Here is a 72,089-nt window from a genome sequence, read left to right on the forward strand (position 1 = left end):
TCACCTCTGACGTTATTGTTGTTGGGTCACTTATTAATTCTTGTTCCCTACAGGAAGTGGGAGTCATATTTTGAGGTCAGGGCGGGAAGTAGGGGCTAGATTGTGAACAGAATTGTTTGTGTATACATACAATTAGAAGTGATGAATGCAGGATCACCATTAGACAGGAGGAGGGATCCTAATTAATCCCCCACACCAGCCTACCCCATCTCTATGTCCCAAACCACATGTGATTATTTCTCAGCAGCACCTACCTTTCTGGCCAGCTCATTAATTCTACAGATGCTGAATAACTATTTTCATAAATAAATATGGGTATGTGTACAAGGAAAGCATATCAAAGGCACAAATCCTTTTTCTTTTTAAAAAAGGTGATGATGTGTCCTGTGCTTATAACATTGCTACAGTTATTATGAGGTATTAATACTCTCACAAAGGTTCTCTTAAAATACTGCCTGGGGCAGGGGGGATGCAATTTAATAATATCTAATAAACTATACCTTAAAACCATACTGAGAATCTTACTACCACCACCCTCCCTTCACTGAAATATATTTGTGCATTATGCATGCACACTCAGAATTTGAAATGGCACCCTGGAGCAAGTGAAGCTCTGTACAATTGTATACATGAAATGAATAAGGAAGCAGCTAAATTATATTTTTTTAATAATGAGTAACAAATGTATGACACACTATGATGCTGTGAATTCTAGTATTATGACTTGGAGACAAGGTGTATTTGAAGAGAAGTTACATTTGTGAATAGATGAGTACATTTCCAGTGGAGGAGATAGAGTATATTTAAGCCAAACTGAATAAGCAAAAAAACTAAAGCCATCACTTGCTAGGAATTTCCTGATTGCTTTGGGACATCTCTGCACCAGGATATTTACATGATCAGGTGCAGACATTCCATGATGATCCTAATGCTAGAACTCTGGGTCATGTAATAGGTCCGGAAGGTTTTCCACACAATACCAAATGAACTTATGAAATTAACTGCTCCAAGATGTGACAGCCACTGGCTTAAGGGTGTGTGTGTCAGATTATGCACAAAAACACTCACTTGTGATAAAGGGCTTTTCTGCATGAGACATTTATCATGCATTCATCATTCCCTACTCACGGTTGTTTACGGACATTGTGACCCTCCAGTTTTGCTTCTGTGTCTATCCAGCACTTTTGTGTTTCGTAGAGCCGGGAAAATGTGGCATTTAATTGTGAAAGCAAAACAAAGTGCAACTTCCTCTTGTGTATTTGTGCTTTTCCACTACACCATAGTGCCACCTAGAGGTTATGTAATGGAAAAGCAGGAACGGAAACACTCCTTGTGTAGTGCCCGGATCTCAATTGTACCATGAAACTGAAAGTAGATACAGATTAACAGCTGATGAATAGCCTCATGTAGAAAAGCTCACATAATTTGGAAAAGCTATTGCTTTCAGGCCCTATTTGTGGGAAGGACTAGTCTGATTATTAAACAGAATGTTGGCTGGGATGATGGGAGTTGTAGTCCAACATATCTGGAGGTCACCAGGTTGGGGAAGCCTAGACTAGCTAGTCATTGGTCTGACCCATTTGGGCTCTTAGGTTCTCGTCTTCCACCGTTGCAAGGTCTTTAGCCCATGTTGGTAACCCCACCCTTCCCCATTGCAGAGGAAGGGGATTTCTGAGTAACACGGGGATTTCTGGTTGGCACAGGAGCAAAAGGAGGCACTTGTTTTACTGCTTCCTACACTTTTGGTTTAGTGCTACAGAGTCAAACTCCAATAAAGGGAAGTTGCTGTATAGACATGCCAGGAAAGGCAAATGTGTTAAGGAGGAGAAAGAAAGAAACAGGGTAGTCTCTCTTTCTCCCCCTCCCCCCCCATTCTTCAAAGTACTTCTATGTATCTCTGGAGGACGAAGGGACCAGATATAGGTATGGAAATAAACAAGAGGAAGCAAATTGGAGGGAGGGGTGTGAGAAAGATTGCCAGGGTGGTGGGGTGGGGGAGAGACAGAGCCCACTGGAGGGCTTGTAAAAAATGCACACACAGCCACTCCTACCCCAAGAAGCAGGTGATGAGGAAGAATTGCTCACATAGCCCCAGGGAGAAAAAGGAGGCTGCAGGACACCCAGAAGCAGGACTGGAGCAGGGTTGCTGTCATGCAGCAGCCTTGAAAAGGGAGATACCATATAGGGAAGCATCTGGTGAGTCACATATAGGAACTGAGGTGCTGTAGCCCAGATCCTTTGACTGTCCTAAGTGATTAATGTGATGGGGGCGGGGTGTTGCATGGCTCTGTGTCAGAGGTAGACTGGCCAGAAGGTTGGTGAGAAGGAACAATGAGAGTGAGAAGGAGAGATAAGAGTGAGAAGAATGGGGCTGGGAACTGGAACCTGTGCCCTCTCTTCCACCCATGGCGGTCAGTTCTTCTGATTTTGTTTTGTAAGCCAGCTGCTGAGTCATCTGTCTCTTCCCCTCCTGATGGACGCACCAGCTTCTCATGGCTTTTGCAGCCTGGCTCAGGAATTGCTGCCTTCTGACAGGTTGCCATTGTCCCCATTGTCCTGTGACTTGTGGGAAAACAGTTTACCAAATCGGCCACAGGTTATTTGGATCAGTGGGGTATTAGGAATGCTCTGCAATCTTAGGAGGGTATTAGGAATACTCTAGAGTCTACACAGTTACTTTAGAACAGCCTTCCCCAACCTGACACCCTCCAGATAAGTGTGGATTACACCTCCCATAATCCCCAGCCCCCACAGGTATTGGCCATGCTGGGCGGAAGATTATGGGAGGTGTAGTCCAACAAATCTGAAGGGCGCCAGGTTGGGGAAGGCTGCCTTAGATGCCCACGGGCATTTCTGAGTAAGGAGGAAACAGCCTTCATGGATATGTAGGAAGAGCCAAGGCTCAGCATGTCCCGTAATTTAGGCTCCCACTGGTTTTTCCCTTGGAATAGACAAGAGGGCCAAAGGTGACTTCAGCTTTGGCCCCAAAGCAGGGCAGCCAGGCCTCATCCAAGAGATTTCCCCTAGCTTCTAAAGCTGTGCTGAATCAGGAAACACAGCATTCATCTCCTGCTTGCGCCATCCCAGGTCTGTTGTCTATCCCTCCTCCACCCCTTGCTGTGCAACACACCTGGAAGCAGGGTTGGGCTTTCTGAATTTTTGTTCTCATGAACAACCCCTCTCCCTAGCTCTTGTGGAGCTACTGGTTAAGGGAACTCCGCCACAATGCCCGGATTCTCTTTTTAGGTTAGCATTAGTTGTGTATTTATAAGTAGGGTCACCAAAAGAGAAGAAATGCACCACCAAAAAAGAAGGCAAAAGAGAACATAGATTTGCATTAAATTTTCATGTGCTGATGTACATGTGTCTATGCAAATTTAGAATTAATTACTATAATTTAAATAGAAATATGGCACACCTCACCATAGCGGAGAGCCAGTGGGCCAGTTCACACATGGGTTGTGGTGTGCCGGCGGCCGTTTTGAATATTCAACCCCTGGCAGGTGGTTGCCATGGTTTATTGGGTTGTCCAAACCTGGACGGCAGGGGATGTTTGAGGCTTAAACAACTCTCAGATAACCTATGGTCTGTTGTAGGGTTATGGTGTAGTAGTTAGGTGTTGGACTGGGACTCAGGAGATCCGGCTTCTACTCCCCCCTCATCCATGAAGCTCACTGTGTGACTTTGGGCCAGTCACTGACTCTCAGCTAATCTATCTCACAGGTGAGGATGAAATGGAGAGGAGAATCATGTACACCACCTTGGGCTCCTTGGAAAGCAGGATAGAAATGTAACAAATTAGTCAGTAAGACAGTGACCGTAGGGGCCGTGGTGGCTTAGTGGTTAAGACGCTGAACTGCAGACTGGAAGGTTGGCAGGTCAGCAGTTCGAGACCCGAGTGCTGCGTGACGGAGTGAGCTCCCGTCTTCAGTCCCAGCTTCTGCCAACCTAGCAGTTCGAAAGCAAGAAATTGCAAGTAGATAAATAGGTACCGCCTTGGCGGGAAAGGTAACAGTGTTCCGTGCACCTCGGTGTTCAGTCATGCCGGCCACATGGCCACGGAAGCGTCTTCGGACAGCGCTGGCTCTTCGGCTTAGAAACGGGGATGAGCACCGCACCCTAGAGTTGGACACGACTGGTTGGGGACACCTTTACCTTTTTAAGACAGTGACCAGCTGATCTGTGTGCCTGCTCAGCGCCTGACCCATGTGCCTGCTCTGCTATCAAGGTATTAACTTCAAGGCCCCTGCTCTTTCTCCTGATGGTCCTTTATCTTTAAATGAGACTTGGTGTGGACAGACCTTCAAAGAGAGAACACCGTCACAAAGAGGACGTGAGAGCCAGTGTAGCGTAGTGGTGAGAGTGGTGGACTGGGAGCCGGGAGATCCGGGTTCTAATCCCCACTTGGCCATGGAAGCTCACTGGGTGACTTTGGGCCAGTCACAGACTCTCAGCCCAACCTACCTCACAGGGTTGTTGTTGTGAGGATAAAATGGAGAGGAGGATAATGTAAGCCGCCTCGGGTTCCTTGCGAGAGGAAAAAAAAGGCGGGATATAAATGCAATAAATAAATAGATAGATAGATAGATAGATAGATAGATAGATAGATAGATAGATAGGACTACTCTCTGTGATACGAAAGACACAGCCACCCTATTGATAAGAGCCTTGGATGTTTCAGTGTACTTCACTTTCCCCTTATGATACAAGGCTGTTGCTCTGTTTCTCACAGGTGGGCATTGGACTAGCTCTGGCCTCTTGGTTACCCAAGCGGAGGTGGCCAAGATTGGTTCTAGATAACAACCAACTCTTGTACACGTAGGCAGGAAATTCCAGGACTGCGTTGCACAGTAGATAGGAAACTACTGGTTCAAATTTCACCTTGGGGCTCTTGAGCAAGCCATGCCAGCTTTCTTCACATGGAGCTTTTATCCTGCTATTGCAATGGCTCTCTCACGGAAGTTTGCGGGCTTTTTCGATGACGCCATGAACCTCCAGGGCATCTCCTACGTTAAATGCCCTTGTTCTGTTTTTAAATAGATCGCAGATAATAAGCTATCAAATTACACCTTGTGTTCTGCTTGAGTTCTCTCCATGAAAAGAGGAAAAGCGGCAGGAAGAGGAACAAGATCAATGAAAGATATGGAAGACTCAGATAAGGGCCATCTCTACACCAGCCTAAAATCCTGCATTTAAAACGGGGCTTTCTGCTTCCGTTTTAAATGCAGGATCACAACAGACTCCCTTTTTCACGTGCTTCCTTTCCCCTTTCCCTTTCCCCCTTTCTCCCCCATATCTGAGTCTTCCATATCTTTCATTGATCTCGTTCCTCTTCCTGACGCTTTTCCTCTTTTCAGGGAGGGAACTCAAGTGGAACGCAATGGGGTAATTTGATATCTCATGATCTGCGATCTATGTAAAAAGCATCATTTAAAGAGCCCGCAAATGTCCGTGAGGGAGCAAGGTCAACCGCAGGATAAAAGCTCCATGTGAAGGAACCCAACAGGGAGAAGGAGGGGGAAAGGGGAGGGGGGAAAGGATGCACGTGAAAAAGGGAGGAGTTGTGATCCTGCATTTAAAATGGAAGCAGAAATCCCCGTTTTAAATGCAGGGTTTTAGGCTGGTGTAGAGATGCTCGCTATCTCAGCAGCATCTTCCTCATTTGCAAAATGGGGATATAAAAATACTAATCTACATTACAGGATTGTTCTAAGGATGAATGAAGGGGAAGGCAGACACACTTCTTCTGTGCCCTTGGAAAACAAATGCTTTGGAATGCAGCAAATGCATGATCAAATCATTTCCACGCTTTAGATTATCTGTGTGTCTTCACTCCAAAATAATGGCTTAGTTCAGACATGATGCCAAAGCATGGTTCAGAGTCGTGCTCGTGTGCTCCTTGGGCATGCTTGCAGTTTGCAGCTGGATTGCAATCCTGGTTTGGAGAACAAACACAAACCATAGCTTGCCAGTTTGAATGTAACTGCAGACTATGGTTTGGACATGTGAGCACAAAGCTCGTCGATGTAGCACCAACCTATTGTTTGGTTTTACATCTGAACTGCTCTTAATGTTCTAAGGCTGCAAGCCCACTTACCCGGGAATAAGCCCCGTTAAACTCAATGGGACTTCTGCGCAAAAGTGTATGTAATTATGCTGCACAGCACTCTATCAATGCTGAGTATTATTAGCTATAAAGGTAAAGGTGTCCCCAACCAGTCGTGTCCGACTCTAGGGTGCGGTGCTCATCCCCGTTTCTAAGCCGAAGAACCAGCGCTGTCCGAAGACGCTTCCGTGGTCATGTGGCCAGCATGACTGAACACCGAGGTGCACGGAACGCTGTTACCTTTCCCGCCAAGGCGGTACCTATTTATCTACTTGCAATTTCTTGCTTTCGAACTGCTAGGTTGGCAGAAGCTGGGACTGAAGATGGGAGCTCACTCCGTCACACAGCACTCGGGTCTCAAACTGCTGACCTGCCGACCTTCCAGTCTGCAGTTCAGCGTCTTAACCACTAAGCCACCGCGGTCCCTATTATTAGCTATACCCCTCACATTTTATCCACAACTGCTCTCTGTTGCATTCTGAACACTACCCAGCCATGCATGCTCAAGTTAGTGGCCAGATTTCTTTCAAAGGGCCACTCTAAAGATGGGGGTGAGGGGCATCAAAATATCATTATATTAACATGGGTCTCTCTTCTTCACTTTCAAACTACTTCAGCCTCTGGTTAACCCCTGAAATTGTGAATACAAATCAAGGACTGCACAGAGATAGCTGTCTCAAAATTGTTGTCTCGTAGACACTGATGTTAGGTTTCCTTTACAGTTCTATCAAATCTCCTGCACCAAATGAGAGAAGGGAAGCATCCATTCATTGCACTGCTCAGTTCTAGACCTTATACAGATAAGCTGCCTCTGGAACAATTTCCTCTGCTACCATCTCCGGGAGGACAGAACAGCAGCTATAGGAAGCTTAGCAAGACTGGTTGGAAGAGCTGAGCTAGGATAAGATTGTCACCTTTTTATGGGCAGAGGCCCTATGCCAGGGGTGCAGAACTCCTTTAGCCTGAGGGCCAAATTCCTTTTCAGAGATGCTCTCGTGGTGGTGGTGGGGATTTCACTGGTGGGCAGGGCTGAAGGCAAAAAGGGCAGAGCCAAAATATAAAAGATGCCAGCATGTTGTACCTTAAAGCACTTTCTGCCAGTAACTGAGCCTTAGGAGAGGGACTGAAACCTTTTCGAATGGGGAAAACTGCACAAAAGCCAGGAAAGCACCAAACGATCAGTGGTTGGGGGGAAGGGGTGGGGCCAGGAGAAGAAGGCATGGCCATTTGGGGAACACAAGAGGGCTGGATTGGAACCCCTGGAGGCCCCCCGCCTGCAACACCTGCTCTTTGCCATTAGGAGATGCAGCTGGTGGGCAGAAATCAGGAGGTGAATTTTCTCGCACCACTATTGTCCATGCTGTGCGTGGGGATTCACATGTTTATTTCAGCTTGTGGTCCAATTGTAAAAGGCTCAGAGCCCATAGAAAAGTCTGCATCCCTCATAGGACGGAAAGGACCTGTTCTGGTCAGTACCTCAGTGCCACTGGGGAACTCTCTGTATGCTGTCTTGAGTTCATGGTGGAAGAAAGGCAAAATATTAGGGCTTCTCCACACGGAGGCTTTTTATTTCACGATTCTACCGGGGCTTCTACTTCCAGATCCTTTGCAGGATTAAGATAGACCCTTTACATGCCCTTCTCTTCCCCCCAACCTTTCCCCCCTTTATTTATGTCTCCCAAACAGGGAGACGCAAATAAAGGAGGGGGAAGAGGGGAGAGAAGTTCAGGGACGCCACAGCATCATTGTTTGCAGAGCAACTGGGGGAAAGGGGCCTGGTTGAGCTTAACAGAGAGGGTGCAGGTATGAGAACCTCTAGGGCAGAGGACTTGCAGAGCTTTCATAACAGAATGTTTCTCAGCTGCAGTCTCCTTATTGGCAGGTCGGTTGGAGGAAGTGCCTTGAACACAAGCAAGAAAGACAAATTTATCAAGGCATAAACTTTCATAGACTAGAGCACACTTCATCTGATGCAGGGCTCTAGTCCATGAAAGCTTATGCCATAATAAATGTGTTTGTCTTTTAGGTTGCCATAAGACTCTTTCTTCTTTTGCGTTGCAACTGATAACACAGCTACTCCTCTGGAAATTCTTTGAACACATTCATGCATTCTCACGCCTACACATACACTGTAGGAGGGGTGGGGAACCATCTTTGGCCCATGGGTCCAATTGGCTGTGGGCAAGCAAGTCGGGGGCTGCAGGCCAGCAGTGGGTGGGGCTTCATCCCAAAGCAGGCAGGCCATCCTGCTGCAGGCATGTGGTCCCCGATTGCCCAGACCACATTCACGCTTCTCTCATACACACCCAAGCCTTTCCCTCCCCATCAGCGCCGCCCTGAAAATGTCAGCCCCTCTCCTGCTGCATGCTGCAATTAGGCTTTTAAAAAATCTCCATGGGCATCGAGGCTTTTAAAAAGTCTGTTTGCAGCAAAGGAGAGGATTTCGGGCAGAGAACACTGGGGAGGGAACACTGGGGAGGGAAGGGGAGGGCCGTTACCTCTCCAGCAGTGCTCTCCCAAAAATGACCTGCAATTAGGCATGTAAAGGCTAAATGTAGTGCAGGGGGGATCTCCTGTTTGGGGTGAGAGGGGGAGTGATCTGGGGAGAGGGGGAGTGGCCTAAGGAGAACCTGGCAGGCTAGATGGGGACCCCCAACAGGGCCGTATCTGGCCAAAGGGCTAGAGGTTCCCCATCCCTGCACTATAGGTTTGTTAGGAAGTGTGACAGGGAACTGCCCAGAACATGCTTGCAGAGAGTGAGAGTGAGTGAGAGAGAGAGAGAGAGAGAGAGAAATAAGGCAAATGCAGCTCCTGGAGAAAGCCTTTTATTTGTTAATACAAGAATAGAAATTCTGCAATAAATACAATCTAATAAATAACATCTGAAAATAAATAAATATTAATACAGACAAACTGAGAATAACACAACCTGACAGTGGGAGGGAGAAGTGGGGTGGACAAGAGAGGGGAGGAGAGAGAACTGAGGATGGGACCACCAGTGGGAAACTCCTCCTCTCTGTCCCTTGATGGTGACAGTGTAAACCACACAGCCTCACCAGGCCCGCCTGCCACAGTGTGGAGGGAGAGGTACAGGCAGGCGGTGACCACTGCTGGGGCTGGCTTGGATGACGGCCCTGCCAAACTCCATTGGTGGAGCGGTTGGCTTGGATGACTGTGGTGTGAGTGAATGGCGGGTAGGGGAGGCTTTTACTTGGCCACTGCAAAAAGAAAAAAGGCTGAAAACTCTGCACTGCCTGCACTGAATCATGCCCTTTATATTCAGAGTCCCATTTGCCCTTTCTGCTTAAGATTGTCCCTAGTGTTTATGACCCAACCGGAGGGCCAGCCTGGGCATCTTCTTGAAGAAGCTGACCACAAAACTGCCTGATCAGTAAAGCTCCTAAAAGGGGGGGCGGGGGGAGAGAGCGAGAGAGAGAGGGAGAGAGGGAGAATGCAGGAATCCAGGCTCTGGGGGAGCACAATTTAAGGAGAGCAGAGTGTCAGAGGTGGCGGCTGCCAGATGTTTGCTGCCCTGCGGTCAGGGCTTTATTGCTCATCACTGAGGTGGGAGGGAACAGGGTTCTTCCTCTCCTTCTGGAAAATTAATGGCCCCCTCCGGGAAGAATAAGAGAAATATAGGACAACAAGGAGGAGGAGGAAGAAAGGAAAGGAAGGAAGGAACAGATAGGTGGAATAATAGGTGTGGGTTTTGCTCGGATGCACCGCCTCATAACAGAGAGCAGTGGAGCTGCACCATGAAGGTGTGGGTGCAGGGGGAACGTTGTCGAGGCAGGTCGGGAAGGGGCTGTGGATTCAAAGGGTTTGGAAAGCCCAAGGCCTCGAGGCGGCAAGTATGACGTCAGTGGATGAGGCAAAGACCGAGAGGGGATGGTTTGAGCAGGGGTCAGAAGCCCTTGGACTCGAGGTGCGGCACAATGGCAGAAGGCGGCACCCTCTTGCGCAGCCTGTTGAAGTCCTTGGCGGAGCGCCAGAGCCAGGTCTGCAGCTCTTTGAGCAGCCAGAAGTCATCCATCTTGCGCAGGAAGTTGCCTCGAGGGACGGGCATCACAGGAGGCTCTGCCGTCGGAAGCGAGTAGCCCAGGGAAGCCATGATGCCACCAATAGAGCCCAGCAGCCCTTGCAGGCTGGCACGGAAGTGGGCGAGGCTGTGGCGCAAAGTTGGCATGGCAGCTGGGGCTGCCCCATCCATGGTCCTCAGGTAGGTCAACAGATGGTTGTACGCCTGGTAATTGGCTGCTAGCCGCGCGTGGTCATTCAGGCTGTGCCACTCCTGAATGTCCACAGTGGCACTCGGCACAGCCTCCACCCCGATTATCCGGGGAGGGTCAAAGTCTGGCTCATTGAACGGTGGCCCCAAGTAGTTGAGCTGAGGGGGGAAAGACAAGAAGTTGTTGAGCTCACCGGTATAGCAGTCACACACTTCCACATACCGTTCCACCCATCCTCTCCAGAAGCTCATCCTCCTGCTCCCACTCATGGAGGCAGTGAGGTATGACAGGATAGGAGCAAGCAATGTGAACTCCTTAGACAGACACAGCACAGTCGGCATGCTGACATCCTCAATGTGCATGAAGAGCTACATGGCACACCTCTTCAATGCGTGCAGTGGCACAGAGGCAATACATGCACCGGCGGCTGTCATACCCATGCCAAGGCGTGTGCAGACATGTCCATCTGCATGCAAAGATTCCTGCATGCAAATATCCACTGAGGTGCTAATAATCTCCTTTTTCCCTGGCGACATCCCTTGCTCTCATGTACTGCAAGACATCCAGACAGGTACCTGTTGAGAGATCTCTGCTTCCCCCTAAACCTTTCAGTAGACACATGTACATGCACACACTCCATGAGCACGCACCCGCCTGCCCTGCTGAACTGCGTTCCTGGGATTCCCCACCCCCCTGCCAGCTTTGGTGCCCTGCGGGACAGCAGGATTGCCCAGGCAGCGGGGTGAGCAGGTGGGGTGAAGCGCAGAGCGGAAGGGAGGTGTGTCAGAGCCTATGGGTGTGTGAACAATCTGACAAGCTCAGGAGACAAATTAATTTCCTCTGTGTTGCCTGGGGGCCCGTAGAGACTGTTCTCCCCAAGCACAACAATGCGCCAGCAGAAACCAACTAACAGGGCAGGCCGGGACCAGCAGGGGTGGGGGAAGCGGAGAGGGAGAAGGGGAACGTGGACATTGCAGGGCAGCAGAAGCAAGGACGGGGAAGATGGTGTGAGGCAGCCAGATGGGACGAAAGCTGGATGATGCAGTGTTAGGGGACATGCTCAGTGGTTGTGGGTCTGCAGCACTGTAGCGCCATCAGCCACATACACCCTTTTCCCATGTTGCCATTTTTGTGGGGCTTTCCCAGACATTGCACCTCAGGCAAGCCCCCAACTCGAATATCCTCGTTTCCATATAGGAGCTATCTGAGAGCTGTAGTCATGTTGCTGACATCCCCAAATGCTCCAGTTAATGACTTCCCCATCCCACCATGAAAGCACAAGGAGGTTTCATCATGGTATCTGGGTTCTTTCCCTTTGCCTTTGGAACTCTGCAAGAACAGGCTGCAGTCAAGCCTGAAAAAAATGGTTTTTAGCTGGTTTGCAACCACAAACAAGATCCCTAGGATGCCAAAGCAAAACAAACAAACAAACAACAATAGTGCAGCCAGTTTATAAATGTATAGATGTTTTTAAAAATGAACAGATTTTAATATGTGAAATACTGCAGTATAAAACACCAGCTTCAGCAGTCATTTGTTTTGCTTTGGAGTGCTGTGCCATGCGCATCCCCTCTCCTATGTATCAGCTTGCCCCTAGAATGGGCAGGGAGGAGTCTGGAAGAAGAGTCCCTGTGCCCTAACACTTCCCTGAGTGTTAACAGCAAATGCTAACTGGATCACAAGGTAGTTTGCGGGCTCTTTACATGACGTAGTGACCCTGCCGTGACCCTCCTGCACTAAATGCCCTATGTTCCATTTTTAAATAGATCGCAGATAATGAGCTATCAAATCCCCCCCCCCCCGTGTTCCGCTTCAGTTTCCTCAATGAAAAGCGTAAAAGAGGCAAGAGAAGAGCAGGATTAATGAACGATAATGGAAGCCTCAGCTACGGGTAGGAGGGGGAAAGGGGAGGGGGGAAAGGGAGTGGGTGATAAAGGGAGTCTTCGTGATCCTGCACTTAAAACGGAAGCAGAAAGCCCTGTTTTAAATGCAGGATTTTAGGCTGGTGTAGAGATGCCCTCAGTCTGCTTCAGCTAGTCAGTGGAAGGTTCTGAAAACTACACAGCATTAAAGCCACCCATACACTGACTATGGAAATCTCTTACACAACCTCCTTTGGCTTCTGAGATTTCACCAGGCATTGCTGATACATTTTCAAACCTACCTTTGTAGGGCTAGAAACTTGCCTTAAAGAAAAGAAAAGAAAAAGCCGAGAAGCCTTGGGAAGCTGCACACTCTGCTCAGCCCCAAATTGCAAGTTTGCACAGAATTGCAGAAATCACATTACCCTGGTTGTAGGACTGCTCATGATCTCTGGCTGGGGCTATGGCATGCTCCGTGCTGGGAGCATAGGAAATGCCCTAGGAAAAGGCAGCTATCTGCTCCTCCTTTGGTGTGCCCATGCTCACCTCAGCTGTGCAGACTGCATCCCCTCTCCAGGTCCTGCAGCCATCCCTGTTAGACTATTGCAGGGGTGTCAAACCACTTTCAGCCCAAGGGCCAAATTCAGTTCTGGAGAGGCTCTTGGGGGAGGGCATTCCAGTGGTAGGTGTGGCCAAAGGCAAAAGGGGCAGGCCCGAAACACCAGCATATTTTAACTTAACCCTCTTACTGCCAGTAACTAAGCCTCAGAGGAGGCATGTCAACCTTTTAGAATGGGGGAAAAAACTGTGCTAAGGCCAGGAAACCACCAACCCATTGGCAGTTGGGAAAAGGGGGAAGGGCCAAGGGAAGGGGCGTGGCCATCTGGGCAACTCCAAAGGGCTGGATTGGGACCTCGGGTGGGCCGGATTTGATCTGTAGGCCTCAGGTTCAGCACCCCTGACTAGTGGAATAGCAAGGAAGGATTGTTGTAGACACAAAGCACTATGGGTCTGTATAATGCAGTGATTCGATGCACTTAAACAACACACCTTCTGGCCCCCTAAGTAAAGCCCTTGTGTCCCTTAGCTGTCAAGATGTTTTATTTCATTTTTCCAGGCAGTTGTGAGTTGCCTTCTCTGTCCACAACTTACATGGCCAGATATGGGAGCAGCTTTGCTTCAATAGAAATCCCTTGGCAGAAATTTCACAACATCCCTCAAAGAGCAGCCAAGAAGGCAGCAGAATCAACTGGTTTCTATCCCTGTAAGACAGAGACCCTGTGGCTATGTGGCAGCGTACAAGCATACACAAGCGTGTGTGTATTTCCCCTCCTGCTGAAGCACTCAGTTGCCAATCATGATGCCTCAGTGAAGGCTAACATATTTAGGGGAAAGCAGTAGGTAAGGAGATACAGAGACTGAGGGTGTCATGTAAAATGTAAATGCTGCACATATTATTATGGTGGGGCTATAATGTGCAACATTTTCAGGTGAAAGTGCTGGGCCTGTGTTAGAGAAAAAGGTCTGACTTCCAGTGGAAGTAACAGAACCTCCATAGAACCTCCAATCAGGGTCGGCGTCAAGGGTAGGCATGGTTGGACATCTGCCACACCCCAGCAGGGGCCCAGTGACAATTGGCCCCTGGACTTGCTCCTCCTTTTCATCATTGCAACCTGCTTGTTCACTTGCCTCTTGCTCTGGCCCAGATGTTGGTGGCAAGAAGGAGGAGCAGTAGATGCCACTGCCGACTTGCTCCCTGGCTCTCTGCCTGTCAAGCAATCAAGTGGTAGCAATGATGAGAGAGAGGATGAGGAGCAATAGCAGCTGGTGACAATGGCAGGGAGAAGGTAGACTCACTGAGGGAGGGAGCCCATTGAGGGAGTCATGCCCAAAGGCCCCCAGAAACCTAGGACCAGCACTGCTTCCAATAGTAGACTATGCAGTCTTCCCAGTGCTCAACAGCAGCCACCTGGTACATCCCGTTTTCACTGCCCAGGTTTCTCTACTACTCCTACCAGTATTGAGCTGCCTCTCTTGGTTAATGTCTGGCTCCTTCTAAAGAGAGGAGATTTGTTAACTTCTAATTCCAACAAATAGGCTGAAAGGTTCCCACCATCACCAACACCTCACACTCTCTCCACCCAAAATGGAAGATTTTCAATACAATGTTGTGAACTTTTCTTTGAATTCTGAGCCTTTGGGCACAGGATGCTGGTAACAACACAGCCTTATTATAGGCCCTGGTCTTCCAGCTGTTGTTTCTCACTTGCCCCGTTCCTATATTCACAGATCACTACTATTCGCTTTTTCATCTTCCTCTTGCTTGCCATGACTCTTCTCCTTTTGATCATTTGGATTTCTTTTCCCTATAGCAGTCAGTTATCTCTAAGCTTTCAAGCCTGAGCTCCCTCCTAAAGGCCTGGATCATGGTCTAACATTTTGACAGACAAAAGAAAATGGGATAAGTTCTTAAAAAGCATAACCCCAAGAGCTGGGATTGCACAGCCTCAGATCTTGCAAAACATCATAACAATGCAGGGGTGGGTGCCTCCAGATTCAGCTTTTATTGCACCTCCACCCTGCCTCATTCATGGAATTTTACATGGGGTCCAGACAATGAGTCTGTTGGGACATAAAGGTGGCAAATCGTGGGTCAATTAACCCACAATTTGCCTCACCCTATGCCTCTGCCATTTTGAATATGCAAACTTGATCGGCTCTATCTAATTGTTAATTAACTGAACTAATTGTAGGTTAACTTTGTGTTGCTTAACCCACAGTTTAACCCATAATGTCTGGATTTGGACGTCATCAAGCAACCCCCAAACAGGCTGATTGGAGGCTGCATATTTAAAGAGACAGCATTACACACCTGGCATGCATTGTCACTGAACCAGGTCAATGTCATCTTCAATTTGTTTTCCCACTGCTTCTTCCATCTTTTTTCTTTCTACAAAAATCAGTTAAGGTAAGGTGGTCAGGTGTCCTACTTTACAGAGGACAGTCCTCTATTTTGGAGAGCTGGCAGAGCAGTACTCTGTTTGAAGGTGTCCCCTATTCGAAAGGTTGTCCAGTTCAAGTCTGTTTTAAAGTCAAAGAACAATCGAGGGGGGGGGGAAGTAGGGGCCTTGAAGTTGCCAGGTCACCTGGTCAGTCTTCTCCCTTATGGTGAGATATATTGCATTAGTATTAAATTAGTCACTATTCCTAATTTTCACCTATACATATACATTTACAAATGTTATACAAATTGGTGTCCTAATTTGTCCTCTTTTTTCGGTGATATGTTTCTTTCTTTTTGGCAATGTGTAAGTTGCCACCCTCCCCTTCATGGATCACTGCCTTGTTGTGGCGAAGGGGCTTGTGTAACTCAGTGAAGCCACCCTAGTTAAGGAGGGAAAAATGGAATAGCTGTACAATGCCTTTGGATTGGAAGCACAAAGAGCCCTCCGTCTGGAATCACCCAGTATCTCAGGTAAGGTGAGGTTGCTTCCATAGGACGTCACCCTGTGCTTCCTCATCTGAGGGTGAAGACAAATGAAACATCGTACGTGTAACAAAGATAGTTTGAAAGTACCTTTACTGCCCTAAAATCACATGTAATTTTTTTTTTTCTGGCAAGCTGTGGAGAAGCAATTGTTCTGCAATTTCCCAGCATGTTGTTGGGAATAAGCAGCAGTGAGCACCTACTGGCTAGAACCAATAACATCATCAACATATCTCCCCCAGCCCAGTCCTCATAGCATTTTTATAACTTCAGAGAAAAGTAAGTTGAAGGATGAATCTATATGCATTGATCCTGCTCTAAGCAGTGAATTGGATACTTCCAACTCTGCAATTCTATGATTCTATGATATAAACACCCAAATGCCTTTAATTAATTTTTAAAAGGCAGACAGCCAACTAGAAGCATGAGGGAGGACAAGACAGAGCTGATCCAGTGTTCAACTTTGATCTGAATATCTGTATAAGGCAAATTGTGAAGAACCTACTTTCAGCACTGTTAAGAATGTTATTTCACCTGCAGAAAATGAGAGCTAATCTAGACATGACATTCTGAGGGCTGCTTCACATGTCATACATTCATACACAGATATTACCTGCATGCGTGAAATTGCATGTGTTCCCATATAATACGCTATTATATGTTCTGAATGCACTCATATCTGTTATGTGCCATCTACACATCATGAGAACACAGTAGGAGCTGGCGCAGTAAATACCAACAGTGAAATATAAACATGTGCCTACATGATGTGGGTACATGCATCCTGTTCGATTCATATCCCAGTCAAGCTTTTTTGTATGTTTTCCCATTCTGTTTGCTAAAATGATCAGTATCCAAACACTTACCATTAACAATCAAAGTATCAACATTTGATTTGGGACAGTTCAGGCAATGTTACCCCGATTATTATGCTACCACACTATAGCTTTTCAATCACGTCAGTATTTTAGCACCGGGAAAAGAAGAAAAAGGAAGAAAAAGAGACAGTGACCACCATCCTTGCCCTAGGATCTCTCTGTCTCTCTTTCTCTTTCTCTCTCACACACACACACACACACCATACACTTTCTGGTGGGGAACCAGACTAGGCTGAATATAGGCACAGTGTAGCCCATAAAGGCTGATTACCTGTTGGATGTGCATTTGGCCCCCACCCAGTAGCTCATGAAGTGAACTATTTATTACCCCTGATGGCCTACAGCCAGTGTTGTTTGAGAATGTTGTGCAGTTCAATGGCAGAGATCATTAGTTAATACATACAGCCAACTCATAAGATGGACATGGTTGCTGTATAATGGCCCATTTCTTCATTTTCCAGACTGTGAGGATCTGGGCTTTTCGGTTTGCCTTTTTAAAATGACATTTCTGGAACCCAGATATAACCTAGCTAGAAAAGATGGACTCCGGCATTTTCCAGGGCCCAAATCAAACAAGTCCCTTATTTTTACTCTCTGGATTGCTCTCGGTGCTCAGTGCCAGGAAAGCTGGCCAAGGGGCAGGGCTTGGAATGCCAGGTAGGCCAGGGAGCAGGGATACCATGCAGATGGATAAGGGGCTGCCCCCAGTCTCCGCTCTCCACACAGCCGGGCGTTTCCCTGGCGAGTTCTGACAGACAAGGCCTCGCCTCACCTCAGCAGCAGGAGATGCACAACAGATTGTAAACAGGGAGACTCCATCGGTGCCTGAAGGCAGGGAGCGGGGAGCATGTCAGATACTCTGCCAAGCGAGAGCCACGGCTGTGCAGAGCACAGTTTAGCTATTTAGCTAAAGTTTAGCTATTCGCCATGCATACGGACATTTCAGAAGCTGGGGTGTGTGTCGTGCAGATAGTGTTGTCAGAGGCTGTTGCAAGCAGCTGAAAGCCTTTGCATGTCTGCCTTCCTACATGCCTTCCCCAAACTCAGAACAGAGACAGACTCCGTCACCTTCTGATACCCTCGTCTGCACTGAGCCTTCAGGACTCAAGATGTGTGTGTGTGTGTCTGCAATTCATTGAGCTTTCAACCCAGAGTACAGAGAGAAACACAGCCTGACCTCACCTTGCTGCACAGACATCAAAGCCGAGAGAAGCAGCGAGGCAAAGTTTGTGGAGTAGTGGGGATTAGAGGCTGGGCTGGAAGAAGAAGAGGAGAGGGCACAAGGAAAGGAATGAAGGGAGGGTGGGAGAAATAAGTTTCTACTAGGTTACTCAACTCAGTAGCCTCCAACGTTCTCAAAGCTTCTACACTCACATAAGTGGCCGCAAGCGTGTGCAGCTGGTGTTCCAGATAGCGAGTGAGGTCGTACATCTGCTGGATGGACTGTCTGGTAGTCACTTGGTCCGTGCTGTTCTGTGCAGGCACCACAGGCAGGTTCCAGAGCGTGGCACACAGGAAGGCAAGGATCCCCCACGAATCTCCTGCAGGGAGCACACTTGTAAGGAGCTGTGGGCGAAGGGAGCATTGTGACAGGGGGAGCAAAGCCTGTGTTGCCCATCCCCTCCCCTCCCCGCCCCATCATTCCCAAGAGACATTGCAGGAACAGGGTGCGCCAAGTAAATGGCTTCTGAAGTCCTTTCCCATCATATACATGCATACATTTATCTCCCCCAAACCCGTGATATAATCCTGATCCTGAGACTGTGTGGCTCAGACCTCCAGGAACAGAATGAGGGGCTTAGGTGGGAGTCCTCTAAGGTGGTATTCCGATACAGATCCTCCCTTGGGTAACCACTGGGGCAAAGGGAAGGATACAGCTACAAAAAGTCTTTATCAAACAGTCATTACTCCCCCTCCTGGCCCCCTGCCGCTGCCACCACCACTTGCCCTGCCAGGGCAGTGCAGACATGTTCTGTTCATGTAAGCAAAATGTCTCTCACTGCTCTCTAACTGCTACCATCTCATCAGACAGTTTTCCTATGCTTCCCACTGTCTGATCCTACCCAGGCTTTTAATTAGAAACATCCAAGATCAATGGAGGCTCCCCTCCCAAGGCAAATAACAGTTTGGGGCCATGTGTATTTTCATCAGGACCACAGCAAGGACAGAAAGGGTTAAGCGCCCCTCCCCTCTCACATTCCCAATCGGCTCCCTCCTGCAGCTGCTATTGACATTCCAAAAATGGTATATGTTAATTGCATTCATGCAATTAATGTCACATCTTGTTTAATCCCAAAGTGCAATGGAAACTGGAGATGGAGACCATCAACCAGACTGATCCCAGGAAGGAAGACCTTCACATCATGACTTATTTTCCTCAGCCTCTTCTTCCCCCACACTCTCCCATGCTGCTGATAGATTGTGTGAGTTTGGGGGGGGTACATTGGGGTCTAAGGATCCCAATCAAATTCACAGTGACCTGGTTCACATGACATGGCAGCCCATCATGGGTTAATTTACCCTTGATTTGCTGCCGTCTGCCATTATGAATATGCAGCCCCAACCAGGGGTTGCCATTGCTCATCGTGTCATGCAAATCCTGCAGGTGAGGGTTATTCAGCCACAGCACCTTGTGGGTATATTAATCCACAATGGCCTGCCATGTCATCTGAACTGACTGAGAAGTTAGAGCTGGGACAAAGGCCTGTTTTTTTTTTTAGGCAAGACTTGGTTTTAAGTTGTTCAATGCTTCACATCAGCCTTTCCCAAACTGGTGCCCTCCAAATGTGTTGGACTACAACTCCCAGCACCCCCTAGTCAGCATGGCCATTTGCCTTAATGGATGGAATGGCTGCTGGGAGATTTGGGGTTAGTGGTTTGGGCTCATTGCTGTACACTTAATCACTGACTGTATCTGTTTAATGGATACAATAGCTATTTGGATATTATTGCAAGAAGGAGGAGGTTAGAGTGTATTCAGTGTATACTCAAAGCTGGAGCTTTTCTGCCAAACTTTTAACTATTTATGCTGAAACAGTGCTGTCTGTCTGACAGGGGAACCAGATTTCACAGGCTTATCAGTGTGTCCTGAATTCTATAATTCTAAATATTGTAGCATGTCAAGAGTGAGAGGTTGAATTACAATAGATAAGCAATAAATGGCCACGGGCGCATAAGTATACAGCTAAATACACTCTGGGTTGCACAGAAACTGCATGTGTGGAAAGAACATTCACTGTCTGAATATTTCCACATTTCTTTGGAGGGCATGCCACCAACGTGGCTTCTTTGTCTGACTTGCTCAGTTTTATATACTTCCTTCTATCCGATGCTGAAGCGTGTCTGTGTATCTTCTGATTTCAGCAGGCCAAGGCTGGGGAGGCGGTTATGCCTGCATAGCCACCACAGAAGCCTACCCCATTACTCATGCCAGGGCCTCCCACTTGGGGTGATTCACCCAAGAAACACGCAGCCCGGCCCTGGCCACTCGCGCTTCATTAAAGACTATCCCGCGGCATTTTCCTGTTCGCACCACGCCCAGGCCCAGCCCAGCCCAGATGATTCCCTCCTGCTTCAGTGCTTCCGCCGTTCTCCCCATCAGGGACAGGGCCCACCCATTCCCTCTCCTACACACTTTACACAATCTAATGATTTTCTTTTGTACTGATTCCTTTCCAGATTTTAAGAAGCGGGGGGGGAAATCAACAATATCTTTTCATCTTCTTCAGGTGAGGCTGTGGATGTGCTAAATCGGTGCCTGGCTGCAACAATGGACTGGATGGGGGCTAATAAACTGAAACTCAATCCAGACAAGACTGAGATGCTGTGGGTGGGTGGTTCTTCTGACCAGATGGAGGGTGCTCAACCTGTTCTGGATGGGGTTGCACTGTCCTTGAAGAAGCAGGTTCATAGCTTGGGGGTTCTCCTTGAGCCATCTTTGTCAATTGAGGCTCAGGTGGCCTCAGTGGCACAGAGTGTCTTCTACCAACTTTGGTTGGTGGCCCAGCTACACCCCTATCTGGACAGGGATAATCTGGCTTCAATTGTCTATGCTCTGGTAATCTCCAAGTTAGATTACTGCAATGCACTCTACATGGGGCTGCCTTTGAACATGGTTCAGAAACTGCAGCTCGTGCAAAATGCAGCAGCCAGATTGATAACAGGGACCACAAGGTCCAAACATATAAGACCGACTCTGGCCCGCTTGCACTGGCTGCCTGTATGTTTCCGAGCCCGATTCAAGGTGCTGGTTTTAACCTATAAAGCCTATAGGTTAGGCTTTATAGGGACCACAGTACCTGACGGAGCGCCTCTCCCAACATGAACCTACCCTTATACTATGCTCAACATCTCAGGCCCTCCTCCAGCTGCCTACACCAAGGGAGGCTCGGAAGACAGTGACAAGCGAGATGGCCTTTTCTGTGGTGGCCCCAAATTATGGAATGATCTCCACAACGAGGCCTGCCTGGTGCCAACATTGTTATCTTTTTGGTGCCAGGTTAAGACCTTTCTCTTCTCCCAGGCATTCGGCAGCATATGATAAGTTTTAATCGATCCTGGAATGTCTTATGGTTATGGTTGTTTGCTTTTTAGATTATTTGTTTGAAGTTGTTTTAGATATATGTTTCTTTTGTGTATATTGTCTGTTTATGTGTTTTTTATGTAAATGGTTTTTAATCGCTGTATATTGTATTTTTAATGTTTTAAATCTTTGTAAACCGCCCAGAGAGTTCTGGCTATTGGGCGGGACAGAAATGTAATAAATAATAATAACAATAATAACAATAGGGGCTTAAAGGGCAGGTACATCTAACCACCCCAGTGGGTGCTTTCACTTCCTAATGGGTGTCCGGTAGAAGAAGGATAGCCTGTCTTCTGCCTAATCATGGCCATTCTTTCCAGAAGGAGTGAGGAATGAATGGTAGGGGACTGCTGTAATGAATAAAATCTATCTCCTACTCTTGTGGTTCTCAGTAGGAAGACCAAGTACCCTTTGAGCCACAATACAACCATATATTCCACAGTACAACCACAGTACCCCAGCTAACTTTCTGTCCTCCTGTATTGTGGCCTACTAACAGGGCCAACACAAAACACTTTGCTGCCTATGGCAACTGCGCCCCCCTCCGTACCATGTACTGAAGTCAGTTGACTGAAAGTTGAATCTTAGTTCAAAACAGCAATGGGACAGTGTCCTCCACTGCATCTCAGGGAAGATGCTTAGGAAGGTAGCTTAGGGGTACAGGGCAGGCCATGTGTAACATACAATTATGTCCTGCAAGCAACATGGTGCTGTCATTCCCCACCTATCAGAACCTGCTGCTTGAGTAGCTGCCTCATTCTGCCTAATGGTAGGGCTGGCCCTCTGTAGTAACATTTTTCATCCTATTTGCAAGGTAGATTTTAGAACACAATAGTGGCTCCAATAACATGATATCTGCATTTTTATTTGTCATGTATAGTTACAGAGTTAATGTTAGGCTTCTCTACATTGCATGCAGTTTCTATCAGGATTGTACGAGCAATGGCTAGTGTGGAGGGCCCCAGTGTTTGCTTTATCTGGGGTCCAAACAGTTGTTAATCTGGCCCCATGAAAGACAAAGAAATCCATTATGATGATCCTCTCAGACCCTCTGCATAATTCAAGCCATTACGCTGCAGATAGGATGCTGCAGATTAATTAGACAGGCAAGCAACCTTGTTTCAATGACTCACACAATGTACCAGAACCTCTTGTAGGGCTGTACCTAAGGCTAATCTCCTCATCGTTAAAGATTTGTGTTTATTTCCACCCTAATCTAAATATGTCTAGTTTTAGCCCTAAGCCTTTAATTATTCTGATAAACATCTGTTGTCTGCTAGATTATATAACCATCCGAAATTTTCTCCATTCAGATATTGTATCTAGTGTACTTGTCATTAAAATATATTTGTGGATGGTAGAAGACTGGGACATGGTAACAGAAAATGACATGTCTACTGTCAGAAAATAATTTAGTGTTCTTATTCAATCTTCCTGAAAACTTTGAATTGAATACAATGTATAGGGAACTGACCAGGCACCTACAAGCAACTGTTAGAATTTCAGTCCTAAATGTGTCTGTAATAGAAAGGGTGATGCGTGGAGTCTAATGGTCAATTAAGCAAAGGAAGAAAACACCACCTATTTAGAGTTGTGGTGGGAATGTTTGGAGTCTGCTGAATATCTTGTCATTTTCCACTAAGCCAGAAAGATTTGAAATCTTTTCTGAAGATTTGAATTGAGAAACACATCCGACTTGCACTGTGGCTTGTTTATATGTTACAAGAGCAAGTTGGATGTGTTTCTCAACATTCTGATATAGCAGACTGAAACTGCTAATAAATAGGTTATTTTTTAAAATCCTCTTTCAGTTGTTTCCTCTGGCAGATCACCAAGTTACTTTTAACCTTCCCTTGTGTAACCTAAACACATAAGTGCACCATCTTAAATTCTCACTGAGAGACATGTCATAGCATTTTGGATAGTTCTTGTAGCTCTTCTAACACACATCTCTAGTTTTTCCTGTTTCGAAATGGGCAATCACAGCGCGACATAGAATTCTAGTACTGGTCTCTCCTAGCAAAGAGGAAATTGGGCTTGTTGCTTGGTGTCTTCTTGTGTACACATTGCCCCTACAAGGCACAGCATCTTACTTGAAGGCCACTATAATGTAAAGTTGCTTGCTTGCCTATCTACCCTGGCTCTTAAATTAGTTAGGGTGTACTGCTGCTAGTCCAAATCAAACCAGAAACTATCAGGATCAGCATGGGTGGCACAGCCCAAGTGCAGCACAAAATCTCCACACTAATTGCTACCTCTTCATTGAGATACCTTTTCCCCATTTCTGGATTAGTGTGGTTAGAGCACTAAATCAGCAGTGGTGAAAGCTGCCATCTGTACACAGCCTCAGAATGTGACCTACCGTCTTCACGTCTAAATAAATGATTTCCCATCAGGCCTTCTTGTTCAAATGGCTCCATTACACTGACTGATCACCATATATAACTGATTCTGGCCTTGTTACTTATCACTACATTTATTTTCTTATGCAAAGGATTCCCCGTGCCCGCATTTCTGATTATATTTATTTTCCAGACCGTTTGGATGTCAGATGATCACAATTGCCCATTATGGCTTTTAAATCATAGAATACTTCAGGAGCCAAATAGAACTATATGGGATCCCCCTGGCGCAGGGCCAAGATAATTGACCTCAGTACTACTGCCAATATGAAGTTGCGATGAACATGAGATACTCTGTATGATCTAATGTGTGAGCTGAATATAAAACATTGTGAAATGGCATTTCTGCAATGCAAGGTCACATTCTGAAGCATTTCACATACACCATCAAATTCTGACTCTAAATTCCTAAAAACATATTGGAGAAGCTATTTTCCCCCAAAACGGAATTCATTAGCAAAATGACACTGTATCTCATTGTTTAAATAAAGATTATGGGTAGCTCACTACAAAAAGTAATTGTGCTCCCATTTGTAGTTATACCAATAATCGAGTATAGGGATCATCAACTGGAGGAGGGGCTGTAGCTCAGTGGTAGAGCAACTGCATTGCATGCAGAAGGTCCCGGGTTCAATCCCCAGCCTCTCCAGGTAGAGCGAAGGAAGACTCCTGCCTGAAACCCTGGAGAGCTGCTGCCATGTCAGTGTCAACAATGCTGGTCTAGATGGACCAAGGGTCTGACTCCATATATAGCTGTTTCCTAAGTTCCTAAATGGAGGCTCCTGGCTCAAACCTAGCTCCCTGAGTACTGCCAGCTTCCCCTCACACACACGAACAGCTGCCCAGAGGCAAGAGAGGTGTGATGAGGGAGTGGTGGCTGTGGAAATGGAACTTCTTGGTAGTCCACTTTTGGATTGGTTCACCGCACTCCGTCCTTTCCTCAAAGTGGTCCCCATAGCTCAGTGTTAGAGCACATGCTTTGCACAAAGAAGGTTCCAATCCAGGCTAAACCTCTGGCAAATTCACTTCAAACACCTCAAGGAGGAAGGCAAGGAAAGGCCCCTGCCTGAGACACTAGACTCTGCTGCCAGTCAGAATAGACAGTACTGAGCTAGATAAACCAATCATTTAACATGGTTTTCAGCCACTTCGTATGTTCATAGTGAAACTATGTTCTTACCAGGGCTTGGTTATTTTTTGCTTTAGTGCTCCAGAAAAATGTGCCCTGTGTTTAGAGTATGTATTATGACATGTTCATATTTCACTTCCCAATTAACAAGAAGTGTTCTTTGTATTTTGGCATGGTGTTTTTAACTCTGTTGTACCTTCTCCCAGGTTTATATTGTCCAATCACCTTCTGAGTCTGCTCCATGCATCTGTTGAAGTATATTCTTGCCTGTCAAAACTCTTGACACAAGAATGAATTAAGTTTTTAAAACCCTCAGGTTGTCTATATTTTTCAGAAGATCAGGGTTAGGAAGAAATTTTAATTTATGGATATTTGATTTAGTTCACATTTGACCAAAGAGAAACCACAAGTCAAATACTCTATGAGGTCAATCCACTGTAACAGCCAAGGGCTTATTTGGTGGGTGAGGAGATATCAAATGGGTTTTGAACCAGAATCTGACCAGAAAAGAACAGCTTTGGATGTATTTAAATCAGTCTCGGAGAAAGAAAAATGCATTTACTCCATAAAAGCAGATCCAAGATTTTACAGAGTGCCTTAAGATCCACAAGGGAGGGACACAGGGAAGCAAATGGCCTGTGAAAAACAGGAGGCTGTTCCTCTGGTCCTCAGCACCAATCATGTGATGCCAGAACATACAGCAAGCACACTAGGGGTAAAGACACACATAATGTTTTTTTTTATGCAGTGGGTTGCTCTGGATGTGTCCTCACAGTGTTAAAATGTACCTCAAGGAACAGCTTTGGAGGGAAAAAAATCTTTAGGTTTGAGGCAGAAGCTAGCTGTGCTTGGAGCTGATTGGCTGGCACCTATGATGTCATCACTAAACTTGCCTGCTGCTCATGTGTCCTTTTGAAATGATGAATGGCAATGATAAATGAATGAACATTCATGTGGTGCTTTAGAAAATATTTTTAAAAGCAGAGATACCATGCCTGAAACATGTGGGGAGGCACAAACAGTGACAACTGAGCCAGTTTGATTCACGGATATGTATGTCTCCCTTTTCAGTTGTGAAGCTAGGAGGAAACCAGACTCACCCTGAAGCTGAGGGGTGCACTATGAGTTCTCTTTTTATATTACATCCATCTTCATCTTTAATCTACTGACCTAATCAAAGTACAAGGATATGGGTCAAGGAACAGCATACACTTCCCAAAGCAGCTGTGCAGCCTGGTGAGGCTTTGAGAGCTCTAGCTTTAGAATGATGGCCATCCATACAACATAACCAAATAGTCCAATATTTTCAATTGGGAACAGGCTAGCAGCAGTTCAAATAGCAGTGGTTTTCTTTTCCTAGAAGCCCAGAAGTCCAGTCCACCCCCACAAACATATAGCAAATCTATATCTCTATCTACACACATGCGCACGTTCACACGCACACGCGTGCACGTACACAGATTATGCAGGAGGAGTGGGGGACAAAAATATAAATAAACATAAGTATACACATTGAAGCCCTAATTTTAGGTACTTGTTGCCAATTTCTGTAACTTAAAAAACAATTCTCAAAAGATATTTTTCCCTGGTTATACTTTGGTAATTGTACTATTTCTACTGTGCAATGTAAGGACATTGTACCATAAATATTCCTGGAATAGACCTCTTTTCTATATCATAATTGACAATTTCTACATCATTATTTGGTAAGGGATCTATAACATTGTTACAGCTATGTTTTTTCCCCCATAGCATAGTTAAACAATTTGTATGTACATTTCAAAATATTTCAGTGATATTTATTAGATATCATAATATAGCTGATAAATAGCTAATTTGGCTAATGTGCCAAATTGAGTTGCACATTGTATACACTTTCCCCTTTTCCGTTATAATACTTTGTTCTTTCCACACACTGGTTTTTTTTTCTTTTTGTCATGTCTCTTTACCAGTATTTAAAATGCTAATGACTGAAGGTCTGTTGCTTTCCTAAAATATTTGTTATGGAATTACTAAGTACACACACACACACACACACACACACACGTCTCATTCACATTTTAACCTTTCTTTCTTTCTTTCTTTCTTTCTTGTTTTTAAACTTGGGGAAATGGCCCTTTGGATTGTGAAGTACGTGTCCTAATGATATGTACTAACCCTTTTTTGCATGATAGTCGCTATAAGCCTGTGAGCACTTGCACCTAGGCAACCATCAATATTTAGTTCCATGATCAACTTCATCTTTAGCCATCTAAATAAGATCTAATGTAGATTTCAGAGCAGAGGAACATTTAATACGAGTCTTAAGCATGCTAAACCTTTTTTCCCCCTTTCCCAAGCTCTAACAAGCCAGGAAGTAGAGAGGTCAGACTCCTTGCTGATGTTGTCATACATTTGGCAAACTTATGTGGTATGCTATGCTGCTACCTGTATTCATTAGTTAGCCCAACTCTATTCTAGATAAACTGATTCCATAATCGAATAAAAAGTGGGGGAAAGGAAGGCAGAATAGACACAGCCCACATGTGGCATTGCAGCAAAAAGGCGGGTTAATAGAAAGCAGTTGGAATGAGATGAAATTAGTACATGAATAGTTTTGAATGCTAAACCCCTAGACTGAGTTAAATCTGCTTTGTCTTTCCCCTTCTCTTCACCGCTGTTCCCCTTTGTGTCTTCTTGGGTTTCGGAATGTATCTTGACGGTGGAGGTGGGAATGATTAGCGATAAAGGCTAGTAGGTCTTAGTTCAGAATACCATATAACTGTGTGCCAGATGTAAGACAACATCAGTGTGAACCTCAACCGCAGATTTCCTGTCTTGTTCTACATCGGCAAAGGACAGATGCAGAAGACAGAAATTGTAATTCATGTTCTGTGTATTTTGCAAGGATGGATGTGCGCTCGACCCCCCCACCCCCCACGCCTGGCATTTTGGGGCTGCTGACAAAGGAGTAGCGCATGTGGCGTTTCACAAGCATCACATCCTTTTGCAAACAAGTTGTAGAGGAGAAAGTGTTTCTTGAAATATGCTGACACTCTGTGGGGGAAAGCCACTGCCGAAGAATGCCATTGTGTCAGCAACAACACAGAAAAGGTGCGCTAACAACACAGAAAAGGTGCGCTTCGCTTAGCAACCTAGAGTCACAAACCACCACACAGTTTGTGCTTGCTGTTGTTTACACAGCTGCCACCGTGCAGGTAGCGGTAGGACTTGCTGGGGAAGCCCACGCAACCCCCCAGTAAATGTGGTGGCTCAAAGAAATATTGAATGGCACCTGCTACCACTTTAATGAAAAGTCTCATCCACAGACCTGCTATGTTGCATAATGGTCCCTTGTAGCGCTTCCAGAAACATAATCTAATATGGCATTTGAAAGTTGCACAGTGTATTGTTTACATTTTTGTACTGGGATTTTACAGATGTCAGTCGCCTGAACACTATGGGATTCAGCAGGAATATAAATTTTGATAATGATAATGATGATAATAATAGTATAGTAGAAGAAGTTGTTGTTGGTAGGATTCCCCACCAAGATGTAGGCAGGCAGCTTTTACCTTAAAGAAGATTAAAGGTGCCATATACAGGGAAGCCTTCTAGCTGTATTTATGGGATTATTTTTTTATTTATCACATTTGTAGCCCATGTTTCTGCCAGGGAATATCCCATTTTATCCTTACAGCATCATTGAGATGTAGATAGTATAGCATTATCCCCTTTGTCATAAAGTTCTCCTCCTGAGCTAGGAATGAAAATGACATTGGTGAATTTAGCAAAAGTTACAGCCAAAGTTCACAATGGCAGAGGAATTCCTACTATGGCTGTACTCATGTGCATCCATACAATCCAGAGACAACAGGTTGAATACAGCATGCAAAGGATGTGAATGTCAGTAAGGATTAAGATTACAGCAAGGTTCACAACTCAAACCACTGAGAGCCACTTCACTATTTTATTAACTTAAGGAGCAATCCTATGCATGTTTATACAGAAAGAAAGTCATTTAACTCCCAGCATTCCCCAACTAGCTGTAAGCTGTTAATTATTTTTCCATTGGTTTTATATTGTATTGCGTATGTGTTTTAGTATAGGAACATAGAAAGCTTCCTTATACTGAGTCAGACCATGGGTCCATCTAGCCCAGTATTGTCAACACTGACTGGCAGCAGCTCTCCAGGGCTTCAGGCAGGAGTTTTTCCTAGCCCAACCTGGAGATGCTGGGGATTGAACCTGAACCTGGGACCTTCTGCATACAAAGCACGTGCTCCACCACTTTTTTTTGTCCCCTTATCTCTGTACTCTCCCCTGCAAAGTTCAGCAACAATAATAGAAAAGGATTTCATTCCCAGAAATAAATTCAGCGAGGCAGCGAAACTTACCATGTGATCCTATATGTGTCTACACAGAAGTAAGTCCCATAGCATTTGGTAGGACTTACTCCCAGCTAAGCATGTATAGGATTACAGCTTCAGTAGCTTCCATAGGGTGGAAAATGTGGCACCTACTGGACCACATGCCTCTGAATCCCAAGGAAGGAACAGCAGCACAGAACTAGAATGCAGGCATGCTCCTACTTCCCATCCTCATTTTAGGTCGGGGTGCAGAACTTCAGGCCCATGGGCCAAATCTGGCCTGCCTGGGATCCCTCTGGAGTTCTTCAGAGAGCCACTTCCCTTTCCCCTGGCCCCACCCCCTTTCCTCTGGCCACTAATTGTTTGGTTATTACCTGGCTTTTGCACATATTTTCTTCCAATTCTAAAAGTTTGAAATGCCTTTCCTAAGATTTACTTACTGGGAGTAAGAGCTTTCAGATAAAATAGGCTGGCATTTTTGGTACTTTGGCCCTGCCCTACTTTGGTACTTTGGTACCACCCACTATTGGAATGTAAACCCCCCCCCCCCAGCTTCTCTGAAATTGAATTCAGCCCTTGGGCTGAAAGAGGTTCAAGAGTCCTGCTTTAGCTGATGGCGACACTGCAGCAATTTGGATTATTTAAATAAGGACCTTCCTCAAATTGCATAGAGTTGGGTGGCAGGTCCATTTTTAATAGCCAAGGGGGGACATGGGGGCATTTCTACACCAGCCTAAAATCCTGCATTTAAAATGGAGCTTTCTGCTTCCATTTTAAATGCAGGATCACCACTGACTCCATTTACGTGTGCTTCCTCCCCGCCACCTTCTCTCTGTATCTCAGTCTTCCATTATCTTTCATTGATCTCGCTCCTCTTCTTGCCACTTTAACTCTTTTAATGGAGGAAATTGAAGTGGAACACAAGCAGGGTAATTTGATAGCTCATTATCTGTGATCTATTTAAAAACAGAAAAAAAGTGCAGGTGGGTCACGGCGTCATGTAAAGAGCCCGCATACTTCCATGAAGGAGCAATCTCAGTCACAGGATAGCATAGTTAGCCATGAACAACCCAGAAAGAGAACCCATGGTTTGTTGTTGGGTTGTGAACTGTGGGTTGTTTAAACCATAGGTTGTCATTATGTGCAAACGATGGGTTGTTCATGGGTTGTTTCACCAGGCTACAGAGGTGGTGGGCAAGAGTGATTATAAAATCCTTCAGCTGCTCTACACACCAGTATTACAGCACCCCAAAGGTATTTGGGATACACATAGGAAGTGGATGAAGGAGGTGGGAAACAACCCAGAGATTGAGAAAACAAATCATGGTTTCTTTGATCATCTGCCAGACAAACCCTGGATAGGGCAACAATCTATGGGTTAAATAAACCATGGATTAGTGCTATCTGTGAACCAGACCATTATATAACATCAGTACCTCTTCCACTGTTCAGGGGCAAGTGGGGCAAAGCATCATCGTTTGATCAACTAGCTGTTCTGCTTGTAAGGTGTGCTTGAACTGTATTGGTATGGGAAGTGATTTCTATGTATATCTTAATAAAATCATGAACATCTGGAATGCATCATGGTGGCAGCTGTGATCAAACTCAATCTCTCTTGCTTCTAAAACTCAGGCCCCTGCCACTGAGCTACAGAAGAAACCTTAGTAGTGGTTGTGAGTGAGCAACGTGTGATATATAGGACAGCAGTTATAGGCCTATAAACATACACACAGCTCTGCTCAGTGCTACAAGAACATGTTTTGGCCCAGTCTTCCCCAACCTGCTGCCCTCCAGATGTGACTATAGCTCCCACCATCCCCAGCCAGCATGGCCATAGTGGCTGGAGATGATAAGCATTGTAGTCCAACACATCTGGAGGGCACCAGGTTGGAGGTGGCTGTTTTTGCCAATGACAGATTAAACAGTCATCAGGTCTGAAAAATTGTGCCTGACTCCTTTCTCCAGCCATTCAGTCCAAATTTAGAAATTACTGTAATTTTAACTTGTCTTGTTTCCACCGTCTACCTTCATTCCCCTACCCACTTCTGCTAAGAAAGATTCACTAAGAAAATGGTCAGGAATACACAGGTACAGAATGCCAACAGAAAGTCATGAAGTTCCAGAAAAACTATTCCCATCCTCATCACTGAGATTAGAGTTCAGTATAACACTATGGAAGTCCTGGAATGACACATGGTCAACCTGCAGGGTGTTACTGCGCTTACTTCAACTGCAGTGTCAGGCAGTGGGCAACTGTAAAATTGCTTGCTTGTCAATAACTGACATAGGCAAATAAGCAATGGCCTTGCCTTCTCCCCCTCCAGAAGTGTTGAAATAATCAAGTCACAGGAAACTTGAATTTGGGCCTTCTTGTTCCCTTAGGGGCAGAGCTTGAATGGTACAGCTGCATGGGCTTGATCCTAGTGCAATTGTTTTATGAGGCTAATGGGGCTCAGCACCCACCACCCATCTTGCAGAGGTTGCAACATTGGGTATGCTTCAAGACTGGATAAGCAGCTGCTGGGAAATAAGAGGGTTTCTCCAGGACCTCTAATTGAAGGTACACCAAGCATGATTTTTATCTGGCTGTTACCTTTTCAAAGGGAGAGAGCAACCATTACTTCTTTGTCCCAGTAGCCCTTGCTGCAGCCTGAAATTTCCTTTGCACTTTAGCACAGCCTAACCTAATTAGATCTGCAGAATGCCTCCAACCATCTATCATAAGGGCACTGTCCTATTTCTATGCATGTTTAGACAGAAAAAAAGTCCTACAACTCCCAACATGCTGCATACTGGGAGCTGTAGGACTCTTTTCTGTCTAAACATGTATAGGATTGCATCCTAAGATTATTAGAAAATGCAGAAGGGGGCTTTTCCTTCATGTCCAGCAACATTTTTCCATTCTCCCCTCCCCCTGCCTGGTTTGCTTAATACTCAGCCTCAAAAAAGAGTTCTGGTGAACTCAAAAGCTTGCTCACTTCTTTGGGATGTTTTAGTCACTCCTAATAGAGATATTGCTCTGTTGTTACTTCTGGTTTTTTCCCCCCTTATAGTTCAATATGGCTATCTGCAATCTTCATCTGACAACTGTATTGTGCAGTGTTGTTTGCGGGACAATTGAGCCTGAGTGATAAGGCACCAATGCAAGTAAACGGAAGGGAGAACACAGCAAAGACTCATGCTGTTAAAGACAAGTAAGCTCATTGATAAGAATAAATCATAATCTGTCCTCGTCATCAGCATTATTTATTTATTTAGCACTATCCACCCACACGACACTTTACAAAGAGAAGGCAACTCACAGCCCCAAGGGGCTTACAATCTAGAAAATCTCTTGGCAATGTTGAATATTCAGTTAAGTGTATTTGTACCGATTTTCTGCACCCAAAGAAATCTTTAGCTGTATATGTTATGTGGTGGAGGAAGCCAGCAGCCCATTAAAGCAGGTGTCACATGTTCCTTCACCTGAGTCACTTGGCATGTGCAGGCCCTCCAGGGGAAGGTCACCATTTATTTATTTTTAACTGACCCTGCTTTTAAAAGCCCTTAACATCGTTTTGGCACACAGAAATTTAGCAGGGGGAGCTTCTCCTATCAGTTATATCCCTGCCAAGAAATCTACACCTGCTTAATTTATGTGTCAGGCTATTACTAAAGGCATGGGGTTATTGAAAACAAAGAACAACCTGGCAACCCTGCTTCAATCTGACTGCCCTAGATAAGCACAGGGGTACCGTTTGCACCAAGACCCCTATGTCAGTGCATAAATTCCTATTGAAGCAGCTAACTTGGATCTATTCCATGTGACCATGTATGATGCAATGCCATCATCCTTACTGGGGCACTGATGTGAAGAGAATCCCATACATCTACAGTCAGGAAGTCATGCACCCACGGACATAAATTCAGCAATATATACTGTCTTGCTGAGTCCACAATCATATGCGCATTTACTTGGCAGTAAGTCCCTTTGAACTTGTGTGTTCACTTGGAAGTAAATCTCAACATCAGGCTGCATGAGAATTCCTATTCTCCGGGCTCCTGGTTAGGCAGCTCTGTCTGACAGTCAAAACTATCTTTAAAGTTGTTTACTGTGGATATGTATTGAAATCAGCACGGGGACCCGTGCAAGATGCCATGCCCGCTGTTGATGCTACTTAGGGCTTTTATCCTTGTGTCTTTACCTGCACTGTGCTCAAAAGAGCACTACTTCGCCCATCGATCTTGCCCGCTTTGGCCACGCAGCCAGTAGGATGGCAACATGCAAATCCACGACGGCACTTTGAGGGTCGATTGGCTAAAAAAGGCTCCGAATTCTCTGATGTCACAAAACCTACACCGTAATTAACAATAGAATAGGCGGGTGCGGCGACTGAATGCGCTGGAACAACAAGCGGCAGGAGGCGAAGAAGGGCGACATTTCACCCTCCTATCTCTGCGCAGTTCACTCGCCTTGCCAGCTCCTAATGGAAAGAGCGTGTCCAGCTGGCAGGATTGTATGGGGAGGGGAAGACGGAGAAGGATCGGGGCGCCGGGCTTCGCTTTGGAGCGCCCCCCCCCCCATTTCATTCGCTTCCCAGAGCCGCTTCTCTCCATCCATGCATCCTCTCCAACGCAGTGGCTCTCTTGCCTCGGCTCCTCTACCTCCCCCCGCGGCGAGCCTTCTGGTGACCCCTCCCTGCCGGCTTGGCCGGGGGCCGGAGTGGAGCTGGCCCTGATTCAGCGGAGGAAGCCGGCAGCCCATTAAAGCAGGTGTCACATGTTCCTTCACCTGGGTCACTTGGCATGTGGAGGCGCCACGATTTCCCTTTAAAAGCCCAGCCTGGAGAGGCGAGGGGGACCCTGGGGGCAGGATCCAAGGAGTAAAGAGCCATGGTTCCCACTGCAGTCCTGGACCCACTCCTTCACACACACACACACACACACACATCATACAAGCAGTGAAATTCATTATAGTCCCACCCACTATTTTCTTCCACCACAGAACACAACAATAGCCAGATACAATCATATACTTTATATATATATATATATATATATATATAAAAGTTAGAAGTCCTATAACTATTGTTCCCCAAGCCACACACCTCCTGACCTGCAAATCAGCAAAACTGAAAGGGGCTAAAGATGCCAAACCAACTGCAACAAAAATGAAACAAATCCCCAGCCGAGATGGGCTGCTTTTGATGGATCCCTGCACAGAATCATTAAGTTATGGTGATTCCCACATGGTGCATCAGAAGGTGTGGTGGGGGAATTTTCTAGGAGGCCATCAAGCTGCCAGGACTTGAGAGATTGGTTCCAATACAGGAGTTGTGAATGAAGACCAGTTTTTGTTCGTATGAGTGTCATCCTTAACATTTGGGAAGCAACAGGGTGCCTGACCAGAGGGGTGCTTAAGTGAAACTGAGGCTGCAATCCTGAGCACACAGACTAGGGAGCAGGTCCCACTGTGGATGTTTCACTGCAGTACAAGCTGACAACCAGAAGAATATAGTGAAGCAGCAGCCATAAATTAGAAGTGGGAACAGTGAATCATAAAACTGTCCAGATCTTAGAGGAAAAACTGTGTAGCCAAGGCAAATAGGCTGCTATCAAAATTGGCTAGAGCATATGTTCAAATAAAAACACCTCTCTGCTATTAACAATATTCAAAAGTGATACGTTCTAAAATTGAATAATTTTATAGTGTCACTTGTGAAAATACCCTAAAACAATGGAGATGCTTTCAGTCTCTAGTGCCCCAAGGTGGTGCGTGTAAACATCCAGAACAGGACTCAACAGAACCTCTTCTGAGTTGTGGTTCCAGCCTTAGTATCAGAAAAGACCTCTGCTGCTTTTGGAACTCAAACATATCTTCCTCTCCTGAGCTAAACTTGAAGGATGTTCTCTGACATCATGTAGGCAAAGGAACTTGTCAGTGGCCGCTCCTAGGCTCTGGAACTCCCTGTGGAGGGAGGCCAGGTTGGTTCCCTCTTTACTGGTTGTCCAGGAGGCAGCAGGCAAAGATGTTTTTATTCAGACAGGCCTTTGGCGCGTAAGCTGGTGTGTTACTGAAGGGCTTTTTAACTGTTTGGATACTGTTTATTTCTTTTACTGTTGTGTTTCTAATTGATTTCTTTTTATGTTCAGTTTCAATCAAGATTCTGTTTTTAATCTGTATTAATTTATTGTTACACACCTGGAGTGCCATTTTTTTGGCAGACAGACAGGATACAAATGTAAGGAATAAATAAATAATAAAGTTGGGGCTAAGATGTCCCACCACTGCTCCTCTACTCTTTACCCTAGGAAATGTTTTCCCCAAAACAATAAAGGAAAATCATGCTTGATACTGGGGTGGCAAAAGATGCCTCCTAATGTATTTTGCCCCATGATGGTAAACTACCATAGTGGGAGATTTTGCCTCATCCAGAGGATTAGACACTTTTGAGGGACCTGCTGCTGTGACAGAGAATCTCTTTCCTAACTTACAAAGCTAAGGTATAAATCAACAAGAAATAAAGAGACTCTTGACATTAGATGAATATCCACACAAAGAGAATTGCAATCAGCACACATAGCATTTTAGAGTTCTCTTCCATGAAGCACCTTGAATGGACAAAATCATAGAGAGATGTCACATTACAAGAGTGCCAGCTACAGGATACGTAGACCTGGTTCACACGTCACAACAACCTGTTGTGAATGAAGTGGGAACAAGTGAGTGTGCTGGTTCTTTCCACCTGTTTGCTCCTGCTACAACTGGACAGAGCTAAACAACCCAGGGACACCCCGTCCCTGGATTGTTTATTGTGATGTCCGAACCTGAAATTGGAGGTTGTTGGGGGAGAGATAATCCAGAGTTGGAGCCCATGGTTTCTTCTGGGTTGTCTCTTCCCCAACAACCCACAATTCTGGGTTTGGACATCACAATAAACAACCCAGGGAAGCATCATCCCTGGGTTGTTTATCATAATGTCTGAACCCAGAATTGTAAATTTAATTTAGTTCAGCAGGACTGGCCAGTTGCCCAGGAGCCAGCACATTTGCTCACACCCGCTTGTTCAAAACTACCCAGGGTTTAGCCATGACAAATGAACCGGATCACTGAGGAACATAATTCCAACTGGAAATGTGAACTTAAGTACTGTGCTATCCCAACTGTGCCATTTATATTATTGCACCTCTACACACAAATATATACTGCACTGGTTCCCAGCACAATTCCAGACTTTATTCAAAATGCTTTAAAGCTCTTCACAGCCCAAGACCAGGGTACCTGAAGGATCGCCTGTTTCCATATGTGCTGTCTGTACACATAGATGTGGTTCACACATAACTATTTAACTTAAGAATTGTTGCCTGTGTTCTTTTCCTTTTGTGTCATGTCTTTTAGATTGTAAACCTGTGAGCAGGGACTGTCTTATTTTTACTGATTGTATGTAAAACCATTCTGGGAGCCTTTTCAGCTGAAGCATGGAATAAAATTTTTTAATAAATAAATAAATGTAAGTGAATTAATTAAATAAGGGAGCAATCCTATGGCCGATAGGATATCTGGTTTTCCAGGAACCGACCTTGGAACCCACACTCCGAGGTCGGTTCCCAGAGAACCGACCTCCCCCCACTTCCACACTGCCTTGGAGGCAGCACAGAACATCTTCCGCGCTCACAAGAGGAGCACGGAGCGGCCGAAAAGGCGCGTTCTGGGACAGGGAGGGCAGAAATGCTTGAACGACACATCCAATGTCGTTCAGCAGCCTCCTCCCCCGCTCAGCCCTCCTGCGGCTATACAGCTGCAATTGGCTATCTAGCCAAAAATGCAGGGCAGGAGAAGTATGGAGGGAGTGATCCCCTCCATGCTTCTCCTGCCCTGCTTTGCATAGGGAGTCGTCTCCGACTTCGGAGGTGGCTGCCTATCTGAATAGGGTTGTGCCCTACGGTGATATTTTCTCTTCGACCAACTTTTTATTTCTTATTCTTTGGGTGCATGGCTCTGATCCCCTTTATTAAAGCAGAGCAAGAAGCAGAACCAAGTGTGGGGAAAGAAGTATGAGACTGGGTGTTTTCATTTAAAGGAAGGCCATGGTGACAGGGTAATACTACTGGCTGATATAGGGTGCAAGGTTGAAAGATCCATGGGATGGCTAGGTCTAAAACAGGGGTTTAGGCATTGCAAGTCAGGCATAGCAGAACAGGGAAACTCAGAAGGGAGAAATTATGAGAAGTGTGAGAAAGATGAGGAGCAGAAAAGAAGTGTGTTGGTAAGTGGAAAGCTGTAAAAAGTGTTTTGGATCCCAAGACAGTAAACTGAGGGTTATCTGTGTGCATTTATTACTACCTTGCCCTCTTGCCTTTAAGAAGCTGACATTTTGCTACCTTCAGTATTCTGGAAGAATATGAGCCAAGCCCAGCCAAACAGAACTTCCATACAATTTCCGTTCTGTGATTTTGCTCTCCATTTGCAGCATTTTGTAACTCTGCTCCTTAACAAGAGGCTTCCATTCCAAAACGGAATCCAAGATAAAGATGGCAAGCCACAAAAGCCCTACTGAAATGGTAGCATAAGCTGAGAATCTGTTATCACGGAGACAGCCCCCAAAGAATAAGCAATTACTGCACTAAAAAAAACCCTTGCTTCTTGTTTCTGGGGTTTGATGAGACTAGGAGAAAACCACAGGTCTCCCCTGCACGACAGAAGTCCTGGCGTGTATTGGGGATATCTTTGTTTGGGATCCCAGCAAAGTAAACGCTCTACTGAGCATTCAGAGCTGTTGAGTGATTAGCAAATGGACTTACTGGTTCCCTGGCTGGTATCCCATACTTTGGGCTGCTACACCTCTCTCTGCTGTGCCTGCCAGATCTGTCCTGTGTTGGGCTTCATTCCCCAGCACAGCAGGCACTGTGACCTGACCCTGCTAGGCAACTCGACACTCAGTCCAGAACCGCTTTCCCTTACTCTGTAGCAAGTTGGGAAACAATCCTTTATATGGTCTGCAAGCTGCTGGCTTACTGGACATCCACAAGGATATTTGGATGCTTGAAGTCATTGACTATTAATGTTCTAGTGAGGAAAATGGGCTGCCTCCTTCCTCTAGCATTGTGTACTGCTGCCCCTGCCCACACTCCCCTCCCCCTCCCTGCAAATGAGCCACAACCCCAACTTGCTGACCAGCTTCTATTCCAGTTCAGGGCTCCCCATAAAAATAGTTCTGACTCCATTCTGTGATTCCACCCTCATCCTGCTATTCTAATCCTCAACTCCCTGTAAATAGCTCCATTTATGCCCCATGATTCCTGCAAACCTGTCCCTGGGATTACAGATGCAAATAACTCTACTTCACCCCCCCCCCCCCCGCTATGATTCTCATCTTCAGGCCAGCCCTCAACGGTGTCAGCTCTATTATCCCCAGAAAGGGTGCTGCCCACGGTTCCAGAACATTTGAAACCACAAACTATCTCTAGATTCTAGAGTTCTGTCAATAACCTTCCAACATGACCTGCAGCCTCCTATTTCTTTTTGATTTTAGTTCCTGTGAGCGGGTGTAATACAAATCCTAAAAAAGTTAAAATAATGCTATGACCCTTCGCAGCTTGGATGTGGAGATGTCGGTGTTTTGTTATTTCTAAAATGAAAGACGTGGTAGTCCAGGCCTGTCTGAGAATCCCGTCTTCTTCTCGGAAACCTTCCCCATAAACCCAGATATCTGGTGTGCTAACTCACAGGTTGCAGTTAAGTCACTGTGAGAAATGGGAAGGTCACAGAATATGTACTCTGCATATGTTCAGGTCTCTTTTCTCCACTATGCTATGCCATTGCAAACAGGCTGTAGGGCTAAACTTTGCGTTCTGTGTTGCAAAGCAGATCACACACGAGCCTCCAGCAATACCTCTTTGATTGCTAACAGTGCCTGCTGTTTTCAAGAGCATCTCAAACAAGCTTACTAATGTATCCATTTTTAAAAATTTGTATTTGAGAGAGAAAATTGATGAGAGGTAGTGAAGAATGTGCCAGTAATTTGTGGTATCTAAATGTAAACATCTGCTTTGTAGGTTGCAGGAAATTGCATATTTTGTTATGAAGTAGGTAAGGTGATATCCTTTTCTGCCAGTGTAGGAGTTTGCAAGCTTTTGAGTTACACAGAACTTGCCATTAGGCAGAACGGAAAGGTACTGCCTATGCCAAAATATTCTGCAGCCAGCATTTCAAAAACCTTCAAGAGGGGGGCATGCCTCATTCACTCAGTCGTTTTGACTGCTCATTACTGAACCATGAGTCATTGGCTCACATAACAGGAGTATACTTATGTTAATTTTTCAATTGTTGTTGATGTCATCTCCCATAACTTGGAAAGGAACTGAGAGAAGGGGCTTGTACCCCATTTCCTCATATAGGCTCCTGAATGAATGGGTCTCTGTAAATTCTTGCCCAAGCATGGTACAGGAGGCAAGCAAAGGGAGGGAGGGAACAGGAGAGCATGATGGGGGATGGGGCAAAGGAAGCTGTGCCTGGCAAGGCCCTGGGATAGATTGACCCTGACAGATGTTTACAGTGGTGCTGAGGAAGGGGGGTTATTATAGAGCCGCAGACTAAACAGACCTTGATGCAGGGAGGGGCTGATATCACTGCCCCCAGCCCCATCAAATCTCCCTTCTAAAAGGGGGGGCTGGTTCCAGGCTGAGGTCCCATCAGTGAAGCAACCTAGGAGATGGGGCGTTTGTGGCAAAAGGATCCTATCCTTGCCACTGAATTTTGCCTCAGACTGTTTCTAAGTTCAGGCTGCTACTAAAGAACTAAGCAGCAGGGTTGAGATGTGGTGAGATTAGGGCGGGGGGGGGGGGGGAGATGTCCAAACGAGTATGCAGGGAGGCAGCAGTGACTCAGGGGAGAGAAAGGCTCCTAGTTGGAGGGAATTCCTTGTGGGGGAGAGAGGGAGCCAAGCCAGAACAATACAGCGACCTTTCTGGCCTAGCAAGAAACCACGGAGGCTCCTGACGTCACAGCCCGTTACGAAAGTGCCTGTTCCCAACACAGGGAAAGGTCACGACTGATTCCAACACATTTCCATCCAACTGACATCTCTTTCGGCGTGTAGTGGTGTGTGTGTGTCCGTGGAATGGGAGAGAGTGGGGGTGGAGGAAATACCATCACTTCCCAGAACTAGGAGCTCCCATCATGGTTCTTCTGCCAACAACTGTCCATCATTCTTATTTGCTATTTCAGCTCTGGTGAGAGAATTTCAACACTCAGGTCCAGCGATATTCTTCAGGCTCAGCCTGCAGTATTAGTCTGCCCTTGCATTAACACACACACACACGTACCTCAACACATATAAGTGTGCAAACCCCCCCTGTTCACATCCATTTTGCAATCAAACATGTATTTGGAGATTTGGAAGGAAACCTCACACCCATTGTATTTGTATTTATTTTTACATTTATACACCCCCGCCACCATTTTGGCTCTCTATGGGCCCTCAACAGTGTGTTGACAGCAGCTTCCAAGTACTCCTTCATATAAATCATCTCCCAGAATTCCTTTCTTTTAATGCAATCTCTCTGACTGCCAGTTGCTGGGGTCCCACAGTGGGGAGGGCAGTGGCCTTCATGCCCTCCTTGTGGGTTTCCCAAAAGCATCTGGATAGCTGCTGCTGGGAACTGGATTCTTGTCTACATGGATCTTTCATATTAATTTCTATTTATTTTATTACATTTCTATACTGTCCAATAGCCAAAGCTTTCCGGGCAGTTCACAAAATTTGACACCATAAAACACAATGACATAGCATTGTAGCAAAGCTTGGATTCTTGTCTATTTGCCTGGAGTACTGTGTCCAGTTCTAGGTGTCACCAAATTGGAATGAGTTCAGAGGACAACGCAGATGGTCAGAGGTATGGAAAACAAATCCTATGATGAAAGATTGAAAGAACTGGGAATGAGCAGCCTGGAGAAGACCGAAGGAGGACACATTAGCGTCCTTCAAATATGTCACACAGACTTGTTCTGTGCTGCCCCGTGAGGCAAGACTTGATCTAATGGGCTTAAGTAACAGGAGTGTAGATTTCGGATGAACATTATGGGATGCTTCTTAACAGTAAGAGCAGTTTGACAATGGAACCAATTACATAAGAGTGGGCGGGCTCTCCCTCACTAGAGGTCTTCAAGTAGAAGCTGGACAGCCATCTATTGGCACGTGCTCTAGCTCTGGAATACTTGCATTGAGCAGTGGGTTGAACTAAGGCCCATTCCTCCAACTCAATGATGATACAACTGGTGGAATGAGTGCACAACCATTATGCCAAGAGATAACTTATAGCGAAGGACTTTTCTGCCTCAGTTGGCTCAAAATAGGGAAAATGTGAGAAAACAATTTGTAGTTATGAGAAACTATACATGAATTCCCATCATAATGTAATGAGGAAACTGATCTTGAAAGAGAAAACACAGACTGCAGAAGCAGCATAGGACTGGGCAGTAAGCTATCACTAGATCAGGAATGGGCAATAAGTAGTGATGGACAAAACGGCTCTAGACATCACAAATATGGAAGGGGGAGATACCTCATTCTCATTTGCTGGCTCTGTCCTTTCCATATACTTTGTTAATACATACCATGTCCCAGGTCTGGCTCAGGATGCTTTGCTGACTGAGGCAAAGGATAAAATGCTGTGTCCCCCCCTACCTTCCACATACAAAAGCCAACTAGAGTGAATCTTGCTTCAACAGTATTGATGGGACAATGTCCTCCACCACACATGAGGGACAGCAAGCTAGCTTAGAGGGTGCAGGACACATCCACAGCTCTATCCTCCAACACTTCTCTGCTACCAACCTGGCCCCCCACCATCTGCCTTTTGAGTGGCTGCTCACTCTGCCTAATGGTAGGGCCAGCCCTGCCATGTCCATAAAAACATAACTGCTTTGACTGGAAATTGAGTGCCCTCTATCAGAGCTTGGGGTTTCTAAACACTAAAATGCAGGAGAAAAGAAGCAAACAGCACAGCAACCCAAGCAGGGTAAAAATGTCTGAACAGAAACATCAACTAGTCACTCAGAACAAATCAACATCATTCTTCATGTGAACCCTATATACCTGTCCTGTGCATGTTTACTGAGAAGTAAGGTCCACCGAGTTCAATACACCTACTTCCAAGTAAATATCCATAGGATTGCAACCTTAAATATGATGTCCATTTAATTAATTTAGCATGGCTGAATTAATTTTCATAGCATGGCTAGCTGGAGAATTCTGGGTGTTATAGGTGGTTTTTCTGTCTAAAAATGCACAGGATTCTGCCCTTAATGGCTTATGGGGCTTTTACTGTCTTCTGTCACAACATAAAGCTAAGGTTCTAATCCTTGAAGGCAGATATGATTTAGTGTGTTCGGTGCTTTGATTATCCTAATTATAGGCCATTGTGCTTTCCCTATTTTTTTGCCATGGATACATAAACACTGACTACATGACACCAAGGCTGCCACCCAGGAGTAAGCTTCATTGGCTGGGACTTAATTTCAGAGTAAACATGCATTTGCATAAGCAGCTATGAGTCTCTCTCATGCTCTGTGTGTGTGTACGAATGTCGTTAATGCAAGCTAGAAGGCAAAAAAGAACTATCTTTAAATAAATATGTATGTTAGGCAATAATGTTTAAAACAACAACAACAACAACAACACACCACAAATGCAGGAAATGCAATTATGACTTTTACCGTGTGGTCGTATACATTTTTACCTGGAAGTAAGTTCTTCTGTGTTCCGTTGGGCCTACTTCTTTGTAAGAGTGTTTAGGAATGCAGGCTAACCGCTCAATCCTAGGCAAATCTACTCAGAAGTAAGTCCCATTGTGTTCAATAGGCCGTACTCTCAGGTAAGTGGGTATAGGATTGCAGCCATACTGTCCTGCATAAGAACACCCCTAAAGCGGGAACAAAGAAGTTCAAAAACCCTGTGTCGCTGGGAAAAATATGAAAGTGAAAAAGAGAACCACTTTGTTCTCCAGTGTTTGGAGGAGGTTCCCTCGAGTTATTTCTATTTCTGATTTATGTATTCTTAAATCTGATATGCAAAAGATTGGCACTGTAGAGAATCCGGTCACCAGTCAAGTGAGGAGGGCAAAAGAAAAGAATACAGAAGCTCATGATCCTGTGGTGAGAGGGTTGGGCCTAAGGCAAGACAGTAGTCTTCACACCACTTGGCCAGAGACCGACGCCTCGCGGGGTGAACGGAAAATGGACGGGTTGAGTGGCGTAGTACCAGGAAGGGATTGCTCGCTTGTGTGACTCACTGCCCTTCTGTTTGGCCTGGCTTAGCCCCGCGGTGCCGTGAGCCCCCCACGCAGCTTTTTACACTGTAGCCCCCCTACATGCTTTGGCATGAGAGCTGGGCCTTAGTGGGGGGTGGAGGAGAAGGAGGAGGGTCGAGTTTCCAGAGTTGCAAATGATGCTGCTTCCAAGACAAACGAGGGCTGGCCGTAGGCTTGGATGATGTGGTGGGGGGAAGCGGAAGAGAGCAAGGGGTGAGGACGGTGGCAGGATTAGGCCCAGAAGGCCGGATCCCGGCTGGGCAGATCAGGACGGCCCTGAGGCCCCCAAGCCTGGCCTACATTGCTCTCGAGACGGGAATAGAACTGGAAGAAGAAATCGAAACGTGGCGGGAAGGGGCCCGACAGCATTTCTGCAACCTTGGGGTACGCCGTCAGTAGAAAGGAGGTTCTTTGGGGTGAGGTGAAGAGTTGAATTTTCTTTTCCTCCCGCACTCACAAAGAGAAGGTGGATCGGGCTAGAGATCGACCATAATAACGGGGTGATTCCGAGCTACCGGGGGCATAGCGCTTTTTTCTGCGTGGCGGGAGAAAGTGTGGTAGATGGGAAGGGGGATTGACTTGCGTGTCCCTGAACTCCTGCAGAATTAAAATCCATCGGTTGTGTTTAATTTATTTGGTTTGTATCCCGCTTTTTTGCCGGAGCCCCCAAAGGGACTCACTGCATTGAAAAAGTCTAAGAACATTTTAAAAATCAGTTTTATAGAGTAGCGCAAGCGTAACTCTGCACAGGATCTGTCTGTTAAGAGGTGCGTGTGATAGCGGAAAGCTACCGGGGAAGGGTCTAGTGCAGAGACAGACAGCCTGCTGCCCTCCAGATGTTTCGGACTACCACTTCCATAATTCCTGAGCATCGACCATGTTGGGAGTTGTAGTCCAAAATATCTGGAGGATGTCAGGTTGCCTACCCCTGACCCTAGTGAAGCATGTAAGGCTAAGGGCTAAGATAGATTTCCCTAGCCATTTCTTTACGGACTACTATTGGGCGAATACATGGCAAGGATGGTTCCGTCTTGTTTTGAAATCCAGGACTGGTGGGGCCCTCTATGGCCACATGATAAGGAAGTTTTCCTTTCCCTTCGCCAGACTTTCTTGACTGGAAGCTACAAGGTAAAGCAAGCCGCATCCATGGGTGGGCTCTCCGAGGCTGACATGATGGCAGCCTGTCTTTAAGAGCTTGGGCAAGAGCTCATTGGGCAGTCTTTCCCCCAGCACCCCCACACACCGTAATTAATGGAATGAATGGCCACCATTCCATTTCATAGAATAGTAGGGTTGGAAGGGGCCTACAAGCCATTTAGCAGAGAAGGGTTTCATCTAGAACAGAGGCTAGCTCTATGCAGGTGTTACAAAACTGAAAACATGAAGGGGACACATGTTCTGACCCCTGACTGGGAAAGAGAGGCTGTAAGTGTATTCAGATGAACACAGTTAAGGGCACAATCCTATGCATGTTTAGACAGAAAAAACTCCTCCCAGCATTATGGTTGATCTCTAGCCCAATCCACCTTCTCTGTGTAGGTGCGGGAGGGGAAGAGAATTCAGCATGAGGAATGCTGGGAGTTGTAGGACTTTTTTCTGTCTAAACATGCATAAGATTGTGCCCGTAGAGTCCTACGTACAATCAGGAACTATGATTGTACAGAGCTCCAGAGTGTGTGGAAGACTGTAACTATTTCCAGGCAAATGCAGTTACAACCTCTCTTCAAACCTCCCCAGTCAACTTGGGCATGGAGAGGGCGGGGTGGTGCCTGTATCCCTGTGTCCCCTCCATGCTTTCAGTTTTGTAACACCTGCATAGGCTGTTCTCAAACTGGTCTGCAAGCTGCATTCAGGTGATCCGTGGAAAGGATGTAGAACAGTTGAGAATATCTGTACTTGGCCCTGTACTTGGTTGATTTTTTCTGACGACAGAGATCTAGGCTGTTTTGACCCAGGTTGGATTACTGAACAGGTTAACAAAGCCCAGGCCCAGGGCCTGTGATTTTCATAGTATGGTGCAAGTGCAGACTAATAATTGACCCCTAAAAATGTAACACTTAGAGGTACCTTTGCTGAACCTGACCTGAGGCTAAAACTGACAAACATATAAAAATAGGCGCATCCATTGCATTAGAAAGGCAAAACTTCAGTTATTAAAATGTAACATATGTGCTTTGATTTGTAGAAAAACAAAATATTTATGAAGTGCTCCACTGAGACCCCCAACAAATTTATTTATTACATTTATATCCCCCTTTCTTCCATTGTGGAACTCATAGGGGCCACATGTAGTTCCCAGGTGGTCTCCCTTCCAAGCTCAGACCAGAACTAGAGCTGCGTAGCTTCAGCAAGGGCTGCCTCATGTGCCTTCAGACCACACCTTGAAACCAGTTTTCGGGGGTAGGGGGTGGGGGGTGGAGAGCAGTTTGAGAACTGCTGATCTGGAAAATCTCATTAGGTCCTCAGGGGTGGCCACCCCCTCCTCTCCTAGTTTCAGACACAAGTTTGAGGTAGAGGGAGCATGGGAGCACACAGAATTGTGGGGAAGTGGTAGGCAGCGGGGGTGGGGGCAGGGAAGGAAGAGGGAAAGACAAAGTTAGGGTAAAGTGGAGGGGGGAATCATTTCACACATGGGAACAGAGGTAAGTTTTAGAGAGGATGGAGCAGAGGAAAATCTTGCTGGTGGAGCAGAGGTAAGTTATATGGGGAATATGTACTGCTTGAAGCACATTCTCAAAATCATGTAATCTGGATCCTTAGAACCCTCTAACCTTACTTCTGTGCAAAACCAGGTGGTTCAGGAACGGTGAAAGTATCTTCCCACTCCCATTTTCAATGTGTGCTAGTCTAAGGAAGAGTCTGATTTCTTAATGTTTTCAGAATTAGGGTGCATTAGAGACTTTGGATGACTTAATACACACTTTAGGGTACAATCCTATGCATATAAAGTTGAAAAAAGTCCTACAACTCCTAGCATTCCTCATGCTGGCTGGGGAATCCTAGGAGTTGTAGGACTTTTTTCTGTCTAAACATGCATAGGATCTTAAGAGTGCTATCTGCGAGAGAGGGTGCTTTTTCACTTTTCTACAACTACATGACCCTTGGTGAGTATCATGGTCCTCACTTACAAAGGTTCAGCATCAGAAAACAGTCGATCTGTGGCATTTGTCCTTATTTTCTCTGCTTGGTTTAAAGTATGGTTTTAATGTAGTGTGGCTGCAGAGAAACCTTGGAAGTGTGTGTATTTGTACAGAGGAGCATCTACAGGAGCCCACAGTGAACCCAGAAGTGTGAACTACTGTGTCTGCCTCGACCAGATGGTGAATGGCTCCATCTCACGCATCAAAAATGTAGATGCCAACACTGTTCATTTTCTCCTGTCTCACGTAAAAAGGGGCAATATCTCTCTGAGCATCGTAACATTGTGGTGAAGTATACAGCCAGGGTCTATGTTATTTGTATCAAGTGAAAAATCAACCTTAGGGAAGCATGTTGTGTCTTCTGTTTGAATAACTCATCATGAATGGTTGATGTGGCATTTCTTTTTGGTGTGTGGAGGGAGCCAGAGAGCCAGCACTACTTTTGAGAGCTGAATGCCTCCCTAATCATTTTGCCTATGAGGTGGGTGATTATTGTTCCCATTTCACAGAACTGAGTCGGAGAAAGAGAGTTCAGAATGATCTGGTGAATCTCTGGCTAACCCAGGCCTCCCATGCCTTTCATAAATAGGACCTGGGTGGGCTGGAGCGATGTTATGGGTTGCATACCCTGCTTGTCCTTGCATCTGTTTGTTCCCTTAGGCATGCTCCAGGCTGAGCAAATGGGGAGCCTTGAGCAGCCAGCAGACTTGTTTGCGTCAATAATGACGGAGTCAAGGCCGTGCAAAAAAACGGACAATGAAATTAACCAGACAATGACTGTGCTTTGTAAGGATTTTTCCATTCTGAGGTAAGCTGTATCACTCCGGGAGAGAGGAGTGTAGGGCGAAGTAGGGAGTGACAGGGAACAGGAAAAGTGTGAAATTGAATGAGGCACAGAAGGAGATTCCTAGATGGATGGAAGATTCTCTGTAGGTTATATGGCCCACAGAGGAACATCCAGCTGTTTACAAGTGGAGACGCAACTGAACATGTGCTAGAAGGCTGCTGTAGACAAGAAACTCCTCATTGGGTCTTCCAACACATTTTTAACCATTCCTTGTCATCGCTAGAGCCTGATCTTAATCACGTTTACTTGGGACTAAGCCGCAATGATTTCAGTGAGGCTTACTTCCAGGTAAGTGTGCGTAGGATTGCAGCAACGGTTTCTGAACATGATCCTGCCTGCAGCAAATGAACAAATGTAGGACAGTCGGTGACCACCCAAGCTTACAGGCAACAGCAGTGAATTATGAACAAGTGCAAAAGGAAACTGCAGCAAAGGATGTGGGGACAGATGAGATCAGAGTGAAGAAAAAGCAACTGAAAGGATAAGGTTGGAAGCCTTGGTTCTGGGATGGGGGGGGGCCTGAGGAATCAGATACCAGGGGCGTAATACAGAGGTTAGGTGCACAAGTTCCATTTGAAATCACTTAGCTGTGTGCTTAGCTCCCACTGATTTGCCTACAGAGCAGTATGCTGAAGACATTGGCAGAAAATTTGATGGGCTGTTTAGTGAACTGGGATGCACTAAGGCTGTAAAAGCATGCTCTTAATATTGTTCCCAGTGTGCCACGGAAAATGTGGACACTACATAAAGCTTCCTTGACAGTGAGAGAGAGAGACAGAAGTGGCACCAGACCAGATGGTAAAATGAGCTGCTTTTGGGCTATGGGCCTGGTCTCTATAATAAAAACCAAATAAGTTAAGTGTTTGCCTAGGCCCGAAAGTTGTGAGCTGGGCCACCAAGTGTGCGCAGTGCCCCTGGAGGACAGTTGAGGAGATCATGTCTAGACTGCACAATGCAAAAATAATTTCAGATTTGGGTGCAAGCCAAGGGTTTTGGCAGTTCCAACTCAACACAGAAAGTGCCAAACTCTGCACCTTTCGCTCCTCTCCTAGATCTATGCTAAAAGGATTTCTGTTCGGGATAGTAAATACCTGAGATTATAAGAACATCACTGCCTGGCCCTCTTGGAACTCAGGAGGTGGTAGCCTAGACGTATTCCCTACAATCTGGAATGGTAATAAGTTTAGCTGACCAAGCCTATTGCGTGTTTGCTCAGGAGCAAGTCCTACTTAATTCAGTGGAACTTACCTCACAAGCCTTTGTGTGTTTACTCGGAAGTAAACTCCACTCAATTCAGTGGGGCTAGCCTCTGAGGAAATGTGCCTAGGACCACAGCTCCACTTCCACTAAGATTGCAGTGCGTTGCTGTCTTAGTGTAACAAGAGGCTTCCTGCAGTGTGACATATGATAGATTTCCATGGAGGGAAAGCAACTGTATCAGTGGAAAGACCTCAGGCATGCCGAGAACAAGGGAAGTGTTGAAATGCTGCAAGGAAATGCTTTATTTCAATTGCTGCATGTGGTGAGGTGTTAGTTGGCACCAGATTTTATAGCAGGACATTCTTAGGAGTGAAGTATTGATTGAGAGAACTGACTGATAGCAACAGATAGGCCATTTCAGGGACTGAATTCATAACAGGCAAGCTTTTGAGGATATACAGACGTTTCTTTGAAGCATTCTGAGAATGCAGCCTTCAGTTTATTTAGACATCATTCCGATGCGCACTTACTTGGGAGTAAGCTCTGTTGAATAAACATGCAATAGGATAGGCCTGCGTGACCTCAAACTTGTGCCCTGGACCAGTACTGGTGGCTGTATTTGGTTGACAGTAGAGGCTTCCTTACAGAGGAGCTTTTTAGGTGTGTTCCCTACAGTCAAACACAGGAGCAAGAGGAGCTGAAGTAAACACTGAGCTGAGCTCTGCTGAAACTAAATCTGACCAGCTTAGTTTGAAACCGCAGGGTGATGTGAGCTTACAAGAGTGTCAAGGCTGGAAGGCGGGACAATAGGGAAAGCCCAAACTTCTTAGCGCCGGGGGAGCGGGGAGTCATATTGAGAGAAAATCGCTGCATACAATGGGATTCTGTACATAAGCCAGTGTGTATTAATTCGACCTAGAATGGAGATTACTAAGCATAATTCCTAGTGCCCATCTGGTTATTGAGACATGTCAGAACAGAGCCTGCAATGTCCTATCCTGGTCAGGCATGAACAGCACTTAGCCAGGCTCAAGTATCCAGCTGTGAAATTTTCAAGGAACAGAAAGCAAATCCCCTGGAATGATTTGCCTGAGGGATGTGGCGCTTGCTTTTGTCGCTGAAACTCCAGAGGCACTTTCCGGTTTTCCACAACAGGGAAAATGCTCCAATACTGCTGGCCACCCCTACGCTGCAAGATTAAGGCAGATTGGTTTGCGAGCTTTTCTCGTCACAGCAGGCTCCTCTGGAAAAATCAAGCTGTTGGCGGGAGTGTATGGCAGGTGGTTCCCCATGGAACTTGGAAGCAGTTGTGACAGAGAATGGCCTCGTGGATTGGGAGTGCTTCGTTTCAACCTGGATTTGGGAATTCTTAATTTGAGTCCTTCCATTCGAGACCTTAGAACAGGGGTTGGCAGAGGAGCTGGTATTCTTGGGGCTTACTGGGGAGGCACAGTTTGAGTTGTAAGGCAATTCCAAGGGCCCTCAAGAGTCTTATGGGCAGAAGGATGAAGTGCCAGTCTTAGGCACTGGATTCAGCTAAAGACCATTAGCCCAAGGAGCTGTATGCTAGATCACAACAATGCATTTGGGATGGCTTCAATAAACAGCGCTCCCACTGAGTTTGCTGGAAGCTCAGTGAGAATCACTGTAGCCTGCACAGGAACTGTCCATGCCAAGAGAATGACAATCACTGTGGATTAGCTGTGAGGAGACTGGGTGGGAGGAAGCATGGGGTCCCATCTCTGTGGACAGCAAACAGTCCTTGCAGGCCAGGCTCAGATGCTGTAGATAAAGCTTCCACAAGAAAATGTGGTCTTGGAAGTGCAGCCTGTTTTCCTGTCCCTGCTGCGGCCCGCAGACTCTGCTGTCATAGCTTTCCTCCTCACTTCACCATTCTGCTCCTCTCACAAAAGTGCTCCAGTATCACTTTCTTTTCTTTCTCTGCTCATTGTTCATGCAGACTTCAGACCGTCTCTAGACTACTCCCTAAACCAGCAGACATAACCGTCCAATCACCTCTTCCTCAGCAGCAACACTCTGCCCTTATCTCCCTCAGACACTCTCTCAGGTCTCCTTTCCTTGAAGATCTGCTGTCTCCTGTGGCTGCATTCCCCCCACCCCCCGGTCTGGATCTCTCCTTCAGGGCCACATTTTTTAGTCCCTCCCCATGCTGTACGAGGGAAGTTAGGCACTGAGAGATCCTGCCACTCGCATAGGAGTGGGGTGTTTTTTTGCTGTTCGCTTTACATCAGTGCATCGTGAGCCTGTCCTCATGAGTGGCCTGAAATTCAGTGTGGTTGGAACAGACTTTTGATTTTCCCATATATAGTCAGGGTACCATGATAGCCTTTTGCTCAGCCCTGTCTCAAGGCCTCAAGCATCCCTCTGTGACTAAGATCTGGTGACTAAGTCCTCTGCGGCATCTGGGCTAGCATCCAGTGCTCCTGCCCGTGGCCCAGATTGTTACAGTCATGCCTCCTCTACCTGCGACCCTCCCACTCTCCCCATCCTTGCCCGGTGATCCAAGGCCCATGCTTCCGACTCCTTTGCCTTGCTTTGGTGGATCTGCTCCTCTCTCACTTTGAAGTCTTTACAAGATCAGTTTAGCCATGTTCTCATCCCGAGGCCGATCCTATTCCTGACGTTAGCCTGTTTCTTCTTAGACTGCACATTAGCTCTCCTGGCCCTTGGGTTCTTTTGAAAGTGCACCTTTTATAACAGGGGTGCAGAACATCTTTCAGCCAGAGGGCCAAATTCCATTTCAGAGAAGTTCTTGGGGGCTGCTTTCCCTTGGGGAGGATGGGGCCAAAAGCAAAAGGGGTAGTGCCAAAGTCAAAAAGAGTGGAGTCAAAATGCCAGCATATTTTAGCTTAAAGTTCTCATTGCCAATAACTGAGCCTTCAGAGAGGCATTTAAACCTTTTAGAATGGGGCAGGGGGAACTGCACAAAAGCCGGGAACACCACCCAATGGTCGGTGGTTGGGGAAAGGAGGTTGGGCCTGGAGAAGGGGGCATAGCTATCTGGGGAACCCTGGAGAGTTGGACTGGGACCCGAGGAGTGCCAGGTTTGGCCCCTGGGCCTGAGGTTCTGCACCCATGTGTTATAACTTTCCGAGGAAACCAGTTGACTGACTGGCTCCCCCAGGCAGCCCTTGTCATAAGCTACTTGTAGCTGTTGCAATCATGCACTTATATGCTTTGGATCCCTAAACTGCAGCTAGCCCAACAACCAGCACTGGAGTTTTCAAAGAAAGGTCCAAAGAAGGAATAGATGGCTCCCTCGTTCACAGCCCCGGGGAAAGCACCACCATAACTCCCGCTTGTTTCCTTCCTTCCGTGACCTTGCTATCCATACAACAGGTGGCAGAGAGCTCCACAGGCAAATTCTGCTGGCCCTCAGGAGTAGAACACTAGTCGTTAGAGTGCACTTCTGTACAAAGCCTTTTTGTTCCTAGATTTGTAATGGGCAGTGGCAGGGTAGGTTATCTCAACAGCAGCGATGCTTGAGCCTGTTCGTGACCTTAGACAGAAATAATTCTGAGGATACAGTTAGGCTGGAAGTGGGTGTCCTCCCCCACCAGGAGGGGAGGTTGCAGGTTTTCTGAGATGAGTTTTGAATGTGTCCTATTTTCCAGTTGTCTAGAATGTCTTCAGTTCACGTACTCTAAGGGAATGTATGGATGGCTCTTATTTAGGGGGTTGGACGTGCGATTTCCCTATATGTAAAACCCACGGCAGCCTATCTGCCCAGGTTGGTTACCTGCCTGTCTACACAACTGACAGCAACCTGCGTGGGATGAGAGCAGCTCATATGCTGACCTCCCAGAAAACACATGGGTGGCCAGGGGTGGCAGGTGGGGGAAGAGGGAGAAGGCATTTGCCTCTTCCCAGGGTGCTCCCAGTGGTGTGTCAGACCTGGCCCACAAAACAGTTTTATCGGACCCCTGGCAGCCCTACCAAATTTTAACCATGTGGTACACATTTTGCCCAGAGTTTCATATGTAAGCAGAGGAAATTTGTTTTCAAACGTTGCAAGATACATGAGTTATTCCATACGTTAAATGTTATTTCTTTCTTTTGGGTTTCTTTGTGCAGTGCCCCAGCCGATGGCTGTGCAGAGATTGTATTCTAAAGTCTGGCCACCTGCAAGGAGGTCGGGTTGTGCATCAAACTATACTTCTGGTTTCCGGACCACTGTCTGGAGAATAGAGTGGTCCCCGAGAAGACAGAACTTGGCCATCCCTGCGCTATAGCACAGAACCGGGAGTGTGGGAAACGGCTGTTGGTATGTGCCCCTAAAACAGAAATCTCTCTCAAAATGTCCTGTTTGAGCCCCATTTGTGTCGCTCCCCTTCTACACCAGTGCATGACTGTCTTGTCACAATAGCGCGGCACCTTCAAACCATTCCTATAACTTTTCCCGTTCTCCTCTTTAATTTCCTGGCTGCAGGCTTAGGATCAGCAAACCTAAACCAGCAGCAAACTTAATGAGGAGCATCTGTAGGGAAAGGGCATGCACGTGGAAAAGAGTGTGTGTGTGTTTGCGCGTACACAGATGTGTGTGAGCAGAAGGGGTTGGGCAGCAGGAGGTCTACCTGTTGGGAGTGAGGGGCTGCCTCAAACACATCTTCTCATGGGAGGGAAGCCAGGGAGAAAAGAGGGCAGGAAACTGGGAATTTACTGGACATGTAATGCTGCTTCCCCAGTCAGGGTTTTGTTTCTCCCAAGGATCTATTTCCTCTGGATAGGTGTTAGGTGTGGGGCATCCCTAATGGCATAAGAACATAAGAAGAGCCAAGCTGGATCAGACCAAGGTCCAGCTAGTCCAGCATTCTGTTCACACAGTGGCCAACGAAGTGGGAAGCCCATGAGCAGGATATGAGTGCAACAGCACCTTCCCGCCCATGTTCCCCAGCAACTGGTGTACATAGGCATACTGCTGCCGATATTGGAGGTAGCGTATAGCCATCAGGACAAGTAGCCATTGATAGCCTTCTTCATGAATTCATCTAGCCCCCTTTTAAAGCCATCCAAATTGGTGGCCATCACTACATCTTGTGGAAGTGAATTCCGTAGTTTAACTATGTACTGTGTGAAGAAGTGCTTCCTTTTATCTGTCCTGAATCTCCCACCAGTCGGCTTCATGGGATGACCCCAGGTTCTAGTATTATCAGAGAGGGAGAAAAATGTCTCCCTATCCACATTCTCCACACCATGCATAATTTTGTACACCTCTATTGTGTCTCCCCTCACTTGCCTTTTCCTTAAGCTAAACAATCCCAGGCGTCATAACTTTTCCTCATAGAGTTGCTCCAGCCCCTTGATCATTTTGGTTGCCCTTTTCTGCACTTTTTCCAGCTCTAAAATATCCTGTTTTAGGTGCAGTGACTCGAACTATACGTAGTATTCCAAGTGTGGTCGCATCACAGATTTGTATAAGGGGAGCATGGTATTCGCATTTTATTTTCGATTCCTTTCCTCATTCTGCCTAACATGGAATTTGCCTTTTTCGCAGCAGCCGCAGACTGGGAGGTGGGTGGGGCGGGGATGAACATGTGGAGGTGCATCTCTGTGCCAGGCTGGGCAGCTGGGGCTCCAACCAGCTTGGCAGTGCCACAGCGCTGCTGTGAAGCTGGTGAAGCTGCCCTCAAGGAGAGCTTGCCTCAGATGGCACACGCAGCCTTCTCAGAGGGCTGAGGCCGCAGTTTCCAGGCAGGCCTGCGTCCTGGCACCCTCCCTTTTAGGTATTAAGCAAGGTGTGTGTTGGAGCGTATGCTTCTTGATAGAATTGTAGGGGTTTGCTTGTGTAAGGCACTGTGTGTGCGTGCTGGCACAGGACAGACAATGTGAATTAGTGCCCATCCTGTCACGCACCTGCCCCTCCTAATACCCCTTGTTTACATTCGGTCTCCTTGTGTGTTAAAAATAGCCAATTGGAGACTCTGATTGGGCTGCAGGGAGAGAGACGCCACTGTCCTGAGCAAGGCCTGGTCTCGGGCAGATTTCTCTCCTACTCGTGCACAGCAATGAATTCTTCCCCCCACTTCTGTTCTGAGCATGGTCAGACCTCAACCAGATGCCGCAAAGGGACATCCTTATACGCACCACCATACGTGCACGTTTTCAAACACAGGCAAAGGCACCCCACCAAGCCACTGCTGGTCAGTACAACAAAACACTTTGGTCCCTAAGAAGAGAAGGACATCCCCCATTCACAGTAATGATCTCTCTGTGCATCAGTGTTAGGAACAAGACCCATTCAAAATGGGACCCGTTGGGGGCTCCCAGCCTCTTTGCCAAATTGGTGGACAGATGGACGTGGAATATAAGCCAACAGTAAAGGACCCCCACCCTAACACCTCTGAGTAGCAAGCGTAATGAGGAGCATCTGTAGGGAAAGGAGATGCATGCGTGTGTGTCTGTGCATACACATGCATGGCTGTTTTGAGCGCAAGGAGTATGTGTATTCTTGAACTGGTTTGTATGTATGCCAACATATACTTGGCTTAGTAACATGCCTTGATAGTTTTCCTGGGATAGTCCCAGTCTCTCTTTTGAGATGCTCTTTCCTAACAGGAAGCTGCTCACCCAAGCACCTTGTTCTCCCTGCATGTCTGCTAGAGTTGGCCCTTATATGGATCCCCAGCCATAGTATTCCGCCGTGGAGGCACTTTGCAGGTGGGACTGTTAGTTGTCTCTTTGGAGGAAGGGCTCCCACATCTCCTTTGGACGCGACATGTTGCCTGCTGCCTGCGTTGGCCAAATTATGGAGCTAGCAAACAGGGTTGAACGAGTCGCCAAAGGCTGAAGGTGTCGCTTGTCTAGGTGGTCTCTCGTTTGCTTGCGTGGCCATAGGGGTGTGCATGCGCACATGAGCTCACCTGTGTGCGTGCACTAGTAATTACCTTGTGAGTGTGCACGCAGGTAAAGGAAAGGTGTAGATCGTGGAAAGCATGCCCTTTCCTGGTATACCCTCTCCCTTTGACCCATGTTCTCCTGTGATACTTTCTACATAGCTCCTGCTGCACAACTTCTCTCTCTTTTTTTCTTTTGCTGTCCTGCCTACACTGTACCCAGCATCTGAGAGGCTTTCTAGCTTAAAGTGAAAGTAACCTACAGGTGGCATACCAGAGGCTGAATACCCCAAGGTGTTGTTGGGGAGCATTTCTAATTCAGGCTGCCCTGGAGAACACCCCCACACACACCAAATGCCTTATCCCAAGTTGCTGGCTGCGGTTGCTGTAAGGGGGGATAGAACCATATGCAGTTCTGTTCCTGTTCTTTCTTTTTTCCTTTCTCACTTTCTCCAACTGCCTGAGCTGAGGAGCAGAATGGGCTGACTCTAAAGAAGCCCAAACCGACAGACAGCATCTTTTCCCACCAGACCAAGCAGTGAGAATTTGGACTCTTGTTCATTTGAGACATGAAAGAGTGAGTTTTGCGTATGCCTATCTGCTCCTAGAGGGATGAATAGGGTTGGTCTCCGCGGCCTCATGTTTTCCGGCGTATCCCCCTCCACTTTCCCTGCTCTGCCTTCTCCAGTATCCAGAGTGAAAAATCCCAAAGATTTTTGTTTTGTTTTTGTTTTGTTTTTCCCTTTGTTTGTTTGTTCTGTCTTTTTAAATAGCTGACTCTGTGGGAGCAAGAGACTCCCCTCTTCCCAAACGGCGTGATTGTCAAAAGAGCCAGTCCAGGAAACAAACCACTTTTGACCTTTTAAGGCTTGTTTTTACATTTTTATTTTATTTTAAACACAAGCCCTCTCCCAGAAAGCCTGGGGTGTTGTCTGCAAAACACAAAACCCCCATTGCTTATAAAAATTACACCCTGCAGGAAAAAGCATTCTCACTCCAAGTAATCGCCCCCCCACCCCAATCTTCTCAAAGTAGCAGCAAGAAAAGTTTTACTAACTAGGCTGCAAATGTTAAAACTCTAAGGATTAACAAAACAAAGCAAGAAAAAAACAAACCCTCAAATTACTTAGGAAGGCTCGGACACTTCCTAGGGTTTTGTTCTCCCCCTTACTTCCATCCGCCCCAGAGAAGGACATTTCCTCATTTTGGCAAAAAACTTGTTTCAGGGTGGTTTTTTCTTCCCCTTCTCCTGTTCTTTGTTTAAAAACAAACAAGCTATCCCTTAATTTTAGTAACCAAACGTCTTTCTGTGTTGGGACAGCACTTAACTCAAGCTATGGGGTGGGGGTGGGAGAGTGGGAAACCTTTTTAGTCCTTGTCTAAAATGCTGGTGACTTTGATTTTCCTCTGTCAGTTTTGGATGTTGTTCCCTTGCTAAGCAGCGTCTCTCTCTCCCCCCCCCCCCCCGTAATCACAAACATGCATGAAAAAGAGAGAAGGGGGGGGGCAGAGGGAAAGTCTTAAATCAGTCCCAAAGCCAGACAGACGTTTTAATCAAATCGAATTAGAATCAGCAGCGGTTTGGAAAAAAAGACGAGGCGCACGGCAAGACCCCCACCCCATCCCCCCTCTCAAAACTGAATGAGATGCGAGCCCTTACCTGAACCCCCCCCAGCAACACATAGCATAGTAGACTCAGAGTGTGGGCTGGGGGCGACGCGGCGGGTTAGCAGGCAAACGGTTTTGTTCCGAATGATCGCTGCAGATCCCCGGCACGGAGTGAAAAATTGCCTTTCTCCCCGGCTGGCTCTGCCCCGGGTTCCGTTCCTTTCCTCCCCCCCCCTTTTTTTTTCCCCTTCTCTATTTGTTTTGGTTTGTGTTTGCTGGGTGTTAGGTGGGAAAAGCTGTCTGTACTTTTTTTTTTTTGTATGTGCGCAAAGTTTTCACCACGCTCTCTCGCTCTCTCTCGCTCTCTCCTCTCTTCCACCTCCCGTGATTTGCTCTTTTGATTGGTGTCCAGGAATGTAAGAATATAAAAAAAGAAAAGAAAAAGTGCATACACCCTCTCTCGAAGCGGCTGCCTTTTTTTTTTTTTTTTTTTAAATTCAAGTGTTAAGCAGAACCAGGTTGCTTTCAAGAATGTATTTGATGCAATTGTATACAAGCGCAGGCTCATTCATTTCTCTGCCCCCAGCCCTCCATTTGCCACCCACCCCAGCATACCCCCACTTCAGCTCTTCAAAGTTTGGGGTGGGGAGGGGCAAGAGAAAGGTAAAGGAGCTAGCAAGAGGGCTTTTCTCTGAGTCAAGAAGGAAGGGGGAAGAGGACTTGTGTGGGTGGGGGGGTGTTTTTGAAAAAGAACGATCCAGAGGAAATGCCAGCCCACCATACCCCCCCCCCCCGCTGTCTGGATGCTGCCAAGTTTTGCTAGTGGCATTTTTTTTTTTAAAAAAAAGGGGGCTTCCAGCAAATGTTGGGAGAAATCTAATGTGCTTGCGAGGGCTCGGTTGGGGTTCTGAGCGAGGAGGAGAAAGGTGGGCCGGCTTCCCTCTGGAAGAGGGAAGGCTGGAGAAAAGGACCAAGGGCTCCTACCTGCTCTGAACTCCATCTGGTTCAAGCCCCCGTCCGGTGCAGCCCTTGAAGGTAGGTGTGTGACTGAATGCTTCCTTTCGCCGAGGGGTCTGCATGGAGACTGCTGCCTCCTTTATTCTGGGCCAGGATTAATAATCCCATTTGCCAATCCCACTCACTAGGGTTTGGTTGTGGGTTTGGTTTTTTGTTTTGCTTTGTTTTTTTTAATGTGCGTGTATGTGTATGTGAGTGCGTGTGTGTTTTTTAATTTGGTGAAGATATTCGTGAAACTGTCTCCTCTTCTAGCCACCCCCCTCCTCCTTTCTGACGTGTAAAGCTGTAACCACAAAGCAAAGCCCCGTCCCAGAGGGTGGGAGTGCGTGTGTGGGGGGCATGGGGGAGGAGAGGTACCGCAGATTGGCTCCTCTCCCCTACAAAGAGACAAGGCGAGGTGAGTGTGCGAAACCACCCTGTCTCAGGCTGAAATGCCAGATTTGGAAAGGGAGGTGGAGGGGGGAGGGGGGCAAGAGAAAAGGGGTGGGGATAGAGGGAAGAAACTGACCCATTCTGTTTCTCCAGTCCTTTCGCCTTCCCTCCTGCTCCCCGCTCTGTCTTGTACATTTCCCTGTCAAGAATCCCACGGCCCAGACTTTTGGCCTGGATGGTGGAGGGCTTTTGCATCACACCCTAGCCCAAGTGCCAGGCACTTGGGGCACTGCTGCCTTCCTGTTGCCCTTTTGCAGGAAACAAAACACAATGGCTTGCTGGTGGGTTGTTGTCGGATGCTTGTCCCATTCTCACAATCGGAGTGGCCTTTAGTCATCGGCAGGTGACTAACCCGCCAAGCGACAGATGTCATGAAAGGCTGATGTGGGAGTGAGTGCCGATAGTTCACTCAGCAGCCAGTCAAGGGCATTGGTGGGGTGGATGGGGGGGTGTTCTTTGTCTCTTCCTCCTCCCCTAGCCCAAGGGGGGGGGGGAATCATGCACATTTGTCTCTCATTCATCCCAGTCTTTATCTTCCCTTCCATCCGTTGTGTGTGTGATAATATCTACGGGTTCCGATTAGAATCCATTAATCAGCAAAAGACTTCCCAGTCCTATTTCGACACAAGGCTCGTGACTCAGCACTCTGCTTTCTAATGTTAGGGGCAACCTCCTTGACGCTGGATGGACTCACTGGAAAGGGGACTTTGATGAAGAAACGCGGGAGGCTGCAAAAGCATTCAGGCGGTTGTATAAAGGGAAGGAAATAAAATCAGGTTTGATGCAGAGGAAGGATTCCTTTTTTAAAAAAATCACCATCCTGCCCTGCACATATATTTTGTATGGGAGATTAAAATTGTACCGTTGAGTTAATAGATGTACACTACTTACTGAAAATCAATATTGCATCATTTACACAGTCCTTGCAATTTTTGCATAACTCACTGTGTGCCCGCCCCTCATTCTGAGCATTGGTTTGGATGTACATATTTGTGTCCCCTCAGTATGCATTGTTATGCCCAAGTAAGCCTCACTGAATTCAACAGGATTGGTGTACATATAACTGTGTGCAAGCAATCACGTATTGGACAGGCCTCAGTTCTGCAGTCCTGGCACATGCAACATCTCCCTTAACAAATTAGCAGAGTAGGTGGTTCTGACCCATCGAACCTCCATTACAACAAGAACCACTTTAGTTTTGCTATTTCTTCCCACTTAATCCTTTTTGAAGAGTTGAGCTTTGAGATGTGTAGAAGTTCCTTTTTGCTGGGGTTTCGAGCAGCACTGAAAAGGGTTTGGCTTTTTTTTTTAGTATGCTGTTTAAAAAGTTATCTGACCAAAAAAACGAAACAAAACCCCACCTCTCTCTGAATTTCAATAGCTAAGAAATTGTTTGTTTTCAATTACTCTCCTTTGATTAGGACCAACTTTGCTGATGGAAGTCTTTCTAACTAGACGAGGACTTTGGAAATAAACTTCACATTTAAAATAAACTATCAAATGTTATTAAAGCTGGCATGTCAGGTATATGGTAAAAGTGGGGAAAAAAACCCGAACCCTGTTTATTCACATTACTAAATATTTACATACTTTGCAAACGAGAAAAGCAAGGAAGAGAAGGGTTTTGTGTTGTACAAGGAAATCCAATCACTTCATCCAAAATTAATTGCGTTTGTGAATATATATGTTTTTTCATTGTTAAAACCTGACTCGTTATTTACATGGAAAAACTATTATGAGGCTTTGAACTTTAGGGAGGAAGGGGGGGAAATGTATTCCTTTTTTCTCCTTGCAGGCTTTCGCGTAATGCTTTGTGTAAAAACAAAGGCACTCACAGACACAACTAATTTTAGCGCTTTTTTTCCTTTCCAAAAAAGCGCCTTTTTTCCTCCAAAAGGTAACATTCAGATTTCATCTCAAATGCAGTCTGAGTTTAAACCACTCAGCGTTTTAAATCTTATAAAATGTTTAAAGCCATGAATTTACCCTAAGTTGGACTTTCCATTCTTTATTTAAAACAACTATTTTAACTGTTTCACATTCCTGTTTATTTGTAAGTGTGAATGAAGATTTATGTCCCTCAGGTTTGGCTGAAGCGAGCTGAGATTTAATTTGTGTACAGAATAAATAAATTTATGGTAAGTAGCAACAGCTCAATTTATATATCTACAAGAGCCAGAGTCCTGCACAAAGTATTGCTTTTCTTTTTGGCTAGACACACATTTACGTGTTCGTAAAACGTGTAGTGCTTTGGGGGCACGTAGCTTCCTAGTTCTTCTTCCATGCTGTGTTTTTGAGTCTGCTGCAGGGAAATGCAAAATTAGCCGAAATGGGCTTTTGGAGGCACGGGGTGGGGGTAGCGAAGGCATATCCTGAGTTCTGAGCTTTTAGTTCTTGACCTAAAGAGGAGATGCTTCGCTTTGAAAAACTGTCCGTTTTTCCTTTCCAGCAGAGAAAATATTGAAGCTAGAACTGTCAGATTTATTTATTTATTTTTCCTTTTTATTTTTTCAAAGGGACACTTGGGAAGTTCTGGATATAAAAGACCCATTATGTTTTATGGACGTGTGAAAAAATGTGTGACCTTTGTTTTGCCTGTAGGGCTGCAAATGTTCTAGAGCAAGAGATGGCCCTTGAAATCAGGGGTATCCCATATAACAAGTATGGGTGGCAATCGTAGCTAGAACTGATGTTCTGCAATGTATATGGTAAGATGCAGTGGCAACCTAGGTAAATTCACAAATGGTTTGAGCAGTGGTGATGGAGGGGTTCACAGCTTGCATGTTTTTCAGTCTATACAAACACAGTCCTTGTTGGCAGTTCATTAAATGTGGTGGAATGGAGGCCTGAATCTAGATCCCAGTTCATCAACTGCCTGTCCCTGAAAGCAATCATGAACAAGGAGTTGGTCCCAGATGCGTGGATGATGAACATGCGTTGGGAAGCACAGACTGTAATTGTGCCAAGCAGCCTTGTTTGTGATACTCATACAGACAATTTGTCTCCTTAGGGTCATAATAGGTTTTGCAATTAAGAATTAAGTACTGCTCAGGATGTCAGGACCTGGGGCAGAGCCATTCTGGACAGGGGGGAAAGGACACATGTACCTTAAGAAGTTTACATTCCAGTGAAGTAACTGCGCCTATGTGGAAACTGCCACAGACAAAAAGGGCCATGTCATTTAAAAGATGCCTCATTTGCCTTTAGGTATTAGCCTAATCTTTGTGGAGACCAGCTCCAAGATAATATTTGCTTTTTACATGGGAAGCTTCCTTCTTGAGGCCTAAAATAATAGAAACTCCTCCTTTGCTATCAGCCCAAAATGGCTTTGGACATATTTTGTGTGATGACACTTGCACAGACAGTCTGTTCCTACCATGTGTAGGTTTTGCACCAATCAGGCCCTTGTATCCATAATGTGCCAAGAAGCCTTGCTCCCGGGTTTGTGTGTGTGTGTCTTATCCCTCTCCCTCCCCCCTTATAAGACCCTTACAAAAGACCCTTACAAGACCCAGTGTCATTCGTAGGAGTGCTTTTCCACCTGCAACACTACTCCTCAGCCCTACTTTTTAATGTGTTTGGTTGTTGAAGGAAAGTCTGCTTACAAAGGACTATTTCCGTCCCCTGCTGGAACCTGCATTGTTCAGGTTCCCTTGGGACAGCCAGCAGTGCTACAGTTCAGAGTGGGCTAGAAAACTCATCTCCTGGGAGATTGCAATGTCCCTTGACAGAGTGCCTACTCCTACAGCAACCTCCATGTACTGTACCTGAGTTGTGTTCTCACACTAATGAACTTGGAGTAAATGCCATCACCGATGCAATGAATATGAACTTGAGCACGCTCCGGGAGAGAGCGCAGGACAGGAAGGCCTGGCGTGCTATGGTCCATGGGGTCATGAAGAGTCGGACACGACTGAACGACTGAACAACAACAACAACAAATGCCATCCCCAGTTTTCTATTACCACAGTCACAAAATGGATTAAGTACATTCTCAGGATCACTAAATGTGGAAACCCATAACAGATTTGAAAGACATGCTTGAGCATGCTTTAAGGTGTAACCTATCTGCATTAAATGTTCTTGCTAATGTCTCCCTAAATCTATTGAATTGGCGCCATCTTGGATATGACAGCCAGATATAACTTCTCTTCAATTCCCAGTGCTCCTTTCCCTCAGGCAGCGTTCTGTCTCCTCAACTTTTCTGAGGCCATGTGCATACGAACAATTCAGTTTAATAAGCAAACTATGTGCTTAATGCTCCCTAACTCCTTTACTGAAAAGGGAGTTAAAATGAAGAAGTAGGTGTACTGACTCCTCTTTAATACCATAATTCCTGTTCTGTACATCTGTGTAGAACAAACAGGAGTAGAACCTACATTTCCCCCTTCACATGGTGCCCCTGACAACTGCAGGAATTATGGCCTAATTACACTCGAGGAAGTAGAGCAGGGAGAAATAATGGGATACCTCCACATGACATCACTGAACGGGATCTCCCAGGGCATTATGTCGTCAGTTTCTTAAAATGCATATGAACTGTACTGAAGTAAAGTACAGCTAACTGAATAGCTCCTTCAGAAGTACCTCGTGCAATTTTTGTGAGGTTCATGTGAATGCTACCTAGAGTAGGGAAGAAACCCTTTTGAGTCTCCACAGAAATAAACTGTCGCCAGTTCCAGCTTGCATGCCCCAAAACATCTCCTTTCTGATGAGGGTCATGGGGGGCCCTTCTGGTGACTGGTCAGCAAGCCAGCAATAGCTTCCTTCTCTGTCAAGTTCCATAAACCACAGGGGTTTCAGCCTCCACAAGGTGGAAGACGTCTGGATCTTCTTGTGACTGGACGCCTTTCAAGTCTGCCTTTTTAGCTTTAAGAGCTTTGGATTTTGCCTTGATTCTTAGCCTGGACAGCCTCTTTCTTGGCTTTCCATGCCATTTTGGCGAGGCAGGAAAAGAGGTTCAATAAACCAACCATCAAGTGTCCTGCTGCTGTCTTGAAGCAATCCCAGGGCTGCTTCCAGATGAAACTACAGCCTACAGCATGCCCTTGAACTCTGCTCCTTCCTACTGCCTTTTTATTTATTTTTTTGGTCTCTTCAGCCAGTTTCCTGACCAGTGTTGGTAGTTCATGTCCAAGGATTGTATTTGGCCTTATTATCATGCATTTGTCCTCACAAGACCCTGGTGTTAACTCCCTATTTCAGAGCCCAGACATAGATCAGAAAGGGACTGGCTAAAGTGGCTGAAGAAATGTGTGTCAGCAAAGATTGGAGCACACATCTTCCAGGTGGCAGGAGAAGCTGCTCCAGCCTTTGAGATGTCCTTTCAGAGCAGAGCCAGCAACACGTCCCTCAGCCGACCTTCCAGGTGCTTCTGGGAGGCAGGGGATGCTTACATGGAATGTCAGGGTTTTCAAGAGGCTGAAGAGTTGTCTCTAAGGCAGCTGCTTCTCACAGGGAGGTAGGCGTCTGCGAGTAGCATCCTTGCTTGACTCTTAGCCCAGTAGCATCCCTGGCATAGGGCTGAGGTCATTCCCTACATGGGTGCATAGGGCACCACCTGGCCTGCACAGCCTTGGCAGGCTGCCTAGCTCTGCCATCCACCGCCTGGCCTTGTTCACTCCCTCTCTGCCCTCCAGCTCACAGGAAGTGCTGTGGGTGGCTGAGCTCACCAGAGAAGGGCGAGTCGCTCCCTCGTCCTCCGGCGGCGCCAGCCCCAGCCGAGCCTCCCACTGACGACCTTTGATTGGGCTCCTTCCCGGCCTCTTCTCTCCCCACATGCATCGCTATTCTGTGGAGCTCTCTTTCTTTTTTGGCAGAGCTTTAAGTAAGGGCAGTAGGACATGAGAACCCTATACAGTTCTGCCTCTTCCTTCAGTCTGTGGTGATATCACAAGGAAGATCCCACAGGCATCAGGCTGAAATCCTAGCCACTAGTTACTGTAAACCCTAGTGACAGCTGTTTACTGTCTTCTGCGTGCTATAACTTTATACTGCTGTCACAGAAAGATAGTGCTCTCTGCCCTCCCAGATCTTCCCTCTTTCCTCTCGCTCTCCCTCTGCCACATGCCTGTGCTGTCTTCTGCTGCCATTTCCACAGCTGCTCTTTTCAAGTTCACAACCCGCATGCTGGAGGTTCCCCTCTTACCTGTTTCCCATCCGTCTGCTCAAGATTGGCAAACTAGCTAACTCTGTGACAGGGAAATGATGTCATTGGATTTTTAAGGCCGACATTCCAGTGCGATGAATGGGGCTGGGTGCTCCATATAATCAGACGTGTCGTTTCGGGCTCTCTTGTTGATCCCAGGGCAGATATCACTCACTGTATTGGTCACGCCTGTGGCGTGTGAGATGTTTTGCTCTGCAGCCACAGGAAGTAAAATCGCACCATGTGAATGATAAAAGAACACCACAAGATGCATTTACACGTATGTTTTATCCCTATTTAACATCTGATTTTACTTCTGTGGACTCTCCTGTGGCAGCTTCTTCTGCACCTCTTTACATGGTATATTTGCTTCCAATTCCAGCCTCACTGGCAGCATCCTTAATTTTTCCTCAACTGGGAGCATTACCCTAATCTTGTGATAAAGTCAGCATACTCTGTGGCAGAAAATAGGAATTTGCTTGGGCCCTTTTCTAGAGTATTATAGCATAATGTTTAATCCATCATTACGGGTGGTAAAAGTGGGAACACAGTGAAGGCTGCCGCTCAGTGCTCTGACTTGGATTCCTGCATTGAGCAGGGGGTTGGACTCGATGGCCTTGTAGGCCCCTTCCAACCCTACCATTCTATGATTCTATGATTCAACTCACTTGAGGCTTTTCTTTAAAACAGCAAAGGTCAGGCAGTTATTTCTAAAGGAGCTGGACACAGAGGTGTTCCTACCATTTTAATTCCCAGCGACCCGTCTGTGTCTAAAAAAAGATGGCCAGAATAGAATTTCTGAAGTGAGAGACATGTTGGAGCTATTGTGCTGGATCTTCAGAGTACAAATAAGCTCAGACATGTCATCTGTGTCCTCCCTGCCCCCCCCCCCAAAGGTAAGGTATACCATGTATGTTCTATAGAGCAGTAATATGTACAATAGTAATTTGGGATTAAGTTGTGTAGAATAAGAGGAAGCCCATTACAATGCATGACAGTAACAAGAGAGACTCTTTTTAAGGGTGCATCCACATACCTCTTCCTGGCTCTAATCTCAGATAATACAGCATAGGTGCTTGAGCCAGAAAAACATTTTGGGCCAGTCATGAGGGGCAAGGCATTTAGGGCCAAAACACCAGTTCTCTGTGGCTTGTGCTTAAGGAATGGGATGAAACAGTGCCTGAAATCGTCTTCTCCCATGCAGCTTCACCCCAACAGCACATGATGTTTTTCAACAGGGGCTCTTGCTCATTTAACAGAGGGGTGGGAAGAAAGTAGATCTCCAGATATTTTGGACTTCAGCGCCAGCATTCCTGACCATTGGCCATGCTGGCAGAGGCTTCTGGGGCCTGAAGTTCAAAGCAACTGGAGATCTGCCTTCTGCCTTCCCCTGATATATAGTGCTTATTGAGCTGGTTGGGGTTGGGGGTTTATGGCTGAAAATGAAAATACCTTGTTTTTGTGGGCATTCCCCTGTCCCACAAAGATCAAAAACACTTCAGGTAACAATAACAAAATTAAGATGGTATATATTTTTGCAGCTTTTTTGAAAAGTTAAGTAGATCTTGGTTGTTTAAAGAAGCTAAACACTCAGGATGGAAAGAGTCCAGTAATAGATGAAAGTGGGGAAAACACTGGCAACGTGACGGTGAATCGTTTTTATACCACACACGCAAAAGTGCCTTAATTTTCCACTCATTTACCCATTTATGTATTCCACCCGAAGCAAACAGATTTAGGAAAGCCTTTGTTTTATTTTTAACCAAAGGCTATTTGAGGAGAAAGGGGTTTTGTCTGAAATATTTCATTCCATTCTGGTAACTTCCCTCTTTCGTGTCATTCTCATCATTCATTTTGTAGCCTTGGGCTTTGTTTACTGCAACCATTAAAAGCTGCACTGACTAGAGAATTACTCATTTTCCCCCAGGGTGTCCCACATCACTCCTCCTTGTAGCATCTTTATCAACACATGTCTTTTATCTTCACAACATCTTGATTAGGTGTACTTTATAATGATGAAAGTTCCCATTTAATTTGGGGTGCCCTCTTTAAGATTCATGCCTTGATGAGTAGTAGTTCTTACACAGCATTGTCTGTGTTCAAAACTGGGAATTCCCTTACCCCACCCTAGGTCAGGGGTGGGGAACCTTTCTTGTTTTCTGTCAAGGGCCGTATTCCCTCTGGGGTAATCCAATGGGGCTGCATGCTGGTGGTGGGCGGGGCCACCCCTTCTTTTCCTCCCCCCTCTCCCCCTTCCAGCATGTTGCCAAGGGAGGGACAGATTGCTCTTGTGATAGGTCTGAACAGATCCCTTGCAAGGGGGCTGTTGAAATTATGCCAAAAGACACAGGTTGCCCACCCCTGCCCTAGGTTCTCGGACTGTGGAGCAGACCTCTTCTGGATGTATGTTAAGAAACCTGTGGAGAAGTGGGATGAGTTCCAGACCCTCCAGGAGAGTGGGTGATGCTAATGCTTTGTTGTTGTTCAGTTGTTAAGTCGTGTTCGACTCTTCGTGACCCCATGGACCATAGCACGCCAGGCTTTCCTGTCCTCCGCTCTCTCCCGGAGTGTGCTCAAGTTCATATTCATTGCCTCGGTGATGCTATCTTGCCATCTCATCCTCTGCCGTCCCGTTCTCCTTTTGCCTTCAATCTTTCCCAGCATCAGGGTCTTTTCCAGAGAGTTTTCTCTTTGCATTAGGTGGCCAAAATATTTGAGCTTCAGCTTCAGTATCTGTCCTTCCAATGAGCACTCAGGGTTGATTTCCTTTAGGATGGACTGATTTGACCTCCTTGCAGTCCAGGGGACTCGTAAGAGTCTTCTCCAGCACCACAGTTCGAAAGCATCCATTCTTCAGCGCTCAGCCTTCCTTATAGTCCAGCTCTCACAGTCATACATTACTACTGGGAAAACCATAGCTTTGATTATATGGACCTTTGTTGGCAAGGTGACTTCTCTGCTTCTTACTATGCTGTCTAGGTTTGCCATAGCTTTCCTCCCAAGGAGCAAGTGTGTTTTAATTTCATGGCTACGGTCACGGTCTGCGGTGATCTTGGAGCCCAAGAAAATAAAATCTGTCACTGCTTCCATTTCTTCCCCTTCTATATGCCAGGAAGTGATGGGGCCAGATGCCATGATCTTCGTTTTTTAATGTTGAGTTTCAAATCAGCTTTTGCACTCCCACTTTCACCCTCAACAAGAGGCTCTTTAGATCCTCTTCACTTTCTGCCATTAGGGTGGTATCGTCTGCGTATCTGAGGTTGTTGATAATTCTCCCGGCGATCTTAATTCCGACCTGTGATTCATCCAACCCGGCGTTTCTCATGATGTACTCTGCATATAAGTTAAATAAGCAGGGCGACAATATGCAGCCTTGTCGTACTCCTTAATTCCTACCCAGGCCAGCCTTGTTCACTCACTATATCCCAAGCCAGACTCGGGATATAGTGCTTTTCTCAGTCACTGTTTTAAACAATAAAAAAGGCAGATAAGTCCACCTGAAGAATGGAGAGACTTGAATAACGTATCACTGTTAGAGCAGGAAGCAAACACATCTGTCATTTCCACTGCAAAGATGGAAATAAACCTGGCAGGGAACAAGAAACACAGTGATGCCTATCTGAAGTATGTCTCTATGTAATTCCACACTACTTTCTCCATGGGAAGCCTGACACATTCAGTGCCTTCCACAGTGATACTGCACTCAGAACAAATGTGGTTGGGTGCAGTAACTGAAGCCATTGTCTAGTAAGAGTTCCTGCCTCATTTCTTAGCAAAAATAGAAAGCCTGCTGCAAATACGAGATGCTAGTAGTAGTGCACATTGCTAAAAACTCCGAAGAGAAATGCATTTTGACTTTGCCATGCAGTTGATAAGTGAGACTAGTCAAATTATCTAGCTAGATAATCGAGCTGTGTAAGGTAGTGTTTCTCAAACTTTTTGAATGCAGGCTCTCCTAAATTTCTGCCACCACCATTCCAAGCAAGCCAGTGTCAGCATCTGTTCAGAAGATATGCACAGAGATCTTTTTGCACAGCTATATATGCAGAGCTACGTATGATGTTCTGCAGAATGGGATGTAGGGATATTAAAGGTTGTAACTGCATGTATGTTTTTAAATAAGAGCATTTCTTCCTACCCCTTGTTCCACTCCCAAAATGTTGTGAGTGCCCTTCCTTAGGAGCCCCACTCCTGTTTTCAGGCACATCTCCATGTACCTTGTGTACTTTCAGGATATATTGACAAGGAGGCAGAGTTAACAGTACACCAGGATTCTGGCATTGCCAAATCAGTGAAGGTGTGAGTAAGCAAAGTTATTTCAGAAGAAGAGCATTTAAATTTGGTTTAATTTGTTATTATTTAAAAAAGATACTCTGTGGAATCATGCTGATTCCTCATGACTGTCATCATTTGGGCCTGAAACAGGTATTTCTTTCCCTCCCTTGAAAGGCATGTGTTTTAATTCTGCTCTAGGTAGGTAAGTTCATTCTTGGGGAGAGGCCATGGCTCAGTGATAGAACACACACCAAAGGTCCCAGGTCAACTCCTGGCGTTTTTGTTTTAAAAGGATTTCAAGTAGCTGGCCTTGGAAAGACCTCTCCCAAAGCCCCTGGAGAGCGACTTCAGTGAGGTGGTCTTGTTGAACCAATGGTCTGGCATTTATTCGTTAGAATTATTTATATCCCACATTTCAGAATATAAATCTTTCCAAAGCAGTTTACAAGTAAGAGAAAGATACATTAATAAAATCTCTCTAAACAATATATTTTTTAAATAACTCATAAGGATCTGTCCCCAGGGCAGTTGATGGTAGATGGCCCTGCGAGGGAAGGCAGAGACAGTCCAGCCAGAGCAGGGCCCCAAGAAGGTCTTCGGCTGTCTGCTTCTCTCTCCTGGAATCTCCATATAAAACAGTTTCATATGTTTGCCTCTCTGAGCAAATACCAGAGTGAGGTGACTGAAGAGCCAGTCTGCACAACCAAGTTGGCATGCTGACAGTGTAGGCTGTGGTGAAGCAGTCATGGGAGTTCTCCAGCATGCGCGGAGCTTGTGACTCACCCATATTATGCCATGCCACTGCAAAATCGCCCAAAGTGGACTGAGCAGCAACACAGTAAGTGTGGAGAAAGTTGGATGGGGAACCCACTGCTTGACCAATAAAGCACACGTTGAACACAACATGGATTCACTCAACCTACACAATGCCAAATTAAAGCATAATCCTATGCATGTTCAGACAGGAAAAAGCATGGCTGGCTGGGGAGTGCTAAGAATTTAGGACTTTTTTTCTGACTAAACATGCATAAGATTGCGCCCTTCACTATGCAAATTAACACCAAGACACCTGCACTTATAGGTAGCTTTTTGATTGGTTTTTGCAGAGATTTGGAAATCAAGAATTCCCTTTTATATTCCAGGGGGCTAAGCTTGGTTCCAAACAGTCCTTTAGCGCTACTGAGGCAATGCTTTTCCTCAGCTGGAAGCTGACTTCCATTTTAAGTTCTATATAAGCGCTATAATTTCCAGCAACACCATTCCCCAGGGGCAAGATCCTGCTGTGTTTGCTTATAAATAAGTCCCATTCAGAAAATGTTCCTAGCAATGTTTACAATGCAATCCTGTCTATGTGTACGCAGAAGTAAGTTCCATCAAGTACAGTGAGACTCGACATAGGATTGCTCCCTCCCTTACTTATTTCCTTTGTCTTTTTTATAGTGAACCCGTGCTATTTCATTATTAAAAATGAATAAAAACGAAAGGATAAAAATCATGTGTTGGTGTCTCCATTACCGGTTTCTGCTACTGCATATTTGGAATAAGGGGCAATTTGTTGTTATTCCCCCAGCCATGATCAACAGAGAGTCATAAAATAGAACCTGCAAACAGGAAACTTTAAAGGCACAGAAGCCCATAAAAACAACAAAATTGCTACAAGACTTGCCTGAGAAAACATAAGACAACAACCACGAAAAGCACTGGAATGCAATGAGCCAATAATGACATCTGGATACTCCATAAATTGTGGACAAAGAATGGCAATTTTAGAGGAAACGTCTAGTTTGGAAGCAACCAAGTTCTCTTGTGCATTCAGAACCTTCTTAATCTAGATTTCAATGTTTATTGCTTATTCCTCAACCTTTTGCTCTCTCTACTTTGATTCTATGCATGCAGCATATCCAGATCTAAAGATGAGGAGATGCTAGAAGGGTTTAGTTCTAGGGTTTTTTTAATGGCTCATCTGTGCCTTATCATAATGACATGATGGAAATGTATGTTGGCATCTGCTTCTATTCTTGCAGCTATAGGAGAAGAAATAAGGTAATGCCTTTATTAATCTAATTTCTCTTACTCTTGCCTGTGTGATTTCTTCTTGGAACTAATTCAATTTTTTATCTGGTGGTTATTAATTGCTAGAGACCACCCACCATACTAGGGACCATCTTCAGTTATCATATACAAGACCACCTCATCGTGTCATGTCCAGACCAAACTCTGCTCCGCCAAAATGTAGCCACCGCCACCACTGCCAAGCTGCGGTTCGATCAGGTGGTAGAAGGATTAGCCAGTGCAATGCACCATTACCAGGGTACGCCCGATTGTACAAAAATCTTCGAGGAGGCTCCTTCCGTGTACCCCAGACCACCTGGTAATCAATGTCCTTTATCTCAAAGGAGTTGCTGCAGTTGGAGCCGTAAGGAAATTGAGCAGAAGCAGGCCAGTGGGCTGATGAAAGCAACCCAAGTATAGTGCAGGACAGGAAGGCCTGGCGTGCTATGGTCCATGGGGTCACGAAGAGTCGGACACGACTGAACGACTGAACAACAACAAATAGTGCAATGCAGCCTTCAACCTGGTGCCCTCCAGATGTGCTGGACTACAACTCTCACCATTCCCAGCCAGCTAGACTCTTATAATGGTTGTACATCATCTGCAACCAAACTTCCCTGCATTGGTGTGGTGAAACTGGAAGCACAGCCATGGAAAACAGAAAGACCAGGACAAATTTGTGTGGTGATGTGATCGATCTATATGAACATCTTTTAAAAAAACAAAACATACCTGCTACTCAAATTCCAGGTGTGAATTGAAACTATCTGTGATACATTTGCAAAGTCAGTTTCTCGGTCATCTAGGCCAATAATAATACCTGGGATTTATAGAGTGCGTATCAAAATGTTCAAAGTGCTTCAGTTCTTAGTAATCTGTACAATGCTCCTGTAAGGTAGGTCAGGATCAGCCTCATTGCTGAGGAAGAGAGACAGTAGTTTGCCTAAGGCCAGTGAGCAATTCCATGGCTGAAGTGAGATTTCAATCTAGACTATAGCACTGTAACCGCACAACAGCAATAGGACCAAACGTAAAGGAAAAGCAACAGTTAGTCTGATGAAAGCTATCTTCACAGTATTTAGATGGTGTATCTGAACTTTTAAACCAAAGTTACATTACAGCTGCCTCTCCACTGCTCCCTCCAGCCCAGCTAGTACTTTCTGTTTCTGGCCTTAGCAACCAGGAGGAGGAATCCTGCATCAT

The 72,089-nt window shown here is 46.0% G+C and overlaps 1 protein-coding gene across 1 annotated transcript; it reads right to left on the reverse strand.

Moving 5' to 3' along the window:
• Positions 1–8,916: 8,916 nt before the first annotated feature.
• CLCF1 (cardiotrophin like cytokine factor 1) lies at positions 8,917–57,282 on the reverse strand. The gene is made up of 3 exons (XM_084803964.1): positions 57,015–57,282; positions 17,937–18,103; positions 8,917–10,493 (listed from the first exon to the last, which is right to left on the reverse strand). Exons 1-3 carry the CDS (start codon positions 57,040–57,042, stop codon positions 10,011–10,013), a joined length of 678 nt encoding a protein of 225 aa, XP_084660090.1. The 5' UTR covers positions 57,043–57,282; the 3' UTR covers positions 8,917–10,010.
• Between the last annotated feature and the right edge of the window lie 14,807 nt (positions 57,283–72,089).

This window comes from Heloderma suspectum, chromosome 1 (genome assembly GCF_057233095.1).
Source record: "Heloderma suspectum isolate Gila_16-S chromosome 1, 16-S_ref, whole genome shotgun sequence".
Classification (NCBI taxonomy): Eukaryota; Metazoa; Chordata; class Lepidosauria; order Squamata; family Helodermatidae; genus Heloderma; species Heloderma suspectum.

Bases quoted from the DNA above. Each gene is read 5' to 3' on its own strand.
- CLCF1 (XM_084803964.1), bottom strand. From the start codon at position 57,042: ATGCTATGTGTTGCTGGGGGGGGTTCAG. The intron at 18,104-57,014 runs GTAAGGGCTCGC...TGCTCCCTGCAG, and splicing joins TGTTGCTGGGGGGGGTTCAG to GAGATTCGTGGGGGATCCTT. The intron at 10,494-17,936 runs GTGAGTGTAGAA...TTCCCCCCTCAG, and splicing joins ACACGCTTGCGGCCACTTAT to CTCAACTACTTGGGGCCACC.